At 34.9% G+C, this 72089-nt stretch overlaps 3 protein-coding genes across 6 annotated transcripts; 1 reads left to right on the top strand and 2 right to left on the bottom strand.

The window, feature by feature from the left end:
• Positions 1 to 17099: 17099 nt before the first annotated feature.
• Positions 17100 to 19215, bottom strand: LOC141696263 (uncharacterized). The gene is made up of 4 exons (XM_074500428.1): positions 18372 to 19215; positions 18110 to 18194; positions 17750 to 17984; positions 17100 to 17507 (listed from the first exon to the last, which is right to left on the bottom strand). The coding sequence occupies exons 1-4, from the start codon at positions 19213 to 19215 to the stop codon at positions 17100 to 17102; spliced, it is 1572 nt and encodes a 523-aa protein (XP_074356529.1).
• Positions 19216 to 21529: 2314 nt separating this feature from the next.
• Positions 21530 to 30190, top strand: LOC141697015 (uncharacterized). The gene is made up of 9 exons (XM_074501194.1): positions 21530 to 21924; positions 22545 to 22742; positions 23000 to 23122; positions 23257 to 23294; positions 23375 to 23528; positions 24464 to 26033; positions 26212 to 28307; positions 29052 to 29164; positions 29740 to 30190. Exons 1-9 carry the CDS (start codon positions 21820 to 21822, stop codon positions 29951 to 29953), a joined length of 4611 nt encoding a protein of 1536 aa, XP_074357295.1. The 5' UTR covers positions 21530 to 21819; the 3' UTR covers positions 29954 to 30190.
• Positions 30191 to 31928: 1738 nt separating this feature from the next.
• Positions 31929 to 39432, bottom strand: LOC141695137 (uncharacterized). Of its 4 annotated transcripts, XM_074499392.1 has the most exons (9): positions 39124 to 39432; positions 37555 to 38989; positions 36637 to 36755; positions 34535 to 34577; positions 33978 to 34453; positions 33588 to 33894; positions 33058 to 33223; positions 32763 to 32862; positions 31929 to 32337 (listed from the first exon to the last, which is right to left on the bottom strand). In XM_074499392.1, the coding sequence occupies exons 2-9, from the start codon at positions 38731 to 38733 to the stop codon at positions 32220 to 32222; spliced, it is 2508 nt and encodes an 835-aa protein (XP_074355493.1). In that variant the 5' UTR covers positions 38734 to 38989; positions 39124 to 39432; the 3' UTR covers positions 31929 to 32219. The 4 variants fall into 4 exon arrangements, with proteins under 4 accessions (XP_074355493.1, XP_074355490.1, XP_074355492.1 ...); XM_074499389.1 differs by having other exon boundaries at positions 33978 to 34577; XM_074499391.1 differs by having other exon boundaries at positions 33978 to 34577; positions 37555 to 38839.
• Positions 39433 to 72089: the final 32657 nt, after the last annotated feature.

The raw sequence follows: 72089 nt of genomic DNA, 5'->3' as shown, positions 1-72089 counted from the left end.
CAATAGCCATATGTCAGTGGTCAGTGTCTACCTCCCCAGGATTAATAAACCTGGATGCATCTGCGGATAATGGATCTGACATATGTGCAGATCATCAACTTGTTGATAATGATTCAGATATTACCTGATGAGTCACAAGGAAATGTCTTCACATACATTAGAAGGGAACTTTGATCTTTATGCTAAATTCTTTGGATCATTGTTTACCTTTCTAGAGTTCAAATCTGGAACCCTAAAAGGGAAACTAGCAACTTGTAGATTATGACTCAGATTCATCTGACGAGTCTAACAAGGATGGGGATTTGTGAACTCCCATTGCACCACTTGTGACCTCCTTAAGGATGGCTAAGGTGATTTTCCTTGCAGGTACAGCTGGATTTTGGAGCTATGAGAGGAGTGATACACTTTTGAGAATGAGTGGAAACACGAGTGGAGAGAAGAGTTAAACACTTGTGAGGTACACGAAACAGAATCACACACTCACAGTGAGGAAAAAAGAGAAACACCATATCCCATTCCCTATCCCTAAACATGGTTCTTGATACTTTGGGTCTCGAATATGTTTATGATTGGAACCTAACTCTTAGGGACCTAACATTTACAAATTGGATTAGAATACTTCGGGACCCTTGGGAGCTAACAATTGGTAAAAATTGGTGATCTCACATTTGGGAGGTATAAGGAGTTGGGAATATTGGTGAATATGATGATCAACAGTGAAGTCATACTTGCAGCATTTAAAGGGAAATGGTTGATCAGACTCTGACTTGTTATTTCTTTACCAACCAAGTAAAATATGAGAACTCCTTCAGACAACAACATACATTCCTTCTCTAAGGGGGAGATAAAAGCTTATATAATAGTTTGGAGGATTCCTCAACTAAGGGGGAGAAATAGCAGGAAAGAGGAAAAAGGTAAAGCACATGTACACTACACCACACCATTGTTATTTGTAACTACGGATCCTATTGTACGGGAGAGGTGGTAAACACAAAGGTGATTTCCTAGTGATCAGAAGAAGTGGTTTGGTTCATCACTATTCTTCATAAGGGGAGAAGCTGTTTTCCAAAAGGGGAATACCATTAGTTCTTATCTGCGGATGCTATTGTACGGGAGAGGTGGTAGACGAAGGTGATCTCCTTTAAGCAGTTGATTCTCATAGGGGGAGAAGCAAGAGAGATATGCACTTCTCAACGGGAAATGTGGTTGTACAAAAGAAGCTGCTGATGATTACTTCAAGACTGAGAAGTTTTATCTGGCAGAGATTTGAAGAACCAAGGAAATGAAGATGAAACTACTTGAAGATCAGTTCAGTGCTAGAAGAACAAGCATATTTCATTTCAGTTACTCAAGAAATCTGGAAATGCAGTATTTGATCCAGAAAACTGGTAGCATTATTTACAAGTCCTGGTACATTACTTTTTTTAGTTGTTAGTGAGTTATCCTCTCTATTTAATTTGTTTGTTAAGTTTAACAATCAAATATGGGGAGATTGTTGGTGAGATTGCGTAGCTGTATGAACAGTTACGTGATAACTCAACACGATAACAACACTAGAACATGACAGGTTAATAATACTACGTCTACACAAGAAATCAGAAAGAATAAAGATAAGGCAAATACAAAGAATCAGAAGATTAGAAGAAAGCCTGAAGTCTGTCTACAGGTCACTGAAAGAAGTTCATTAATATGATCATGCCTCAGTGAAGAACAAAGATTAAAGACTTTCAGGGTTTCAGAAAGGTTGAAGATTCAGTATACAAGTGCTACCGAAAGATTTCAGTGTATTGGCATTGATTGAAGATAGACAGTGTTCGAAGCATAAGAATATGAAGAATTGAAGACAGGGTATAGACAGAGGTTAATAAAGACGTTGTCTAAAGTACCAGAAAGGATTCCTGTGAAAGTACAATTGTTTATTGATAGTCAGTGTCTGAAACAATAAAGTTGAGGCAATCTTAACAATTTAATCAAGGCTATAAAATGAAGACCTGAATCGGGGTTAGTCTTCTGTGAAGCAGACCAGTTGCACTAGGCGTCAACAGCTCGTGAAAGGAATCTGGGTATTATTTATAGAAGGATTGTTAAGTTGAGGAACGTACTTGGATTGAACGTTTATCTGTTAAAGTACGATAAGAGGTGCGCGGAGTATACAGCTAAACAGCTCAGGGGACTGGCGAAGCTCAAAGTTTAAATGGTAAATTAAATAAATTTATTTAGTGGACTTTAATATAATTTATTTAATAAACTTAAAATGATTTATTTTATAAACTTTAAATAAGTTAATTTTATAAATCTAAATTAGTTTATTTATATAAGTTATATTTAAGTTAATTTTATAAATTAATTTAATTACAAGTTAAACTTAAAAAGAAACAAAAAAAAAAGAAGAAAAAAAAGAGAAAAAAAAGAAAAAAAAGAAAAAGAAAAAACAAAAGAAAGGGAAAAAGAAAAGAAAACAAAACAAAACAAAAAAAGAAAAAGGAAAAAGAAAAAAAAGGAAAAAAGGAAATAAACACAAACGTGTACAGAAGTTAAGTGTGTTTGGTTTTAGTTTACAAAAGTAAAAGTAAACCATGTACATTTGGTTTACTAATAAACTAATCGCCGCAGGCAATCAACAAGCCACCTCCTGTCTCCACAAAGCTTTTTGTCGCCACAGAGAAAAGTTGTCACCACATAAGCCACTTAACCCCAGCCACACATTTTATTTGATAAAGTCTACACTTTGCAGCAGAAAAAAAGAGCCCCATTATTTTTCTGTTCATCTTCTCTCCCAAAAGAGAAGTGAAAATGACAGCATTGATTTACAGAGTACCTCAAACTTTTTGTTTATCCGTTTAACTTCTCACCGGAGTAACGTTATAATGCCCGATTTAATTCTTGCATATTCATACGGGCATTATAATCGTTACCCGGTAATTAAATCCTAGTACAAACAAAAGTTAGATCATTGTATAGGATTTGATTTGTAAATCTTTGTAGTAGCTAGGAACTTTGTTGTTCTTAGATTGTAGCCGGTTAATTTATTTACCGGAGTGTAGCAACACCCTCGAGGATTTATATACGAATATATATTTCCCCGAATATCTTGTCTTCCTTGTTTTTATCATTCCAAACATTATTTCTCTCAAAAACACGAAACCACTGATCGAGCACTAAATATTTTATCCGCTAAAGATTCGAAAGAATTTATAATTTAGTGATTATCGTATTCAACCCCCACTTCTACGATAATTCGGGACCTAACAGAAACCGTCCAAAAGTAAAATTATTTTTTAACAGTAAGAGCAAGTCCAACAACTCATATCCTAAATTAGAATTTGAGGCATTTTATATAAATGAGTGCTCCAACAATGTCCTAGTGATGTTTTAAAACACTATCAAATGCCTTATTTTTAAGGCATCACTAGGCATACCGTATTTAATTTATATCAATAAAAAATTATTTCGCTCTTTTTTTTACACATATATTCACTCTTATCTTTTCTTTCCCTTCAATTATAATTCAAATATAATATTATAATAATAATAAGGCATCATTATAAGATATATTGTTGAAGTTAATATGCAAAAATCATGTTTTAAATCATTTAAACATTATATTTTATTATCTTTATAAAATATTTAGTAGAACATTGTTGGATCTTGTAATATCCCGTAATTTTTAGAATTCGATTAATAATAGAAAACAAAGTATTAAAATTAGATAAAGATTAGGATTTAAAATTGGATCAGACTAATGGGCCTAAAATTTGGATCAGATTCTAATATGGATAACTTGTAGGTTAAGATATAGATTTTTGTATCGTTATAAATAGATCCTATTCGTCTTCCTCGTTTTTAATATAAAAATTCGTAGGGCTCTTCTCAGCATAAATCAGCTGTTTTATAAAATTCTTTGAAAATTCATCGTAAGTCAGAATTTAGTGATTCTAGACTTTTCGGAGAGGTCTTTTCGTTATCTCCAACTTTCGTGTTTTGTGTTTCTCAAGATAACGTCGTTTAGAGGGTCAAAAAAGCTATATTCAGATCTGATCAGACTTTGGGGTAAGTACTTTTTGACTTACTTTTATTTTCGGAAAAATTTTGATACTGTGCTTTTCAAATTTCTTATAAGATATAAGAATTCTGTTTCGAACTATATAAGAATAAGATACGAGAATCTTTTGAAACCCAATCTCTACGTTTTCAAACCTGTTCGTAATTTACGCTATAGTTCCGGAACTAGCCTTAGATACCCTTATTAGGCGCACAAGTGTGCAACTTTAGATACCTATTATGGGCGCGTAATTATTGAACTTTAGATGCCGACCACTGGCAAAGTGTGGTATATGAGAATAAGAATTAGATGCCGGCTACTGGCAAAGTGTGGTCGTAGATCAAAACTGTGGTATTTATAAGAATTATCGTTTCGTTCTGTTCTGATCTGTTATAAAATCTGCTCTGTTCTATTTTAAATTCTGAATTTTAAAATATAAAATTTTGGGTTGGATTTACTTTAGAAAATATTTTACAAAATTATTATTGTTTTAAGAAAAACCGTTTTATTAAAACACCCATTGTTTTTCCGTTAAAGAGTTAGTCAATTTGTACTTGCTGGGTTTCACAGCTCATTCTTTTAATATTTCAGGTTTTGTCTAAGATTCGAATTGGTTAGCATTGGAATTCGAGGACTTAGTATTGTAGTACATTGATTTTGGACTCCGCTTTTAGCTACGCATTTGTAATAGTGACCTTTGTAATAGAATTTCGTATTAGTAAATTATATTTTATTTTAGTTTTGGTTTAGAATTAATGGTCCGGAAGTGCGGGCTGTTGTAGTTGGTATCAAGAGCAGGCTGTCCTTCAGAGTGTATTAGGTATGGGACTAGTACATTCCCTAGGATTCGTTCTGTGGACCATAGTTTAAGTTAGACCTATAGAGATTATGGGGCGTAGACGCTACAGGTTTATTGGGAATTTGGGGACCAAATTCTTTTTAAGGAGGATAGTATGTAATATCCCGTAATTTTTAAAATTCGATTAATAATAGAATAATAGAAAAAAAGTATTAAAATTAGATAAAGATTAGGATTTAAAATTGGATCAGACTAATTGGCCTAAAATTTGGATCAGATTCTAATATGGATAACTTGTAAGTTAAGATATAGAGTTTTGTATCGTTATAAATAGATCATATTCGTCTTCCTCATTTTTAATATAAAAATTCGCAGGGCTCTTCTCAGCATAAATCAGCTGTTTTATAAAATTCGTTGAAAATTCATCGTAAGTCAGAATTCAGTGATTCTGGACTTTTCGGAGAGGTCTTTTCGTTATCTCCAACTTTCGTGTTTTGTGTTTCTCAAGATAATTTCGTTTAGAGGGTCAAAAATGCTATATTCAGATCTGGTCAGGCTTTGGGATAAGTACTTTTTGAATTACTTTTATTTTCGGAAAAGTTTTGATACTCTGTTTTTCAAATTTCGTATAAAATATAAGAATTCTGTTTCAAACTATATAAGAATAAGATACGAGAATCTTTTGAAACCCAGTCTCTACGTTTTCGAACCTGTTCGTAATTTACGCTATAGTTCCGGAACTAGTCGTAGATATTCTTATTAGGCGCACAAGTGTGCAACTTTAGATACCTATTAAGGGCGCGTAAATTGTATTTTATTTTAGTTTTGGTTTATAATTAATGGTTCGCAAGTGCGGGCTGTCGCAGATCTACTATAAACCCAATTTTAGGAATTGAGATCTCATGGGAATTAGTTGGAAGAAGCTGAAATGCACTAGGGTTGATAATTCCATTGCGTTGTCTAACAATAAACTTTGGGGAAAAAGAATTTGAATTTTATTGGCCTTTCTAAGTTATACTACCAAATATGATTTTTACACTTTGAATATACTAAATATACTCAAAACTCTATGACAGCTCTATTGCAGTTTTATTAACTTTTTTAATCTGCATTTTTGATACCCTTAACAAAAATTAGATATACAAAATTTAAACCCATATTCAAATTTTATTTCTACCACATACAATTAAACCAAATTTAAGCTTATAAACTTATAAATATAAGCAATGAAAATCACATATTGACATATAATATAAAGCTTGCAATATTCGAAGGCTTATCATTCCTCCATCTATTTTTGATTTTTTTTCTAATATTTTATTCAATATTATGAACCAATTTTCACTTGACAAAGTGTAAGACAATATTTTACGAACTAAAAAATATCTAATTTTGAAACTCATAAAAACAATTCCTAGTGTCTATCCCATATATACATAATAAACACTGATAATTATAAATTAAGCTCATTTTGATTGGTGTAACTTTTATATACTAGATTTTCATCATTATTAGAAAGTAGGAAATAATCAAAATTAACTAAATTTATTATATCTAATGATAGGTATGTGCTCATGGATATATTATAAAAAAATGTAAAAAAATACTGTATAAGCAATAAATTCCCCCTTTTGTTGTGTATGCTGGGTGAACATCTCAAACTTACAAAATAAATTTGATTAATTTTGAAGGTATATTTTTTTTTGACAAATTTTAAAGTTACATTCAATTTAAAAAGGGACGAGGAAATGTACTTGGTTTAATTTAGTTTAAAATTTGTTTTTATTTGACAAAAACTAAAAGGCATAATTAGTCTCACATGTGATTTCTGACATTCATTGACTTTAGTCAAATAAAATGGGCTCGTACCGAGGAGAGAGATTTTTACAAAAGAAAACACGGCATAAGTAACTACTAAGGCCCAGGGCCCACACAGTTACATTATTTCAAAAGTAACTGGGCTTAAAAACACAAGGCCCACACAGTTACATTATTTCAAAATTCATTGTCATTTATATTGCATGTTTTTTCATTAAAGTTGGAATATGTCTTCCTCTTCTTACATGATTCAGGGGTTAATTATCAAACAGTTTATTTATTTAATCCAAACATATCAAGTAAGTAACTGATTACAAAACTGACTCGAACGAGTCACTAATTTAAAAAATTGTATCAAAAATATCACTCTATCGTTAGTCAAAATTTTAAAAGTATTATATATAGAGTTTCACACATTTTTTATGGATGATATTACATCTAAATGAAAGGTTCCAAATTCTACTATTTTAGATAATATTGTTAAATTTTTAAAATTTTATCAACTATTTATTTTTAATTTTTTGATTGTTTTATTTGATTTAAATAAAAATAAATATTAGACAAATTTTTAAAAATCTAAAAATATTATCTAAAATATTATAACTCGGAATATTTCATTTGGATATAATAATATTCATAAAAATGTGGAAACTCGATATATAATACTTTTAAGAATTTCGACTAATAATGGAGTGATATTTTTGGTACAAATTTTCAAATAAGTGAATTTGAGTCAGTTTTGTAATCAGTAACTCATTTGATACATTTGGACGTAGTAAGTGACCTATTTGATAATTAACCCAATATCACGGGTCTCTATTTGCAAATCTCATTCTTTTTTATATTCCTTCCATTTTAATTTAATTATCTTATTAAAGAATAATTTAAAATAGAAATCTGAAAATTTTGTGGAATTATTCTTTCTATATACTTTAGCATTTTGTAAAAAAATGAAACTGAAAACTAGTTTAAGACGAGAAGTATATATATTTTATAATTTAAACTTTAAGACATAAAATATACATTAAATAGGAAATAATTTAAATGTGTAATTATCAAGATGAAGAAAATATTGAAACTTTGGGTGGAAGAAAATTTAGTTAGGAAAAGAAATGTCGACTACCTATCGTTGTTGCATCACATCTGGTTGCTTTATATCAGTTACATAGGCCTTAAACAAATTTTATAATAATAAATTTATGTGTGAAGCATTCTGCTACGCACTGCACGTTTATTTCCTTGACATTTCAGAAATAGTTATCCCAGGTTTATAAAATTGTATCCTCAATATCGTTGATTTTGATGATTTGGTATTATTCAGTGTTTTTATCGGTTGATATCCGCATTGTGGCGTTGTTCATAGGTGGATATATATATACACTAACCTTAACCAGTGCGATACACGGATTGCTTTTAGCATTCGATAGTTTTTAATAATATATTTTATAATATAATTTTTAATAGTTGAAAAATAAATTGAAGAATATAATAAGTTATAACAATATATGTTTTATAATAACTTAAGACTTGACTGAAAATAAATAATATAATATAATATGTTGTTCACAGGACCCGAGCCCTAAACCTGTATAAATTGTTAAAATAAAAAATAAAAAAGTTTAAATATAATAAACTGTTGAATGAGAGCAGTTTAAATATTAATATAATAGAGCAAAATTCTATGGAGACCGCTATTTCATCGGAGACCTCGGAGACCACCTATGTTCTGCAATCAAAACACTTTAAAAATTATTATTTTGTGAAGTATGTTCTACTAATATCTCTAATTCATTAAAATTGTTGAAGATCCTTTAAGTTTAATAAGTATAATGTGTATGTTCTGCAAGCCGAATAAATGTTCTGCAAACTAAACATGTTTCGTAGAAGAAAACATTTTGTAATGTTCTACATGCAGTACGTATATGATATTGAAGATTTTGAATAAAATAATGATCTTTACGGAACAAGATTTGTAAAATAATACGTTTTACAATATTTTTATGCAAGGTTTTACTTGCAGAACATAAGTGGTCTCCAAGTCTACAACAAAAAGGCGGTGTTCATAGAATTTAACTTATATATATATATATATATATATATATATATATATACTATTATAAGCAGAACACCTTCTATTTGGTAGTCAGTTTTTCGGTACAGTTGTTTGGTACGGCAAATAACAACCGTCAGATCTAAAGTCAGAAAGATGAGAATCGTTGGAAGCAATAATAAAATATTATTATATTAATATTTAAACTGCTCTCATGGATTCAGGGTTCGAACCCCGTCAACAGCTTATTATACTTAAACTTTCATATTCTTTATTTTAACAATTTCTATAATAAAATATTATTATATTTGAGAAAAATTCTATGGAGACCACATATTTATCGGAGACCTCGGAGACTACCTATATTCTGCAATCAAAACACTATCAAATATACTATTTTTTGAAGTATGTTTTACAAATATAACTAATTCATTAAAATTATTGAAGATCATTTAAGTTTAATAAGTATAATGTGTATGTTCTGCAATTTGAACGAATTTTCTGCAAACTAAACATATTTTGTAGAATAAAAATTTTGTAATGTTCTACATGCACTACATGTATGATGTTGAAGATTTTGAATAAAATAATGATCTTTGTAGAACATAATTCACAAAATAATACGTTTTGCAATGTTTTTATGCAAGAATTTTGTAGCAGAACATAAGTGGTCTCCGTGGTCTACAATAAAAACGTGGTCTTCATAGAACTTGTTGAAATTACCTAATTGCACTTACTTAATTTATAATATATATTTAATCAATTATTTTGACTTAATTACAAAAATTGACTCACGCTCTTCTCTGTTGCACATAACTGATAATACGGCCAAAACACTTCAAACATCAGACAACTAACTAAGCTTTTTATGTGACGGTCAATATAGATCAACGAGTATAAGCCGCCCTAAACGGAAGCTCAAACACTAGACAAGTAACTAAGCTTTTTATGTGACAGTCAATATAAATCTAACGAGTATAAGTGGCCCTAATCGGAAGCATCACCTGGACCTAAAAGAGAACCTGAGAATTAACTTCATTACTAAACTAATTACCTTTTTTCAAATATGATAAGTTACTTTATAATTATATTTAACTTAAAATACTTTCATTAATGAAATGATATTTACAAAATAATTATATAAATATAAATAAAATTAAAATCTACTATTCATTCGGCTTAAACAAAATTAAATCACTGATCCGGGCTAAAATACGAAATAAAATAGAAAAAACTAGATATGGTTAGTTGAATTTATTGCATCGGGTTTTAATAAAATAATAAATACTACTAACGCGGTTAAAAAACTTATACTATTAAATCAGACAAAAATAAAATTGAAATTGAAAGATAATTTGTTAGTCAATCTAATGACATCAGGTTAAAACAAAATAATAAGCACTACTCATCCGAACTAAAAGATTATAATATTTAATCTGGGTCAAAATAAAATTAAAAATAAAATAAATAGCAATATTTATATTTGGTTGATATAATGTACTTATATATAGTTACAGTTTTTCTTCCAAGTCTATAATATCCATATATTTTTATTAAAATGTAACATGAATAATTTGTTAGTTGTATAATAGCGTCGTACTAAAACAAAATAATAAATCGGAGCAAAAAAACATTTATGCAGTTAATCTAAGAAAAAACGAAATTGATAAAATAATAATCAGACCCACTAAAATAAAATCATATATAATTTTATCTGGGCTAAAATAAAATATTAAGATATGATTCAAAATTATTTTTTTAAAAAAATAATATAATATTAAAAACAATGTGTGCATCTTACTTTAATCCTAATTGGTCAGTTAGTCGATCGGTAAATTCTAATTCTTATTGATATTCAAGTCAACTTACTTTTCTATTATAATTTATATTTCATATCGAACTCTATATCATTATTAATGATACTAAAGTCAACTCCATTTATCAATTTCACATTCTAATATTTAGTTTTATATGATTCTAATTGATATTTCGGACTAAAACCAATTTAAACAAACTAAACATAATTATTTGGATTTTGTTGATATAATGTGCCCCAGATTAAAACAAAATAATAAATACTATTGATTTGGCTAAAAAATTATACTATTGAACTAAGATAAATAAAATAATACATATTAGTCATCCAAAATAAAAAATATATTATAAAATTGATCGAAACTAGAACAAAATTATAAATAAATTATAATTCGATCAACTAAATCAAAATCATATATACTAATTATGAGGACTAAAAAAAATTATCTTATTTTCGGATATAAAATAATTAAAATTAAACTAAAAATAATTAGTTGGACTTGGTCTAAGAAATGGTCTCGGGGTAAAATAAAATAATGTAAAAAATTGATATGGGATAAATCATATTAGTATCATATAAAGCATAATTCGTATTCTATTGATACAAACAAAAATTTAACTTTAAATTAAAACATAATTTTTTTAAACACACATAAAATTATCAATAAAACTATATGTTCAATCAATACTATTGTCTTTTTCAAATAGTTGTTATTGTTAATCGATTAAAGCTCCGTTTGGGAGTGTTGTTAAAAATTATTGTGCTGTGAGAAAAAGGGCTGGTGGAAAAAGTGTTGTCAGGAAAATTAAATGACTGTTTAGTAATTAATCTATACATATTTTGAGATATAATGTATATAAATAATATTTTTAAGAAGGTTTGATGGTTAAACTGATAGTTATTTTCTACTAAAGTTGAAAACAGTTTTTTGCAAAAGCATGTCCGCCATACTTTTGCTAACATCAGCTTTTACACCAAAAGCATTTTTCCAGACATCAGCTTTTAGAATTACCAAACACCTGTCTGATAGCTTTTCAGCAAAAAGTTGTTGTAACTGTATACAACAACAATACCAAACGGGGCGTAAGTAATAAACTCTCTGTTGGAAAATATGGGTATTGAGCCCCACATTGTCAAGTCATTTTGAGTCGTTCTTGAGTGGGTGACGCTTGGAGTTTGTTCTCCTCCGTGAGAGCTTTCCGAGGCACTTTGAAACACTCAAACTGGTTAAGGGATGAATGAGATGTGATCATCCAAAGTTGGTCCCTTGAAAATGGAAATGTAGAAAGGAAAATTATTTCCCACATTGTAATGGAAAAGGGATTTCCATTGCTTTATATAGCACAACACTTTAGTAGTGTTTAAAAGTGTTAGTAAGGTGTTGCTCCATCTCCTACGTGCGCGCGCAGGTGAGGTGCAGATTGTGGGATTTCGAGGGGTAATCCGAGGCTTGCGAAGCCTTCGGGCTTGCCCGCGTGTGCGACGTGCAGACACAAATGTAGCAGAAATTGGCCTGAATAATAACGAAATAGTTTTGCTAATTTAATTTCCACTGGGCTTGGGCTCTTAAATAAATATTCATTATTCGGTATTTATTTTTATAAATACGAATATGAATTGATTTGACAGTTATAATTCGATTCAATTACGGGTAATAATTGACTCTCGAATTAAATTTAATTAACGCGCTTAATTAAATAAGAGAAGTGGTACACACGTTTCTCTAAGCCTGTATATTTTCGCTATAGGGTTTAGGGTTAACTCACTCATAATACACAGTCGTCCTCCTAAACACAAACCCTACCTCTCTCTCTCTGTCGGCGATAGTTTCGTACCCGTTCAAGCTCGCTGAAAGTGCTCGTTATCCGTAATGCCGCCGCCTCGTTTTATCCTGGGAGGCTATCGACTCGCACATACGGTGAGAGGCGAAATAGCTTTAAGGAGATAATTTCAACTGGACTCGAGGATCTCCCTTTGTTTATATCATTTCTTTCTCTGTTTGATTTCGTTTACTCACGCACACACTTATTTGATTTATATGTATTAATCACAGATTGTATTCACAATCTTAAAGCTATTTTCTTTTATACACCTGTGACTGATACATCTGTATCTGCTTGGTTTGTTGAGTAACAGATCGATGGAGAACCAAACTGTGAACAATCCAATGAACATGACGGCTGATCCCAACACACAGATCACTAGATCTGATGGGGTTCACCAGCAGGCGATTAACCCTAACGCACAGATCGTGGGATCTGATGGGGGTGAAACACCTGTTGGACATGTGCCTTCGGTACATGTGCCTGTGGGACACACTGTCATTGGGCAGTTTAGTGTTCTCCTTGGACATATATCGGCATGATTTACTCCTCCGATTAGACCTGCGGTGCCTACCGGTGTGCATACACCTGTAGTACAGACGCACGTACCATCTATCCCACATGCGGTGCCTGTTGCACCTGTTATGCCAACTGTGCCTGCTGTACACGCTGAAAAACCTGAGAAGTTCAACGGAACGAACTTCAAACGTTGGCAACAAAAGATGCACTTCTATCTGACCACGTTGCATCCGGATCGCTTCCTGAAGGAAGAGGTACCATTGCTCACTGGAGAGAGCAACACGCAGACTTTTCGACGTTTAAGTGTAAAAAAATACATACCAAAGCTCACTATTGATTCAAAACATAAGTGTGAGACTTGTGTTGAGGCAACATTAACGAGATCATCATTAAACGTGTGGAAAGGAACACCAAAGTGCTAGACCTAATACATAGCGATATATGTGATTTAAAATTCACTCCAACAAGGGGAGGAAACAAGTATTTTATAACATTCATTGATGATTGTACAAAATACTACTATGTATATTTGTTGAAAAACAAATACGAAGCTATAGATAAATTTAAAATCTATAAAGAAAAAGTTGAGACACAACAAACTGAGAAAATCAAAATGATACGAAGTGATCATGGAGGTGAATATGTTGAACCGTTTGGTTCACAACATGGTATAATCCATGAGGTCACTGCACCAAACTCCCCTCAGTCAAATGGTGTGGCTGAGAGGAAGAATCGTACTCTGAAAGAAATGATGAATGCGATGTTGTTAAGCTCTGGGCTTCCACAATCGATGTGTGGAGAAGCCATCTTAAGCGCAAATAATATTTTAAATATTACGATGCGCAAGAATAAGGATGTAAGTCCATATGAAATGTGGAAGAAAAAGAAACCAAGTTACTAACACCTGAAAGTGTGGGGGTGCCTTGCAAAGGTACTGATCCCTACACCTAAGAAAGTGAAGATAGGTCCTAAGACTGTGGATTGTATCTTCATCGGATATCCTCCACACAATACTGCATATTGGTTTCTTGTTCATGAATCCAAGATTTCTGATATTCAAAAGAATACCATTATGGAATCAAGGAATGCCTCATTCTTTGAGACGATGTTTCCCTGTAATCCAGGAAACCAACAACCTATGACGTCTAAACTATCTCATGAGTCTGTAGATGATGATAATGAGAGTGACGAAAGTGAAGACGAAAATGTGGGGGTAGTGAGAAGGAGCAAAAGACAATGAACGGAGAAATCCTATGGGTCTGATTTTATGACCTATTTGCTCGAAGAAGGTGACCCAAAAACCTATAAGGAGGCGGTTACCTCACCTGATGGACCTATGTGGAAAGAGGCCATCAAGAATAAAGTTGACTCAATTATGCAGAATCATATTTGGGAATTAGTGGACTTGCCAACTGATTACAAACCATTAGGTAGCAAGTGGGTTTTCAAGAAGAAGTTGAAAACTGATGGCACTATTGATAAGTATAAGGCCAGACTTGTAATTAAAGGATACAAGCAACAAAAAGGCCTTGATTACTTTGATACATATTCTCCTGTAACGAGACTAACATCCATAAGGATGATGTTTGCTATTGCTGCAATGCGTAATCTAACTGTACATCAAACGGATGTGAAAACAGCTTTCCTAAATGGAGACATAGATGAGGAAATCTATATGGAACAACCCGAAGGGATTGTTGTCCCAGGACAAGAAAGAAAAGTTTGTATATTGGTGAAATCATTGTATGGTTCGAAGCAAGCGCCTTTGAAATGGCATGAAAAATTTGATGAGGCCGTGCTGACCAATGGCTTCAAAATCAATGAATGTGATAGATGTGCCTATTACAAGGATAACGAGAATGGCTATGTCATGATGACATTATATGTAGATGATCTACTTATTGCCGGAAGCAATGATAAAGTGATCAAATCTACAAAGGACATGTTGAAATCAAGATTCGACATGAAAGATATGGGACTAGCAAATATAATTATGGGAATTCAAATTTCTAGAACATCAGAGGGTCTCGCATTAAGTCAACCACATTATGTTGACAAGATCCTTGAGAAGTTTCTTAATGATGACTTTGAGAAAGCTAGGACACCTGTGGATATGACTTTGCACCTATCCAAGAACAAAGGTGCAGTTGTTTCCCAATTGGAATACTCAAGGATAATTGGTAGTATGATGTACCTCATGAGCTATACAAGACCAGACATTGCATACTCAATTAGCAAGTTGAGTAGGTTTAGGAGTAATTCGGGAGCTGATCACTGGAAAGCGACCATAAGGGTACTAAGGTACTTGAGGGGAACTCGTGACTATGGACTGCACTATGGCAGATACCCAGCAATATTAGAAGGATATATTGACGTAAATTGGATATCTAGCAAGAAAGCACTTAAGTCTACGAGTGGCTACGTGTTTACATTAGCTGGAGCGACAATATCATGGAAATACTTAAAACAAATAGCTTCCATCGTGGAATAAGTTATCATTGTTTGTTTCCACTGAGCTTGGGCTCTTTAATAAATATTCATTATTCGGTATTTATTTTTATAAATACGAATATGAATTGATTTGACATTTATAATTCGATTCAATTATGGATAATAATTGACTCTCGAATTAAATTTAATTAACGCATTTAATTAAATAAGATAAGTAGTACACACGTTTCTCTAAGCCTATATATTTTCGCTATAGGGTTTAGGGTTAACTCACATCATAATACACAGCCGTCCTCCTAAACACAAACCCTGCCTCTCTCTCTCTGTCGGCGATAGTTTCGTACCCGTTCAAGCTCGCTGAAGGTGCTCGTTATCCGTAACGCCGCCGCTGCCTCGTTTTATTCTGGGAGGCTATCGACTCGCACATACGGTTAGGGGTGGCAAAAATGGGCACGACCCGAAACCCGACACGAAATCGACACGGAAAAATATGAATTAGGGTTGGGATTTTTTAGTTTCGGGTCGGGTTCGGGTTGATATAAACCTAACCCAAAAAAATCGGGTCAATTTCGGGTCAACCCGAAATACCCGAAAGTAACCCGAATGTATATACATATTTAATTATTATACATCATTCGGTCAGCCTGTTATATATTCCGGTTATTTGTATTGGGCCAACAAGCCCCAACAAGCCCAATAACACTTGAATGTCATCCAGTATGTATCAAAACCAAACCCCGTCTCAATTTCACATTCAATCTTCACGACTTATCTTCTTCTATCTTCTTCTTCTTTTTTCACTTTCTAATATCATATCTTCTCTCTCTCAGTTAAGTCTTTTTGAGTTAATCTATCGATATACAAACATGCCAAAGTTATGATTTTTTTATTAAACTAATAATGAATTAAGATCTGGTTTGTATATACAGTGTGAATATATGTATATGCGTGTGTATAAGTTTTGACTGCAGTCCCCTTTTATCTGCGTAATTGTGGGGTTGAATTACCGGATTTCTCTTCCTAATTTTTATTTGTTGTTTTGAGATTGAGTTTGATTTGCTCTTTCCCGTTCTGGATTGGGTTAAGTTGAATATCATTCGTGTCAGATTGGGTCGGGTTCGGGTAAACTACACAGTCAGCAGGTCGGGTTCGGGTTGAAGTATTTCAACTCGTTTCGGGTTGTGTCGGGTTCGGGTAGACCTAAAAATTGAATCGGGTACGATCAACCCGACACGAACCCGACCCATTACCCGAGATTGCCACCCCTACATACAGTGAGAGGCGAAATAGCTTTAAGGAGACAGTTTCAACTGGACTCGAGGATCTCCCTTTGTTTATATCCTTTCTTTCTCTGTTTGATTTTTTTTACTCATGCACACACTTATTTGATTTATATGTATTAATCGCAGATTGTATTCACACTCTCTAACATAATATTTTTGTTAACATTTCAACATAATGAAAATATTGTGTTTTTAGACTAAAAATCTATAAAATCGCTATAATGATATATTTTTTCCCGCTACCTAGGCTATTACTTTAAATATGTTTAAATGTTCTAAAAAACTATGAATATACAAGTGTATTATATAATTATCATGAATTCATATAATTAAAAAAGTAAAAATAAACACCTTTAAATAAACAAATTTAAGAATTTTATTCAAAATATATTTCTTTAAAAATATTATATAATATTAAAAAAAATTGTGCATCAGTGCGTCGTACATGTTTTAAGTTAGTATATATATATATTTGAAATAAACGCACTTGCAATTTTATTACTTATCAGAATCAAGCATACATATGATAAAATCTGGAGCAGTGTATAACCACTCCGTAGGACCTGACATAGAACATGAAACTCTTGCTAAGCAATGAGCTACCATATTCGCAAATCTATGAGTAAACAAGACTAATACTTCATCAAAGTATTTAAGTAAATCAGTACAATCTTCAACGATTGCATGAAAATAAGTATTTCCCCGGCTTCCATTAACCGCATCGACCAAGAGTTTTGCATCACACTCGAACACACACTTACTTCTCTTCCAATCCTTTGTCCAGGTTAGGGCCTCCTTTAGACTTATGGCCTCTGCTTCTCGAGGATGATAACTACCTTGAACTACATTGCTTCCGGCACGAAGTAAATTGCCCCATTCATCTCTAATAACACATCCTACACCCACCTGCCCAGTTTCTAAAACACATGCTACATCCTTGTTTATTTTGATCCATCCAGCTGGTGGTTTACACCACCTTCGCTCCACTGTGAAATGTTGTGTTGTTCTTATTTCCTTCCTTCCCTAGCTTTCTGCCATTCTATTAACATGTTACTCCCTTTTGACCTTAACCCGAGCGCCGACGTGTTAAGACGGTTCCAGACCCAGTTATTTCTACGTTGCCAAAGATTCCAGCACAGTAAACTAACCATCATGATTTGTTCGTTGCCTCCTGCTTGGAATATCCGTTGCAACACTGTCCAGGCCGTATCATTTGGCCGAGTTGTAACGAGACTGCTTAGCCTAGAGTCTTCCCATACCTCTCGTGTAAAGCAACACTGAAATAAGACATGAATATCCTCTTTTACATTCCTCAGGCACCAAGAGCATACTGTAGGCAAATTAACTCTCTTCATGGCCAGTGCATGGGCTGTAGACAGACAACTACGACATGTACGCCATAATAAATTTAACACTTTTCCAGGCAGCTGTAAACTCCATAATTTCTTTCAAAACACTCCATCCGTGCATTCTGCTTCTCCTACCAGTCGTCTATAACAACTTCTTACAGTAAATTCGCATTTGTCATCCGGTTACCAGAACCAAGAGTCTTCCCTTCGCCTGCTTGAGATTGGAATCTGTCGGACAAGATTTCTGCATTTGTCATTTAAAATGTCATTAAGAATATCTTCATCCCATCCCCCCGAGTCTCATCAAATAAACTCTGCACTGTTCTATTTCTCAGCTCCTCTGGTATTTCAATTGTTAATAAGCCATTTTTTAAGCTAGGTAGCCAGGGGACTTTCCAGATTTTAGTACTCAATCCATTACCTATCCGACGACGACATCCTTTGCGAACCACATCTTGCGATTCAAGAATGCTTCTCCATACATAACTGGGATTGGCTCCAATACTTGCGTTTAAAAAATCTGTCTTTGGGAAGTAACGAGCATGCATTAACTGTGTTACTAGGGGATTTATGTTATTTACCAGCCTCCATGCTTGTTTTTCCAGCATTGCAACATTAAACTCATGCAACTTCTTGAAACCCATACCTCCATCCTCTTTCACCGTGCACAACCTTTCCCACGACATCCACTTGATACCCTTATTTGCACTGCCATTTCCCCACCAGAAAGCATTCATCGCCTTTTCAATTCCATCACATATCTCCATTGGAATTAGAAACATATTCATCCAGAAATTTGGGATAACCTGGGCCACAATTTTAAGTAATACTACCTTCCCTGCCTTTGAAATAGGCTGATTTTGCCATCCGTTAAGCTTTTGTTGCACTCGCTCGACCAGAAAAGAGAAAGTTTCGTTCTTTTTACGACCAACTAGCATGGGCATTCCCAAATAATTGCTCGGGTTTTGCTGATCAGAAACACCCAAATGAGTACATACCTCTAGTCGACTTTCTTCATTAGTGTTGGGAGATAATGTTACGCCTGACTTTGCATAGTTGATTCTCTGCCCTGAGATGTTTTCATATCTGTTCAGAATTCTTTTCATGACACTAGCTTCAGCTCCAGATGCTTTAAAGAAAAAATAACAATAGTCCGCGAAAAGGAGATGAGATATAGTAGGCGCCCCTCTTGCAATAGTACATCTGTGTAAAAGGCTTGCATCCTCATTACGTCTAATAATGGAACTTAAGCCCTCCGCACACATAATGTATAACTATGGTGATATGGTATCACCTTGACGTAATCCTCGTTGTGGCACATTTTCTCCAAATATAACCCCATTTTGCAAGAAACTATATGACACGGTTTGCACTAGTTTCATAACCTTATTAAATCCAACTCGTAACAAAACCAAATTTTTTCATCATATTTCGAACAAAACTCCACTTCAATCTATCATAAGCCTTTGAAATGTCAATCTTTAAACCCATAATACCAGATTTGCCTTGTGTATGCCACTTCATATAATGATTAACTTCAAACGCAATAAGCGCATTATCAGTTAACATTCTACCTTCTATAAAAAGCAATTTAGTGTTCATTATATTTAATTGAGTTATAATCAATTAACATATTACATATTACATGTGCCATCTTATATTCAATAAAGGTTCGAAATATTTATAACGCAAACCTCTATATTTTTTGTGTCATGAATACAGTTAATTATAAAGTTCTACACTAAATTGTGTTTGATATATCAAGTTGATCATCAATTTTAGAATGATATCAAAAAAGTCGTTAAAGATAGTTATGCATATACATTTCTTTAATTTTCTTCAATTTTTGATTACCAGAAAATGCTATTGAACTTAAATTATTTAATATGACATCTATGTGATTAGATAATATAACAGTTCTATTTAGTCATATTAATAACATAATGACGCTACTAAGTTTTAGAGTGTTATTTCGAGTGTAATCTGTAGATGACATTAATCAATTTTTTATACTGTTTTTTAGTTCAATTACCAACTTGATACATCAAAGTTACAACTCGATAATTAACCCATCATGAATATCATCTCATTTACAGCGGAATCTCCGTTCCAATACGAACGGCAGCGAGTCGGCACAGTTCGAGTTTGATAAAAATCAATATCGTACCGAATTATTTTTAAAAAAACTAAATCAGAACCGAATCGAATGGAATCCAAAAAATATTTAATTATTTATGAGTCATTCTTGATTATTATAGTCTGGTTATTAATTATATATCTCATTTTATTTTTATATTTTCAATACAAATTACTAGATTTATTTTATTAAAAATCTAACCAACTACTTATCCATTTGAACTATTTTATACTTTATCCATTTGAACTATTTTATATTTGTTTACTCAATTAAAATGAGTTATTATCGGATCATTTCTCAATTATATAATGTATAATGTAAATACATAATGACATTATATTAAATATAATATATCGAATTTCAGTTTGATTCGGTTCGAATTGGGTTTCAGGGTATTCGATTCGAGTAATTTGGTTCGGTTGGCCTAAAAATTAAACCCGAATCAAATTCAATAAATTTTCAAAAATAAAAATCAAACCCATAACCGAACTATAAAAATTGGGTTTATTAAAAATCGTTCAAACCGATTCGGTCACGTATTCGTCAATTCGGGAAATTTTGCTGCCCATACTTTCCATTCACCTGGCGTATTTCAATAGCTTTTAGAAGTCGTTTGTAAAATGTCGATATTTTAGTCTATATTTGAGCAAACTGCGAATATTTAGGATTCTCGTGCAACTTATACTGGGGGATAGAAACTAGAATACTGCAATTCATTTTTATATGAAATCTGACAATGCGCATTTTTTTTTAGTAGTTAGTTAGTTATACATTTGTGTGCGACAAGAAGCATGTGCAGGGATTGAAAATACAGGCATTAACATAACAAAGGGACAAAAACGAATGCAGTTAACAGATGCAGTCGCATTATTAGAATCATAATTTATTCATAGGTTTGTATTTGTAAGTAAAATTTAGATATTTTAAAATTTAATTGAATTTTCTATATTGATATTGTGTCATTATTTAATAAGGATTATATTGTTTTAGTTCTAGTGAATGGACAAAACTTTTTAATATTAATTTTTTCTTTTCTAAGATTCTTTATGATGTATTACGGTGTAGTTGTGCATCAATTATCGCACTTGTACATGAGAAACTTAAGTATATAAATAATCTGAAATATTGAGATTCATATTTCATAGATGCAGTTTGATGCAACATGTTGTCCTTTGAATTCTAATATATGCAAGAGCGATTTTTTTAAAAAAATCTTATATTTGAAGATATAAACACCAAAAACGATTTATTTTCCGGAAAGAAAAGTTGTTAGTAGACGAAAAATAGATTGATACGTAAAAGCAAGAAAACATGAAAAAAAGATGGAGGGCTGAAGTAATGGACAACTCATATTTGGCAAGTAAATAAAGAAACAAAACTAACTACAAAAGGAGTTGATATGATGATATTAATAGTTGTATTTTACTACTACTACTACTACTCTACTGCCACTGCACCTAACATAACAGCCAACTCATCCCCCCTCCCTTCTCTCCTCTCTTATATATCCTCTTCTAACTCCCACATATATCACCTTCTCTCTCTCTCTCTCTCTCTCTCCCTGAATATCTCTCTGAATCTCTCCCTCTCAACTCTCCCATTTTCTACACACTACACTCCACGTCCTCTCTCTCTCTCTCTCTCTCTCTCCCTCTCTCTCTCCCTCTATGTAAGTAATAACGGACAGAGATAGATTGATCGTACGTGTGTATCTATCTATCAAACCACAAAAATGCTGAAATTGCATAGACACAAATCTAATTCAAGCTCTGATCATCACAAATCCAATACTGATGACAAATTTGACTTCAAATTCTCCAACATTCAAGCTTTTCAGGTCATTTTTCACTTCTTTTCTTCCTATTTTTTCATATGTTAATTCTGTAATTTTTATTTTTTATTTACCTATTTTACTGCATTATATTGTGATTATATGTTTAGTTATGTAATCACTTTAATTGAAGCTTAATTAGTTTAATTTTAGATATTAATTTAATTAACTTAATAAACATCGAAAATATTTAATGTGTCTAATGTTTAACTGTTAGAAGTGTTGAATTAAACACTAATTCATATTTACAGTTATGACTCGCGCGGTATTGTCTTTTCGTAACTTATGGCACAGAGATTATGAATTTGTGATGCAGTTATGAAATCGATGTTACATTGTAGTTATAGCTGGCATTGCTAGATATGTAACCTTGTGCGATGTTATACTCACATTATAATGTTAGTCAGCTGTGTTAGTAAATCATAACAGTCTGAAAGCTAGTGTAGCTTCTATATGATCAGCCTCGACTACGAAGGATTACGTATAGCTTGGTTATGATGTTTTTTTTTTAATTTCAGTTTTGGTTCAGGTCCTTGGAACTAGAACTGTTGATTAGCATTTATAATATGATAGTTCTAGGAATTACAAATGTTTTTGTAGTTTGTTAACATATATATAATAAGCAGGTACCGAAAGGTTGGGATAAGCTGTACGTGTCTCTTATCTCTGCGAAGAAAGGGAAAACTATTAGCAAAACAGGGAAAGCATTGGTGCGGAATGGAAGCTGTCGATGGACGGAGACTTTATTGGATTCAATATGGGTTGCACGAGACAGTGATTCCAAAGATCTTGAGCAATGCCTCTTCAAACTTGTAGTTTCCATGGTATGATGTCTGTGTTGACAAGTTAGATTTTATCGTAATGTCTATTAAAGTTTGCATATAAAATCCATTTTTAGCATGCCTAAACTAGTTTCATATAAATATATGAAGGTGGAAGTTGATGTGTCATTATTCATATATGATCTAATTTTTTACCCTGCTATCAAACATTTCACATTTTTTATCTACGTATCTATATGTATCTCTTGCCTCAGGAGTAATTGATTATTATGTAACTATTACTAGTGCTTGTATGGCAGGGATCAGCTAGATCCAGTATCCTCGGGGAAGCTTCAATCAATCTGACGGGTCATATGAGTTCAAAGGTTTCTGTCCCTGTTTCACTGCCTTTGAAAAAATGTGCTCATGGGACGACTATACAAGTGAGTCATCTACATTGTTAATAATCGGTGCTGTAAAATATTTTGGTGCAATAAGTAGTTCAGTCTTCAGTGTTAAACAATGTACATTAATGGATTTGATTAATGAGAATTCAAGCTTGTTTTTCTTTTTGTAGGTTGAAGTTCAGTGCCTGGCACCAAGAACAAAACTCGGGTATGTCAGTCAACATACTTTAGCTTCTTTTTAGCCCCAGAACAAAACTGAGGTTTGTGACAGTCCTTATATTTTTTCAGGACTGAAAATTGTAACGAGGTGCATTCAGTAACAGAAGATGTAACTGCAGATGATGACATAGATAGCATGTCAAATGGATCCAGCTATACATTTACCAAGAGTTTCGGGTCTTCTTCTGGTAACCTAAGTCATCGGGAAGAACATGGAAGCAGGGTATGCAAATAATATTCTAATTATATGGCTTTTGAAATTATTTTAGCATCTGCTGAATTTTTATTTGCTTCTAGCTGTGCTCTCCATAGTCAAAGTGCTAGTTTTGTTTTGTGATTCTTACTTGTAAGTATTGAATTTTATTAGATCAGTTATGCCTTTAGTTATGAGGAACTTACATGTCTTGTTTCCTATAATTTATCTATGATGTTTGTTCTTAACTGAACTTCAAGTGCAACTGTTACCTTCATTTGTTGTTGAGACTTGAAATCTGGCCTGTAATTCTGAATTTTAGGAAATATGAGACTCTTTCTGTCCTATACATTGATATACTGCATCATCAGCAACCACTTGTAAGATTGAACAAGTGCAAAACTCCAGCTTTTTATTTGGAGGGGGTTATATTTTAGCTTCTTTTGTTAATATTCTATGTACATAGCTTTAATTTTGTGTTAGCTACTGCATTGACAAGAAACAGGAAATTAATTCATTGCTTTACCTGTGAGATACAAAATTTTATCTAGAGAACTAACTTGAAAGTCCAAAATAATTTGGAGCCTATTTGATATAAGTCTAAATCAACTTTTGTCAACTAAGATATTATACCTTAAGTATGACTGATAAGTTGAATTTTGTAGAAGTTGTACGGACATACTTAACGTAAGTTCATGTAACCATCAATATCAGTAGTACAGAAAGCTAGGCTCTAAAGAAATCTTGGTCATAAAATAATTTTTTCATGTAAACAAATTTTACCCTTCAGTCTCCACATATCTTCTTTCAGTGATGTCTTTAATATTTGATGGGTGATTTTTTGACATTCAATGAACATTAGATAGCTTGGTTTTGTTGCCACATACCTATCATTTAGAGTACTTGCAGTGGTATATAGTGCTAATTTTTTTTAAGTAACACATATATTCCTCTTGTACTTCTAGGAAACAAGTTTCTCAGTTGGTTCTGAGGACTCTTTAAGCAGAGAAAGCTTCTCCCCGCAAAGTAATATAAGTGGTGTTTTGGACAAAGTGATTGGGCGACAAGATTCCACCGGCTCCCAAAGTAGTGCATCTTATGGATCTTATCATGTCTATGATTCTTCTACCTCAAATCAATCTCCCTATCATTCAGGAAAGATTCCTCAAAACCAAAGAGAAGACTCAAGACACATGTCACATAGTATAGCAACATCACCTTTACAAAATTCTGATTCCTCTAATAACTTTCTTGAACCTGAAGAAGTCAAAACTGAAGAACTTAGGGCCGAAGCTGGAATGTGGGAACGAAATGCTCAGAAATTGATGCTTGATATAGAACTTTTGAGGAAGGAATTCAAAGACCAAACTAAACGCCACACAGATCTGGGTCTGGAGCTTTCTTCTTCACAAACAGAATGTGCTCATTTGAAAAAAGAAATCGAACACCTGAAAGAGGAAGCTGCGAAAAAACAAAAAGATCACGAGAACATAAAACTTCACGCCCTAGACAAGGATAGCATCCAGATGGAACTGGAAGATGAGATAAGATTTCTTAGAGAATCAAACGGTAATCTTGCTCTGCAGCTGAAGAAAACTCAAGACTCAAATCTTGAGCTAGTTTCAGTTCTTCAGGAAATGGAGGAAACTATTGAAAAACAAAAAGTGGAAATCGAGAATCTCTCGATGAATAATTCAAAATATGGTAACACAGAATTTGCATATAATTCTGAGCAGAAGGACATTGAAGAGGTTAGAAGTTCAACTGAGCAAGTTTCAATGGGGAAAATGTTGAAGTGTTCTTGTGATGCAGATCCACGGAGTTGTATCGAACACATAATAACAGATATCCACACTGTGGTGCAACATGAGAAGAGATTAAATTTAGAGCTCCAGCTACAAGAATTGCAGAAAACAGAAACAGAAAATCCTTGTGTTGGACAAACCCCAGGAACAAGGAGACATGCGATTGAAAGGGAGCAAGATTTCAAGGCTCGAGATTCTAAAGAAAACTTAAGCAGCAAACCAACTGTAAAAGTGGATATGAATCTGGAAGCAGAGTTGGCACGAGCTCACATCGGTCAAGAGTTGAGGTTACCAGATCTTGACAAAATAGACAATCTTGATTTAATTAATGAAATCGAGTCCTTGAAGGAAAAGGTTCAAGAGCTGGAGAGAGATTGTAACGAGCTAACAGATGAAAATCTGGAGCTTTTATGCAAGTTGAAAGAGTCAAAAAAGGATCTTTCAGGCGGTGGCAGTTTCTTAAATTTTTCATCAAATGACAATCAAGAAGATACTTCTCGTTGTACATCTAGCTCTGAAGAGAGAAATCTTGAATCACAAGTACAATTTCAATTTGATGTTCTTGAAAGTAAATGTCGTAAGCTGGAGCTCCAGTTGCAAGGTTCTGAGGATAAAGTTTGTTATCTTGATAATGAACTCCAGAAGAAATGTGCCCAAGTAGAGCAGCAGGAATGTAAGATTGCTGCACTGCAGCAAAAGTTATCAGGTCAAAGACAAGAAGAAACTGAGAGTCAGTACCCTTCTCCTCATTCTTGCACAATATGGCCTCCTAAACATTACTGTCACTTGCATGTGTTTGTGTTCTGTGCTTGTTTATATGGTTCCTTTTTTGCTTATGATCAGAAAATCAAGTATGCACACAGCTCACACTTATGCTAATTCTATTGTTATGTTCTTGAATATGGCAGATGATCCAGTTCAACATATGCAGGCTGAGGCAGTTTTGGACAATATAGTTCCAAGAAAGATTTTATTGGACAATAAATCGGTTCCATCGGAAGAAAATCTGCAATGCCATGAGGACGAGGTTGCAGTGAGAGTAAATTTACAAAACTTGGAGGAGATTGATGATTTGAAGTTACAGACACTTCGGCCTTCTTGTCAAGGACTCGAAAATCTTCGTGAAGAACTGGAACTGAGGGTTGCTGATCTTGGGGAAAACCTTTTGACAAAAGACTCTGAGATAGAAGAACTTAAGGCGGACTCTTTATTGAAGGAAATAGAGATTGAGGCTTTACGGCATCAACAAGGTGACTTGAAAGCTCATATTTCTGATCTACAAAAGTTAAAAATTGAATTGGAGGGAAATATTGCAGCGATGAAACGAGAAGGTAGTAGCATGACCTCTGAATCTTCAAATATCGTAGAGAATGATATGGTGATAGTCAAAAACAGTACTGATTCCCATACTTTCGCATATAAGATTGTTGAAAAGAAAGTGATGGAACTCGAAAACTGCAGACATGAATTAGAACTCAACTTGTCTGAGTTGGAAAATGAAAATGTTCAATTATCAGAACGTGTGTCTGGCTTAGAAGCTCAACTAAGGTACATGACTGAGGCAAGAGAGTGTAGTCGCTTAGAAGCTCAACATTCGGAAACTCAAATAATGAATCTTCAAGATGAAATCAATAGATTAGTTAATGCAGCAGAGGCACAAAAAGTTGATATGAAACACAAGTTGCAGGACATGCAAACACGCTGGTTAGAAGCAGAAGAAGAAAGTGCATATCTGAAAAAAGCAAACCCAAAATTACAGGCTACCGCGGAAACCCTTATTGGAGAATGCAATTTCCTTCAGAAAACAAATGGAGAGCTTAGGCAACAAAGATTAGAATTAAATAAGCTCTGTGGTGTATTGGAAGCAGAACTAAAAGAATCACAAAACAGGTTCTCTGGGCTTGTAATGAGGATTGAAGCTTTAGAAGCAAAGTTTTCTTCAATGCTTTCTGAAGTTTCTTCGAAAGCGGAAATTTTAGCTTCAGAACTTGATGCTATTCGTGTCCTGGACAATAAATATATAGAGAAATATGATCTTGGGGAGAGCTTGTTGAATCAAATGTACTTGGATAAGGCGGCTGAAGTTGAAAAGATTCAGCAAGAAGTAGCACATCTTAGTAGCCAAATATCTGCTACTCATGATGAGAGAGAAAAAAGAGGCTCTGAAGCAGTCTTAGAAATGCACATTTTACGTGCAACTAATGACAAGCTGGAAGCAACTCTTCAAGAAGTCCGTGGTAAATTGGAATTGTCTGAAACGAAGCTTAGTGTAATTCAGATGGAAAATGATTCAAAGCTTATAAATCTGACTGGGGAACTGGCCGTCTCTAAAGATAACTATGAAATTCTTGTAGGCAAGCATGAAAAGCTATTGGGGCTATATGAAGATGTCAAGGATAATGAAGAAAAACTTAAAGGCACGGTTGATAAGCTTGAGTCCCAACTAAAGTTAACTGATTGTGAAAAGCTACAACTTGAAGAAGAAACCTCCAGCCTTAGGACTCGATTGCAGCAAGTCTCATTTTTGCAAGAGGAAGTTCTAACTCTCAAGACCTCAGTTAATGAAATGAAATTTGACAACGAGAGACTGGCAGCTTCACTGCAGTTGATATCAGGGGACTATGAAGAAGTGAAAGCTGAGAGGGACCAACTAATTAAGAAAATCTCTAGTATGCAAAATTCAATTTCTGAACTAGAGGATACCAAACGAAGTAAGGTTGCTTTAGAAGAAAAAATCCTGCGGCTAGAGGGAGATCTTAGTGCCAGAGAAGCACTATGTGCACAAGATGCTGAACTGAAAAATGAGGTTGGACGAATTAAAAGAACAAGTAGTCAATTACAGTGGAAAATAAGAAGTCTTGAAGAGGAGAAAGAAGAATGTCTTGATAAAGTTCGAGCACTTGAAGAGGAACTGAAGCAGAAGAGAGAATTTACGACCACTGGTGATCAATTGCCCAGATCGTTTGGTACATACACAGACCATGAAGCACCGAAATTTTCAAAGGTATGTATCATTCATTTCTTGTTTTCTTGTTTTTTCTTAATTTATTTTATGACAAGGAATAAGTTGTTGATTTGCAGATAAGAATTGAGAGAAATTTAGTTCAGTGTCAATCGAACTCAATGGATAGACAGTACGTGGTAGTTGAAGATTTAACATTTAGCATTTTCTAGTTAACAAAATTTCACAACCAAAAATGTGTTACAACTTCATTATGTAGATTATTTTAGACCGAAAGTTTTAGTTTCCACTTCTCATTTAAAAATTATTTAGAATTAGTTTGCCTTGTTCCAACATTTTAATAGATAGATATAAGTTTTGCTCTATATTACCATCATTATACACAAATACACAATTTTAGTTTTAAGTGATTTAATGAGGTGTGATTGAAGGATTTGTGTTTTACGTTTACCCTGTCCATATTTGTTTTTAGACCCCTCATCTATTGCATCAGTGCTCTATAAAAATACTTCTCCAAAAAAAGAAGAAGAAACAAAACTTAAGCCTCCCTCAATCCCCCCTCCCCCCCCACTTAAACCTCCCTCAATCCCCCCCCCCCAAGCCAAAGTCTTATTGCAACAGCCTCTTTACTTCTAGATGTAGGGGTAAGGTTTGTGTACATAATACCTTCACTAGACTCTTTTCCGAACGAGACATACCAGGCGTGCTTGGTTTGATTAACTGTACCGGAATATTTATTCCCTATCTTTGTGGTATTTTACATTTAACTTGATAAATCACTTGCAGGACGGAAAATCTTTTACTTTGGATGATGACTTGACTTCAAGGATCCAATTTCTTGAAATTGAACTTGCAGAAGCCTTGGAAGCGAATGATATGTATAAAGATCAGCTTAAGCGGTTAGTAAAAAATAACTCTATGCCATGATAAAGTTATGATCTAAGTTGCCGAACTTAGCGCAGTGAATGTTGTCATGATATACCAAGTCTGATGCTCTGAATCATTGAAAATAAAATTTAAGAACACGCTACATTTTATTGAGCCTTATTTTAACAAATTGAGACATGATTTAAAAATAAAATAAAATAGACTGAGACCATGCTGAGTTCACATTTATTTGCTGTGATTAATGAAATCTTGTTTTAAGTTTATTTGCATGTGCAACCCACTAATCATATCAACCACCGCACATTAGTGAGCAAAGTCGGTTGACTCTCAACTATCATATTGCTATTAGATTATTGCATAGATGTCTTTTTTCTGATGAGACCTAATACTCTTTCCTTCAAGTCAAATCTCCAATTTCCCCCACAATGTGCCATTTAGAAAAGAAAGTTACCTTACATGAAATGCTCAATTCGTTTGTATCAATTTTCATTTATGTTTTTATCAATATCTGGCAGCTAACTACAGAGACTAAATTCCATCCATAGTAACCTAAATTGACTCTCCCACCCTGATTTTTGTGGTGCAGTATGTTGTCAGACAGCTCCGGCATTAATGCCGACAGCAAAACAGTTGACAAAGAGAGTGATCAAAGAATGTTGTTACTGGAAACAGAGTTAAAAGAATTACGTGAGCTCTACCTCCACAAGAGTCTCAAATGCGCAGAAGTTGAAGCTCAGAGGGAACAACTAGTAATGAAGCTAAAGACATTAAATGGTCATAAAAGAAACTGGTTTTCATAAAACATAGAAGTTTAGTAATTGGCGGACACTCATTAACACAAAATCAATTCTACACTCATACTAACAAATGTATATTATTATTAGACAGTAGATGAGCTTTTGTGTACAAAATAAAGTCGGAGGTAATGACATTCTTGTGCCGAAGATTTTACACCTGATTTACTCGTGTGCTAGATTTTAGATGAGGAAATTACCATACCAACTAAAGAAAATCGGGTTCTATCCAAAATCTTTCTACTTTATAATCTTAGTTGTAAATTATCTTTTTATGGGATGAAAAAGCTACATATGTTGATAAAAGTGCAAATATTTTAGTTTTTGTTCAAGTTGCGTTGATTTTTTGCTCAAGCGCTGTCCATTAAAACTTAGAGCAAGTCTAACAGGTGTCCTATACGATGTCCTGAATCAAAATATAGGGCATTTGACAAAAAATGTAGTTCCAATAGTGTCTCAGTGATGTCCTATATCACTAGGACAACCTACTTGAACCTTATTTTTAAGACACATCTTCACTTGTTCTAAGTTATATTTTATAATAAATTTTCATAAACACTCTCTTTCTCTCTCTACCATTTATTATATTTTAATGATGAAAGGAATTTTTAATAATAAAATATTGAATATATAGTAAGAATAAGGCACATTGTTGGAGATGAATTTACTTAAACATGTCCTAAGTTAGTAGGATATAATATTTTATATTATATATAAGGCTTGAACTAGGACATTGTTGGACTTACTCTAAATAAGTGGAGATTGAATCTAAAACAAACACTATCCTGAACACCCACCTACAAAAACAATGCTTCTTTTCTTATTATATGGATTTTTTTTCTTAGAGGAGAGACACCAAACAAACATATACCAATATACGTATATCATTCATAAAGCAAGAGCGGCAATGTTTAAATTTTCACAATATGACCTCTAACTAAAGTTGATGGTGAGAGTGACCTGTCTTAAAAGTAAAAAGAAAATGGCAATTATATACGCAAATGTTATCTCTCCAATTACAGTAAAACATTTATAAATTAATATTATCGGGATAGGAAAATTTTATTAATTTAGAGATATTAATTAATCGATAAATTAATAAATTTTAATTTATAGAGTTTTTTATATAAAAAAATATATTTGAATTATATTAATTAAATAGAATAATGTCATATAGAGATGAGTTCAAAAGAAATTTTGAATACCATTTGAAAATAATGTTTAAGATATTACTCAAGATGGTATAATTATTTTGGAACTAGTTACACCTAAGAGAGAATTAACGCATCAAAGGCACTCAACAACTTTTAACTGAGCAACTTTTAATGCCGTTGAACACACATGAACTTTTGTATGTAAAAAGGAAAATTATTGTTGAGGTTGAAAAGTATTTAAACTTTATGAAAACACAATTAACAATAAGAATCATATCTTTACAAAGTTGTAATAGAATTTTTTTTATTAATTACTATGAAGAATTGTTCATTTACCAAGTTATTGGGACTATATCTTTATAGGAATTTTCAAAAACTTATTACTACATTTTATTAATTTTTCAAAATTAATTATTTTTTACTCGGACCAAGTGGAGACTGAGAAAAATTATTATATTAAAAAGGTTATTAATTTAATTTATAGAGTATTAATTAGGTTTTACTCTATGTACACAATGTTTCCTCAGCAAGATACAAATGTTACCTCAGCACTAAAATAATATAGAAGCTGTTTAAAGACTTGACTTATAATATAAAAACTCTTTTACTTGGGGATAATAGTCTTGTTCAATTTTATGGCTGCAACCTGATCCCCCTCGTCAAAATTTGTATCTAGTTTTTGTACCACAAATCTTAGAGATAAACACCAAAAGCATACATAAGGTGCAAGTGTTCATAAGGTGCAAGTGTGATCAAAACCAACAAGGGGAGGAAAAAAGAAGACAAAAATAAGCACGATTCAGTGACCACATGGGAGGAAAGGAGGATAAGAAAATAAAAAATTATATATACAAAATCAATGTACCAAGTCCCAGTAATTGTATTACAGGAAAGAATTTTCTCGTAGAATTTTATTTACGCGTGGATAAATATACCAATTGCTATTTCAATTACACAATGCAATGCATTACACATAATTGAAGAAAATAGGGACAAAACAAGAAAATCTACATAGATGAAACCTAGGGAGCTTGCAACTATAATTAATATTGAAATTTCTTCCTGTGCCAATCTTCATCAGTAAATTTTTGAGTTGTGTTTATTATTAATTAAACTATTCACAGTATGGAGTAAGCTCGGATGACCTCAACGATAGGCGCCCGACACAATGGGCACTTGCCTCCACCACGCACCAACTCATTGGCACACTTTGAACAAGTGCACATGTGGCCACATCTGAAGAAAGAGAGTATCAGCAACCAATCAATTACAAAAGGATTGTAAGTTACAAAGATTTGTATGCTTGCAAGTTGTATGTAACCTATTTCATCTATAATATTAATATCTCATTAAAGTATGAAAATGCACATATATGAGCAGATTGGGTGACATCTTCTCAAGCAACACTTGTGATGTTCATGTTCGGACTCACATCTATGTCGGTCAATACAAGATATAGAATGCTTCTTCAGCAGCCCTAAATATTTGTGTAACATATTCTCTTGTGAACAAGCACATTACATACAAGGCCTGACACACTGTTCAGGCCTGAACCCTTAAGTGCTGCTAAAGAGACACTGATCTAGACAAGATTTATGATGGATCATACTTCAGATACACTCACAATTACATATAGCCATGTAACTAGGTAAGCAGCGTACCTGTACAGTAGCGAATCAATTTGGCTATCACAACAAACACAACAGGTTCCTTTTCGCACATGACCCCATTTAGAACCATCAACAGAAGTCTCAACCACTCCTGTAAAGAACATATAAATGTTAATTTTATCAGGCATCATATCTATTTAAATTAATTTCTACCTTTAAAATTTGAATTTTTTTTGTATAGAGATTGAAAGAAAAGAGAGATTAAATATCTGAATAAGTATAACAATCAGGAGCTTTAATTCCTATCCTATGAATGTAACGATGATAAACGTATTATTATTACGACCTTGTCCACCAGATGATCGATTCAGAGCAGCAGAGACTTCTTGTCTGACTGAACGTTGCAACTCCAGTTGCATATCCATGCAAGCTTCTACCATCCTCTGCACGTGGCTCATTCCTTGCTGAAGCCTTGCCATGTCGGTTCTTAGATCATTGATCATCTCCCATTCCTTTGTCAAATGTTTCAAATTAAATTTTCAGAGTTTTGTTAGAAATGCTTAGAAAGAACATGCAACAAATGAATTTAAGACTGGATTAAAATAAAAAGGCCAAGGAAAAGGATTCACAGTTTAAACTTCTAGTTGAGGTTACTGGGGAGATCAATGGAATATTATAATAATCAGCTCAATCTACTCTTAGGAAAATGTATACGGCCAAGTATAAAGGTGCTCGCTGCTCAGAGTATTTAATTTAAGATATTGCAATTACGGAACAGGCTCCAGAAGCACTTGCATGTAAAGCCTCTAGTTTCAAACTATGCAGAAGATCTATAAAAAAAGAATATTGTCATATTGATAGAGAGTGTTAGCTTACAAGTTCAGAGCGATGCATGCTATGCCTGGACCAATTAGAATGATGCAAATCCTGGTGCCATATAGGCTGTGGTGGGGGCACCGGAGGCGATGGAAGTACTAGTGTTGGCCTGCCAGTTCCACCATGCTGGTCCTCATTCTGCCCATCCCTCTGCTGATCCTGATCCCGCCCTGGTGAAGCAGGAGTAGGCAAGTTTCTATGAAGATCCCAGTCAATTGGAGCACGACCCTGCCTTTCAACATATGACTGAATTAACTGGTCCAAACTCTCACGAAAACCACTTCGAAGAAGATTAGAAACACTTCGCCTACAGACAGCAGAATATTTGATTTGGTGAAGTGTTCAAGAAAAATAGCAAAGATTTCAACAGAAGACATTTAAGCATCATACCTGCTTAAGAGTTCCCTAAGTTCCATACTATACACATTATCATCATCAGGTGGATGAAATCTATTAGGTCTTCTGAATTGAGCGGATCTCCGTATTCTTGGGTGATTAGATGTCTGTCCTCTGGACCAATTTGCAGCAGGACTTTCGTGCCAAATTTCACGTGTTCTCTGGGGATGACCTGCCTCTCCATCAGTTCTTCTTTCTTGGGGCCAACTATTAACTGAATTTTCCTGCCAATTCTGATCCATATCAACAGAAGTCCCCACCCCCCATTCATTGAGCTCATTAAAAGTTGCTTGTTGCCAGTTTTCTCTCTCATCTTCAATAATCTGCTCCTGCCAATCACCTCCTTGATTTGCATCTTGTTCATTTATACTTGGGGCACCTGTGTTTGCTTCCAAACTTTCAGCTTGCTGGGGAATGTCACTTTCCTGACTCCCAAGTTGTAGTTGCTCATGGTTTTCATGCTGAACCTCCTGTAGAGGGTTTGCATAAGTCTGACCGCTTCCATAATCAGTGTTGTTATTGTTAGATAAGGGTTCAGAATGGCTGCTTACTTGACCACGGACAATATTTTCTAATGTGGAGCGAAATCCGTTTCTGCTTGAGAGATGAGAAACTTAGGTTATATGGATTTTTTCAAGAAATTAATAGAAAACATACATAAGTAGATGAATGTTTACATTTTTATAATTAACTAGATGGAAAAAATATGGTTGTGGAAAAAATGTCAACAGCTATGGAAAGAACATCGCTTCTTGACGTACAAATCTGCTAGAAGTTACAAAAAAAGTTACTTAGTCTACTTGTACTGTGAATAAACTAACCCTAGATACACAGCTCATTTTTCTCTCCCTCCTGCCAGACTAAAGATTGCCTTGCAAAGTTCTTTAATCTTAACAGCAAGAACAAAACTTTCCATCTTCGGCACATATACATATATTAAATATAAAAAACTTCAGTCCGTAATGTATTATCGATCTCCATATATTTACAGAAATTATTGTCAGAGCCTGGTTAAATGTACCAAGGAGCTCCTCAACTTCAAATCTAGCACATCTTGAAGCCTACATCTTCACTTTTCAAATGACTAGATGCCTAGGCCTACAACATAAATTAAGCTAGTAAACATGAAATATATTTCCTAAAAATTAATCTGATTTCTTGCACTAAAAAATTTTGTGCTGTTCCAAATTTCTGCCAAAGCTTGTTATAAGACATGATATCATCCTCTGCATGACTAAATAAGGCATGTACTAAACTCGACAACTTAACATAACTATACAAGGTCAAACAAAGGCGAGCCCAAAAATAAAGTGTCTACAAGCAATATTTGATATGTCATCACTGTGTTCTTCCGAATATGATGGAATTATTTAATCATTGCCACTTTATTAAAAAGAGGACCAAGAGGACACAAATGAGCAGTTTGAGAGATCATCAGAGCACATTCAATCAGCAAACGATGTGAACTAGGATAACCAAGTCACACCACATAAAAGAGGCATGATAGGTTCGTAAAAGATAGGAAAGACAAGGGAGTCATGAGAGAAAAAATTATTTGAAAAGCTATTTCAACCGTCTATTTCAGTTCATCAGCATAAATAGTGTACTTTTATTTTATTTTTTAAGAAATAAATTTAGTGTATATGCTGCTGAAATCATAGATTAGCTTTTCCAACTTCCGTGGAACATCAAAACACAAAGATAAGAAACTGTCTTCAGATTTCAATTCCATACAGTTGCGTCTATATAACCAATTACTGCCTACTAGTTTTTCAGGAGCTCAAATATAGTGAGAGGTCTGAAGTTCAAACCCGTAACCCCAGATTCTCGAAATTCAATTTGAACATAAGGTTAAAAATGCTATATAATGCCCCAAAAAGCCAACAATCCTGCAGTCAGGTATCAGCTTTGGTAATTTTAGTCACGCTTCGCCACACATGGAGCTTCTTTAACTCTAATAAATTAAGTTGACGAAGAAGGAAGAGGAAGAGGAGGAGAAGACTCTTAGGGCCCAAGATCGAGCTAAACGATATTAAAACATTGTTAAACTTTAGTTGGTTGATGTCCAGTGATCTATTCTATTATGTATCATGCCTAAAACTAGCAACAAATTTGTTTCATATTGTGTGCAAATGTGTCTTGCTCACTTTGTGAATTCGCGTCTTTCACAACACTACCTGCACTAGTGCAGAACCTCGGATTTCCAGAATTACTGCGTAAAAACCCTTTGGTTCTTTCATGTGTCATCAACAAGTGAGGTGGTAACCATCGGGCCAGTCCTTCAGTTAAGAGAATACTCTACAGTTTTTCTAGAAACTTCATTCTACTAATTATGTTTTCAAAACCCATTAATCCAGCTTTAATGGCTGAATATTCAGGGATCATCTTTTTAGAATATCACTCCGGGATATAATCACAATTCAGACACAAACATGCGCATCTCTTCCATGCCTCAGATAGCTACCTTTATTTGTGTTCTATAAGTTACTTAAATTAGCAAGGCTTGAATGAGGGCGCTAGGTAGCTTACACACCTCTTAAAGCCAAACAGACAAAAGTAAAATGAAGCAAGTCAGCAACCATCAGACTTATTGGTTTGATCACACTCTTAACTAGAAGAAACTTAAGAACTAGCAACAGATGAATAGCATTACCTCAAACCAGACACAGTGTGGCGTTGCCGTAACTGAACTAATTCACTTGTAGCCACTGAAGGTCGTATTTCATCCTCTACAGGTCTTTCATTCCGCAAGAATCTGCCTCTGAGTAATGACTGTAAAAACATGCATATGTTCCCGATCATGAGGTACATTTTGCTTGAAATATAAATAAACGTTTAAATTCATTTTTACTCCACACGTAAAATAGGAAAACTAATTCACAAATGTCTTATTTTTTAATAAAAATAATCAAGATTTCTAAAAGTTTCTTCTACTTCATATAATTTAGATAGGATAATAAAAACTGAATTCACTGGTTAACTTGTAAAAAAAACAGTACATTAGATTACATTGAACGGTACCAGCAAAATTGTATTTTTGAACATTTAAGTATCTCAAAAGACTAAAAGATAGTGTGTATATTACAAAAAAAAAAAATAAAGTTATGTTCAAACTTTATAATTTACAGCTAATTATCAATTTGCTGGACATACATCACATGGATACATTTTAGATTATTTTTACTGCAACATGCTAGATAGCTACAAGCTGCCACACATCTACCAAGATCATTGCAATACCAAAATTTAAGGTTCATTTCATCACTTCTTTAGTCAATAACTTTCAAAGTAATAAATGCATGAGTAACATGAAGCACAAACAAAATTTAGAACACCCCTAATCTTTCTCCTAAAGACAATATATAAGCTATACCTATACAGGGGAGGGGGGGTTCTACCTACCTTAACTGGTATTTATATTGCTAAATGTTAAAGCCCACTCGATTAAGGCCATTGCAAAACTAGTAACGTTAGATCCAGCACCAGTAGATAAAAATTTTTTGGTTTTCTAACACACAGTAGGACAAAATAAAACATTTGAAACTGGATCAAGAAAATTTGAGTAGCAGACCTGTATACGACTGCGATGAGCAAAATCAGAAACAGCCCGGTGCTCCATTAAACCCTGAAGTTCCCTCTGCCTTTCTCTTTCAATCCTCACTAGCAAGTCAATTACAGCTTGCCTACCACGCAGCCTTAACATGTCCCTTCGAATATGCTCAGGCTGGTTGTCATCGTGGTCCGTAACTGAACCTTCACGAGAACCCCCAACTTGAGCAGCTGGTACTGCAACTTGTTCCTCCCTCCTACTAGTACGCGCTCCTCTCTGCTGACTTGTCATTTGCACCCACTCCCTCACAACCCTCACCCTTTCCCGTTCAGTTTCACCAAGCCATTCTGCTCTCGGACTATCACTCCTCTGTGCAACATTTGGTGAAGGATCACTGATGCCACTCTCCATCCATCCCCGTACAATATGCCTGACCCTTTCCCTCTCAACTTCACCAAAATCAGGGGATGTCTCACGACTAGAAGTGTCGTCATCCCTGCGTACAACTTGAGGTTCCATCTGCCCACGAGACCAGGTCCCATAGTCACGTTCACTCCCACTAACATCTTCCAAACTGGCCTGATTCTCACTTTCCCGGCTTTCTGACATATTTGTAGCAGAGACATTCGTGTTCGACTCCACACTTCTCCGTTGTCTCAACCTCTGCCTTTCTCTAACTCTAACACGGGCCCGATTCAGCGCATGTGCATCTTCCAACTCCCTCCACATCTGCAAAATGGAAGACGCCTGTGTATTCGGTCTCTCCACATTACCTTGCCTCCTCGAAGTTGGACTCTGAGACTCTCGTAAAAACGAAGAATCAAGCATTGAAACAGTATGCAGACCAGCCAAAGCCATCAACTCGGACTCCCGATTCCTCCTCTCAATCGTCGTAATCATCTCCTGAGCTTGTCTAGCCGCCCACCTGCTCAAAATCTGTGAATGCCTCCTCCTCGCAGCAGAAGATTCTGCCAAATCATCCCCCTCAAGGTCCGACCTCCTCCTCCTCCTCACAAGCTGATCCCCTTCATTATCCTCATCCTCCGTATTCCTGGGGGAGCTACACGACGTAAAAGACATGCACTCATCCAAATGTCCTCTCATCAAATCCTCAAAACCACACTCAAAATCATCACAAACATTACTCGTACTCTCAGGCTTCTGTTGCATTTGCTCTCCTACATCCGTCACATCTGTCATCTTCAACAATCAACCCCCACACCGCCACCAACACACAAGTCCTGTCACCAATCACCCCCGACCTCACACAAACGCAAAAGCAAAAATTCCCAATTTCTCCCTAAACCTAAACACAAAATGCTCCATTATTACCCTAAAAAACTGATCAAAATCCACAACCAGATAATCAAACCCTAATTTCCTAATTCCAATACAACACTTGTCTTAATTCGAAACAATCAGCGCCTCAAAAATGTGGCAAGTACTATTTCAAAACCTAATCAAATCATAAAAGAAACACCAATTCAATAAATTCAAAACATCAAATTGAAGAAAATTATACAATCAAATCGAAAAACCAAGATAATAAATGATCAAAAAATGTAGAACAGAGAGAGAGAGAGAGAGTACCTGTAAAAAGGAGTACCTGATATATCGAGAAGAGTGCGGTAGAAAAGAGTGCCTAAATTGACGATACAAAACATGTATGTATAATAGATATCTGGATAATCTATTTATAGATAATACAGAGAGAGGGAGAGAGGGGGAGAGAGAGGGTGTATATGAGTGTGTGTTTGTGTGTGTCTATATATATAACAGGATGCTGGAGAAGATGGGAGAGATTGTGTGTGGAGAGAGGGAGAGAGAGAGGAGTTTGTGTTTTAGTTAAAGATTTGTTGGTGTAATATTAGTAGGAAGTATCTATTTTTGAGGATAGCAGGAAATGAAATGTTGTTACCTTCCTTGATATTTTTATTATGTCTTCTTTCGATAGGTGTTGTGTATATTGATATTGACTACTCATCCACTCAAACCTTTCTTCTTACTTTTCTATTTTTAAATTTGAGTTAATTGCACTTTCTAATACTCAACTTTAATAAAAAAATAAATGTATATTAGAAATTTGGGAAAAATTGACTGCCCCCTTAATTTATATTTTAGTATTTATTAGGCACTTCTTTTCATAATTTTATTAAATTGAATAGGGGCAAACTAAAAAATTTAGCACATTTGGAAGATAAAATTTATTTTGATAAATTATAATACTGAATTTCGGGTTTTGCCCATGTCCGATTTAACAAAATTCAGGGGTGCATAATGAATTCCCAAGTTGAAATATATGGGTATAAACTGAGTTTTTCAAAATTATGGTACAAAATTATTTTTGAAAAAAAGTAAAAGGGTGCAAAGTGCTGCTAACCCTTTAAATTAAGGTAAAAGTTTCAAGGTCACAATTGGATCTGTGGGTTGTAAAAATAAATCGTTCAAGGGATCCATAATAAAATATTGTGGAAACCTTATGCAATGATTCATTGTGTGTACTTTCACAATGATTTATTACGAAAGTTATTTCTTTCTTTAATTATTTTAAAATAAAAATAGCATCATTGCATTATATTTAAATTAGGTTGTCAATATTAAATAGTTCAACTATAATAAATATTTTTTTAAAATTTAGTAAAATTACGTATCACCGAATAATAAAATTATAATTGGAATATAATAATACTTATTTCATATTTATTAATATTAGATTATATCGAGAAACGTACATCATGAGTTTATGGATCAAAAACCTTACCGGGTACACGTTTCTCCAAATAATGTAATAATAGTAATAATTAAACGAGTAATATTTAATAAAAACTATGATTTTATTATTTAATAAAATATATTTTTACTAAATTTATAAATTACTTTTTGAAAAATATAAATGTGAATATAAGAAGTCCACTTTGGAAATAATTTATTTATTATGTTTGAAAAGACTTATACGTGTTTCAAATTTATATGTACAAAATTCTCAATTTCAAAGAAACTATAGAATTTATACTCAAAGTACTTCATTCGTGGTTATGAAGTGTTAAAATATTTTGATACATAATTGTAATTATTCTTTTTTATATGGACTTTATATCATAAATATAACATTCTAAAATTTAAATTATATTTGTTAAATATTTTTTTTATATTTAGTGTGCTTTTTATAATAAAAGGTAAAATAAATAATATTTCTGTTTAAAAAATTTCAGATAATGATATTAAAAATTTATATAATATCAACAAGTTGTATGAAATTTATAATGGATTTTAAATTTATTTTTTTTGCTACAGAAAAAATTATTAAAAAAAAAATCATTATTTCTTGTCTTGCGCAATAATTCATCGCGGAAGGTCCTACCGCAATGATCATTGCGGAAGAAACGGTTGGCCCTGAAGTAAACCCTAACCAACCATGCTTGGAAGGGGACCCTTAAATTAAACGTTAATTAAAGAGATGGAATGATTAAAAAAAATAAATAGAATATATTCGGTTTATCCTGGGTACATGTCCATATTCTTAAAATATGAAGTCTATTTTCGTGAAAACATCCGACTTAACGCACAATCAATAAATTAGTGCATAATAAACTATAGAGAATAAAATCAACTATTAGTTTAAACAAGTATATTTTGATTACAATATTAGTAAAATAATATCTGAACATGTGACATTCTTCACACGGGAGTTACCTGATGCATTTTCGTGTCAACACACTCTCAATATTCTAAAATTTCCTATTTTATATCTTGACATTTGATCTCGTAAACTAATCCTCCAGTACCTCACTACGCAGAACTCATGTCTTCTTTTTATTCTTATGAACATGTTCTCGTTCACATTCATCAACCAAAATTCACAACAATTTACTTGTCAAATCGGTCTACCCCTACAAGCCTAAGCCTATCAAAATATTTTGTAAAAACATGATTTTTTTCAGTTTTTTGCAAAAATACGATTTTTCAATCGATTTAACCTCAAATGCAAGCACATGCAATCTCGAATGCAACAAAAATAATCAGTTATTTGTGTGAAAATGTAAAAAAAACTACATATCTGGTTCTTTCCATTGCACGTCGCATTTTTAGAAATATTTTTAAAAAATAGTAAAATCACGAACAAACTTTAAAAAAAATACCCCTTCGTCCCATTCATGTTTTACGGTTTTTTCTCATAATTGTCACATATTTTTAGGATACTATAAATTATAGTTCCATATTTATTTTTAAAATATTCTTTTTATATAAAAATTTGAACATTATATTTTTATTTAAAAGAAAAAAATTAAAAAAAATGACACCAAAATTTTATAGGAGTTTTAAAGTGCGTGTCGAGTTCCCGCCCCCCATTATAAAGAATTGGATAGGAGGGAGGGAATAGGATTTTTCGAATATACATTTTTTGCAATATTATGTTAAGTCTTTAAAGATTTAATTATATTGTTTTGTATTATTAATAAAACTGAAATTGATTTTGAAATGTACTTGGAGTTCATTTAGGGGACGTTCAATTTAAGATGTTGTGAATTTGAAATAAGAAATCGGGAAACCAGTGTGAAACTCGGACATCAGTGATGATACTATGTGTTTAGTTAAATGATATATAATATAAAATATAATTAATAGCTTTTTTATAAGATTAATTATATTAATATAATAATTAAGCATCCAGTTCATCATTACATCATCACAACAAAAGGACCAACAATTAGAAGATTACTACCATAGCTAAGGGACCATGCCTGAGCTACTAAATATTAGAGATACTACTAAATACCACTACTAGAACACTAGAGACCGATTGAAGACCAAGACTAGATATGAGACACTAATTAAAAGACAGTTGAGACAACTTATGATATAATTTCAGACCCTTTCATTTCAGATTATCAATCCTCATTTGCAAGCATGTCCATCAGCACATGTTCAATGTCCATGAGTTCGGTTCCCATTTCCGAACTCTCTCCAATTTCAAGACCTTTCGACTTTGAATTTAACTTGACTATCATCCCTTTCATTTCATTTAATGTTCAACATACTGAACTATCGAGCACGTCTTTCACTTGGATTACTTTACAAACATATTCATCCAAGTCGATGATTTCGTTAACAAATCCTTTAACTATCTCAATCAAGCATCCGCTATCTAGAAATTTGATAGCCTTCTGGGATAAAATCCCATCTTCCTTGAAAGGGTTCTGGGATAAGGATGGCCTACCCTATGTACATCCAGATTCTCAAGAATGGCCCTTTTATCCCTATGGAAATGGTTGATGAATCTACTGATAGAGACATGGTCATACCAGCTCATTTTTCCCCTAAAGACCCCTCAAAATACACAGAACCTGAAAAGGAAAAGGTTTCCCTGGACAGTAGCCTGCAACTAATACTGATAGAGTCACTTGAAAATGTTATGTACAACAATATTGTCAACTTTGACACAACCAAACAGATTTGGGAGAAGATTGAAATTTTGTGTGTGGGTACAGAGGAAGTAAGATCTAATCAAAGGAAAATATTGGTGTCTCAGTATGAGGGTTTCATGGTTAGACCTAAGGAAGGGATTATTGAAGTTTTGAGAGATTTAATAAGTTGATAAATGACTTGCAACTTCATGATAAATATTATGAAGCTGAGAAGGTTAACCTAAAGTTTATGCTTGCCCTTCCTGACCACCTTGAACAAAAAATATCAGCTATTAGAGAAGAAAGAGACTTGATCAGAATGACACTGAAAGTCTTGTATGGGATCTTGAAAACATATGAGGTTGAGATGTTACAAAGGAAGTCATTGAAGGAAAACCAAGGACATGTGGTTGATGGATCCAGTGCCTTAATGGTCAATGACAGTGAAGCAAGTGAAGATGAACAAGATTATTAAATTCCAGTCATTCAGGCTGTTAAGAAAAAGAACAAGGGACCTCAGAAACAAGTTATTTTGGAGCTAGAGGAAGATGAATACTACACCCTTAATGAGCTAGATGAGATGGATCAATTAATGACTTACCTGGATAGAAAATTCTCCAACATCAGGGTTAAAAAGCCAAGGTTTTTCAAGAACAAGGGACAATCCTCAAATAGCAACAAGTGGAAACAAAAAACTCAGTTTAACTCAGCTAGCAAAGGTGGTTACAAAACCGGATCTGTTGACAGATAAAAAATAAGGTGCTTTAACTGTGATGAGTTGGGCCACTTTGCAACTGAGTGCAAGAAGCCAAAGAAAGTGAAGAAGAATTAGAAGCAATGTATGAAGCTCTCTTGAAGAAATAACAGGGAAAGACTTCATAGCTGAAGGCAAGAGTTGGGATGACACAAATGAAGATGATGATAATGAAAAATTTAGAAATTATACACTCATGGCTCTTGAGCAAGGAGAATCATCCTCATCAAAATCAGATGTACCAACTCTAACTATCATTGATTTAAATACAAGCCAATATAAAGAAACTGTTGAAAAGATGAGTATAAAGATGTTTCATATCCACACAAGCATGGTGGCAGCTGCTGAGGAAGTTAGTAGGTTGTCAAAAACAAATGAGAAGTTTGAGGTTGAAAAGAAATAATTGGAGTTGCAGCTTGTTGAGCTTGAAACAGTCAAGCAAAAAAATGAATATCTGAAAAATAAGCTCAAATGTGCAAGTGAAATTGAAGCCGTGTTGAGGGAAAAATTGGAAAAGAATGAGGTAAAATTGAAGTCTTTCAGAAAAGCATCTCAGTTAGTTGGACAATAACATGAGAAGAACAAATCATGTGCTAATATAGCCATTGGTTTGGACTATGATGTCTTGAACAGTAACAAGAAAAATGAAGGTGACAAAGGGAAAGTAATTGCAAATTAAGATGTCCCAGTTATGTTGAGAAAAGTAGATGCACCTCTGTTCAAGGCTTGTGAAGTTAATTTCAGTGATGTTGAGTTGGTGTTAGGAATATGTTGTGAACTTGGTGATAAGTTAAACAAAACACCTTAGTAGATTTAACTTAGTGAATTTTGTAGCACTCGATGGATGATCAACCCGACGGATAAACTTAGTAGTCCCGACGGATGACAATTTGACATCCATCGAGTGAGTAGCTTATGTATCAAATAAGAATTGTAGCACATTTCTGCAAGCAGCATTGTGTAGATTCTGTAGGAGTATATGAGTCATGTTGACTACTAGTGGATATACAGAATAGGGTGACTAATTGTAAATATAAGATGTCTTGTAATTATGTGTAAATGAAATGGAGTCAAGTGACATAAAAGACTCCCGACGGATGGTTCACAAAGACTCCTGACGGATGATCAACAAAGCTCTCGACGGATGATAAGCATAGTCTCGACAGATGATCAAATTTAAATAGCTGTTGACACACTACTAGAAATAGTGCCTACGAAATCACCCCTTTAACATCGGTTAGAAATGTCACCGTCGATGTTAAAAGCAGTTTTAACATCGGTTGCTTTCAAACCGATGTTAAAGGTGTTGTAAGACATCAGTATCTGTTATTCCTAGTGGACTAACAATGAGATTTACAGAAGGGGGGTTGAATGTAAATCTCAAAACTTTTTCAAGTTTTGAGCAGTTTATGAAGGTTGTGTGTTCAAGAAGAACAAGTGTGTGAATTGATTTAAGCTAATGCAGACAGATATATATTCAAGCACAAATGTAAAGAACACAACAGACCTTAAAAACTTTTCTGGTGGATTTTGTTGTTCCACCAGAGATGGTATATTAGAAAATCTGTGATTAAACAATGTTGATCACAGCTGCATCCTAGTACAAACTAGATGAATTTTCTCTCAATGTTTTTCTAAACAGCTCTGGAAAATCTCACATCTGATTACTAGCTTCTACTTGGTTTATATATTACCAAGTGTACAAGTGAAGAACAATATAAAATACAGTAATAAAATAAGATCTTCACTTGCTTCTTTTCCTGTTCACTCCAGTACTTTGTTGACTATTGCATCTTTGTACCAGAGAAGAACGGCTGCTTTTTCTGTTGTTCCTGAAATTCGGCTACCACATCTCAGTTGTCTCTATCAACCCATGTGCCTCTGTCTGTAGGTACAACTACCTCTTATCAACGGCTAATCATCAGAACATCCGTTGAAACTTTCATCCGTTGATGCACTCATCCGTTGAAGGATGTTATCCGTTGATGACTTTATCCGTTGAAGCTTTAGAGACATCCGTTGAAGCTTAGCTTCTTATCCGTTGAAGGTCTTTAAGTCATCCGTTGATACCACTTCACTTATACAAAATTACAAGGCATGAAGTATTTACAATTGGCCTTCCTATCTGCATATCATCTAGTAGTCAACATGACTCATAGTTTCTCTCAACTTCCAAGAATTACATTTTAAATACAGAGACTGGAATATGCTACAACACTAAACTTATTTCTAAGTAAAGCTACACCATCAACGGATAGCCAAAGTGGTCTTATCCGTTGAGGCTACAGACACTAAATTTCTACTTAAGTATTTTGTTAAACATATCATCAAACTAATGCACATACATTCCTAACAATCTCCCCCTATTTATGTCTAAAAGAATTGTAGGCATAAATTCAGGGTTAACTTGATGATAACAAAACACTTAACAGATATATGAATTGAAACTAAGTAGAAATTTAAAAATGCTGCAAAAGTGTATGTACTAGGAGGTAATTGAAGATTTACAGTGTTTCCAAGGACACTCCTTTAGTCTGAGCAGATCATCTTTTTCTTCTTTGTTCCCTGGTTTTCTTTCCTAGCCTTTTGTCATTTTCCTCAATTTGGAGTTGGAGTTGTCTGAAGAATTCAGCTTCATCTTCAACACTGACATCCAACTTAGATTGCATTTCTTTGAGAGTTTCATTGCTGGCAATCTTGAGTTGGTCTTCAAGTCTGAAAAATCTTCTGACTCCTTTATCATCTCTAAATTCCATCAACCAATGAGGTGATTTGTGAATTGTAATTCCCCTTTCTTGAATGAGTAAAGTCCTGGGTAAAGCATTGGGCTCCCTCCAAGTTTTCCTTATATTGGCTATCTTGTTGAGAATTTCAGTCTTGGCAGTTCTGGTAAAGCCAGAATCCTTTTGTATGGCTGAAAAGACTCTAATCAAGGTAGAGTAGCCTTCATCCAGAATCCTGTGGAGAGGCCATGTTCTTTCCCCAGCTCCTTTATATCTGAACACTAATCTCTCTGGTAGCTGTCTGTAGGCAGCTATTCCCCTTACATCCTCCAGCTCATCCAGATAGAGTTCAATGTCTGAAATTTCTTTTATGTCACAGATGTGAACATAATCATCTTTAGAAATGGGTGACTTAGGCTTAGGTTTTTGTTTTTGAGTGAATTTCTTAGAGGTTATGGGAGGTGTAGATTTTGGTTTTCTTTTCTGTTTCTTTGGTGGTGGAAGAGTGGTTAGAAAGGTAGGCAATTTGATAGTGTCCCAATCAATAGGTTCCTCTTTTGGAATGATTGGTTCACCATGGATGTTTATTGTGGGATCAGCAACAAGGGGTTCAGGTATGGAAGATAGTGGTTTAGATATAGATTTGGTTACTTCAGTGTTATCTCCACTCCTTCTATGTGCCTTGGCCTTTCTTCTGTTTCCCTTCTGCCATTCCTCTCTTTCTTCCACACTCTCACCAAATATACTCCCTAAAACCTCATCTAGGTTTGTAGTCTTGTCTTCACCCCTGACTTCAATCCCTTTTTCTTTTTCCACTAGACTTGACTTTAGCTGTTGTTCAAGCTTTGCTTGTGCTCTTTTGTCAGCCTTTAATTGCTTGGCTTCTTCCTTCTTGGCTATTGAGAATTTGGGATGTCCTTGCATCACACATATGCTCTTTCCCTCTCTAATGATAATAGCTCTATTTCTCCTTACATCCTCATCCATGGACTTTTTGAGATAGGCAATACTCCTGCCTAAAATCTTGTTCTCATCATCTTTTGGAGGAGGAAAGTCCACTTCTTTTAAAGGATTCTTTGTTGAGTCCTTATTGGATCTTTCATTGGGCTTGAGGATTATAGCTTGTAGCTCTTTGGAAGAAGCTTCTCCATCCTTATGACTCCCTACTGGCATGAGCTCCATGTTGATTGGTTCAATTTTTGTGCTGTGTTTCACAGATGTTGATTTGTCTTGTGTAGAACCAAACAACAGTTGCAACCTTTCATCAATTCTCCTCCTTTGCTCTTTCACTTGGATTTCAGCTGCTGCAAGCTGAATCAAATCAATTCCATCAGGCTTGCCCTTGATTTGAATAATTGGAGAAGTAGTGATGGCAGGAACTAGCACTTTAGATATGTTGACTTTTGTAGATGGCTCTCCTTCCCCTTCCCTTATACTCTCCCCCTTTTTGTTATCATCAAGGAGAGGGGTCAAGCCTTGTGCTTTTGCCAGCTGCATTAGGAGACTGGTTTGAGATTGTTGATTGTGAAGAATGGTGGCCACAGAATTTTCAATAACTTGAACTCTGTCTTCTAACTTGGCCAACCTTTTTTCAGTAACAGATTCTTTCTTCAATCTCAAAACCAAGTCCTGCAATGTACCATAGGGCATGACTGAATCCAATTTTTCTGAAGTATAGGTTTTCAAGTCAGCAATATCCTTCCTGAGATCATCCATACTCAGATTCTGCTTCACTTGCTGCAGCTTCATGAGATGCAGTGAGTCCAGGTGAGCTTGAAGGATAGCCTTGATACTTGCATGTGAAGTATTCTGAATGGCCTGTTGAATAGTGTTGATTTGTTTGACTAAAGAGACATTGAATTCCACTGATCTGTACTCCTTAGTCAAGGCCCATTCAGGTAAATTTGGAATTGAACTAGGGCCTTCATCTCCCCCTAAGTTCATGCTTCCATCAAAAGAAATAGAGTCATCATCATCAGAATTTGCTCCAAATTCCTCAGATGGCTCACCAGCTGTAGAAGGCATTTTGTTAATGGCAGCTTTATCCCTTTGAAGAGATTCTGTTGTGTGCACTAGATTTAGTGACCTTTCTGCTTTCTCATTGCCCTGAGCAGCCAACAGTTGATAGGCTGTCACAGGATGAGTAAAAGTGTCAGCATCCAAGGAAATGTTATCAATTACAGCTTTGTAATGTTGCTGAAATTGTCTTTCCTTTTCAGCATCATCCACAATCATTGACTCATTAGCAATGGCTGGTTCCACCCTTGTATCTACTGTACCTGCTTTTCTCTCTTTTTCTCTATGTTCTTGCATCAGGGGCTCCCCCTGGCTCACACATCTCACTCCCTCACCTTCACCTACTAAGGTGGTACTCCACTCACTTACTTTTGCCATGCTGGAAGAAATAGCATGCATTTTTGAGCTCTCAATCTCTCCTTTTGCCTGGGAGCAACCCAGCCTCTCACTCAAATTGTCACTCCCTTCCCTCAATCCTAAGAGTGATTGCACAGTATTCATGTCTTCTACACTTGGGATTAAGTCAGTTATTTGTGTAGAGACTGTCAACGGATGTGGAATATCCGTTGAAGATGAAACTGATGTTATCAACGGATAACTGCTGTTAAGCTTATCCGTTGAAGAACAACCACTTGTCAACGGATGAGTGATATCCGTTGAAGAAGGAAAAGAAGTTGAAATTGAAAGTGATATAACTGTTGAATCTGTGTAGATTGATTTGAGATGTGGTGACACAGATCCTTCAATTATATCTGAAAGAATTTGCGGGTGATCCAACAAATCATCCAAGAGATGATGATCACCTATATTTGAGTGGGGCTTCTCCCTGAGTTGTAAAGAGGGAGAATCAGGAATTGATGGGAATAACATATCCACATCCAGAGATGGTGATGAAGTGTTTGGTGATTGATGTGTGATTATTGTGAGAGAATGGGGTTGTGACTCCACATTTATTGGAGTCACATCAAACTGAGTTTGAGAAGGCATAGATACAGATGGATGTATCTGTGCAGTGTGTGCACCCTGTGTAGAAGATTGGGTTCTGGCCTTCTTTCTTCTAATAAAGGCTTTTGTTGGTGAGTGTTTGGCTTTAGTGTCCCTCCCTCGTTTGTTCTGTGTTCCTGGTTGGGAACTATTTTCAATAGTAACATCCTTTTGGGAGGATGCTACTAGGGATGTGCTAGATACCTTTTCAACCACCACAGCTTTTTGAGAAACTGTGGCTTGGCTAGCTTGGGAAGCACTCAACTTTCCTTCCTTATCCTGGGGGTTTCTTTGATGTTCACCCCTCCCCTCACCACTCACACCCTGTTCACTCACCTCAGGGTTAATAGTTGGTGTTACAACTGTTGTCTTTTGAGAAACAACAGAGGTGGATTTCTTTGTCTTGGATTTTGAAAGTTTAGTTTTGGTGACCTTGGTAGAAATCTGTTGGGGCATCACAGATTTCATGGCCACACTAGAAGATAAAGAAATAGGGGGGTTGGAAGAAGTAGGAGTTGTAGAAGCAATTACCTCACCTACCTGAGGTGCATTCATGATTGGTAAATATACCAATGGCACACTGCTGTTAAGATCCATTCTCTTCAAGTCTGCAAGAACTCTTTTCTCTTGTGCCCAGCACTTGAGTTTATTATTCTCATTGATTATGACTAAAACTTCAGCAACATGGTTAGCCAATAACATAAAGAATCTAGCATAATAGATGTTATTAGGTCTATTAGCTTTGTTACCTAATCTAGTACCTAATTCTAGCATCATATAGTTGCTAAAGTTAAAATACCTATCAGAAACAAGCATATAGAACATATTAACCAGAGATGAAGTTATGGCATCAAAATTACTAATTTTCCCAGAGAAAACCTTTATAAAGGCATCCCCAAGGAAACTCCATTCTTTCCTAAGGCCTTTTCTTCTAATACTCCCTAAATTAGCAGAGTTAAGAGAATAACCTATGGAATCTAACATGCTGGATACATCACTATCAGTGTGTGGTGTCATGGCATTGTTCTCAGGCAATTTAAAACATGCTTGTAGATCATCACAGTTAATACAGTGAGTTTTACCTTTGAGAGTGAAGGAGATAGTCATATCCATGGAGTTGAACTCAGCAGTTGTCCAAATCTCCTCAACTACTTCACAGAAAATTGTTGGGGCTTCCAGCATTGCATAGCTAAGTTGGCAGTTTTTGATGAAGTCCATCATTTTGTGATAGTCTGAGTGGGCTTCATTCTTCTCTACCAAAGCTATGAAATTGTTCTTTTCATAGATGAACCCAGATTGAGACATAATCTTCACGACTGGTGCCATTTTTGTGAGTAGAAATTGCAGAGAATAACTTGAAGTTTTTGTAGAGAGAAAATGGTAAATGCTTGAAATTTTAAGAAAGCGTAAAGTAAAAATGAACAATCAGAAGGACTTATATGCTCTCTCAAATTAAAAAAAATAAAAGAAAGATTTATCAATAAATATGCGTTGGTGAATTTCAGTCGTTTAAGAATAAACTGTAAGTATTCTAAAAACTACCTTTAAGACCAATACATACAGATGTATGTATGAGTATCAACGGTTAAGAGAATAGAATCAACGGCTGTTAAAACACCTGAATCGACTGATGTGACATTTCAACGGATAAGGCAAATTGTCATCCGTTGAAAGGTACTTCAGTTTTATCCGTTGACGGATAAAAAATTCCAGAAATGTATTTGTCTTTCAACGGATAATGATTATCCGTTGATAGAGCAATTTTGACTTTCAACGGATAGGGAACATCCGTTGATGGAATAAACTATGTTAAAAGTCAAATTTGTTCTTAGCAACTAATATATTTCAGGCTTCAATTCAAATTGCAATAAAGACATGAATTTTAAGAATAATTAAGCATACCTAGCTCACTTACCAATCTTGTGAATGTTGATTCATCAAGTGGCTTGGTAAATATGTCAGCAATTTGTTGTTCACTTGGAACAAAATGTAGTTCCACTGTACCATTCATGACATGCTCCCTAATGAAGTGGTACTTGATATCAATGTGCTTGGTCCTTGAGTGCTGCACAGGATTCTCTGTTATGGCTATGGCACTTGTGTTGTCACAAAAGATAGGAATTCTATCAACATGAAGTCCATAGTCAAGGAGTTGGTTCCTCATCCATAACACTTGAGAACAGCAACTTCCAGCAGCAATGTATTCAGCCTCAGCTGTAGAAGTAGAGACTGAATTTTGCTTTTTGCTAAACCATGATACAAGCTTGTTTCCCAGGAATTGGCAGGAGCCTGTTGTACTTTTCCTATCTATTCTGCAACCTGCATAGTCTGCATCTGAATAACCAATTAGATCAAAGCCAGATTCTCTAGGATACCAAATACCTAAATTTGGTGTACCCTTGAGATATCTGAAAATCCTTTTGATAGCAATTAAGTGAGACTCCCTAGGATCAGCTTGGAATCTAGCACATAGACATGTAGCAAACATTATATCTGGTCTGCTAGCAGTTAAATATAAAAGTGAACCAACCATGCCTCTATAACTTGTAATATCCACAGACCTTTCAGTCTTATTTAATTCAAGTTTGGTGGCAGTGGCCATGGGAGTTTTTGCAGATGAACATTCCATTAAGTCAAACTTCTTTAAAAGATCATAAATATATTTAGTTTGACTAATGAAAATTCCATCACTAACTTGTTTAACTTGTAAACCAAGAAAATAGGTTAGTTCTCCCATTAGGCTCATTTCATAATTACTTTGCATTAGCTTAGCAAACTTTTTGCAAAGTTTGTCATCTTTAGAACCAAATATTATGTCATCTACATAAATTTGAACAAGTATACTAGAGCCATTAACATCCCTAAAGAAGAGAGTTTTATCAACAGTACCTCTAGTGAAGTGATTCTCCAAAAGAAATTTTGATAAGGTCTCATACCAGGCTCTAGGTGCTTGCTTCAGTCCATAGAGTGCTTTCAACAGATAATACACATAGTCTGGAAAATTTGGATCTTCAAATCCTGGAGGTTGACTTACATAGACTTCCTCCTCTAATTTCCCATTTAGAAATGCACTCTTGACATCCATTTGATAGACTTTGAAATTGGCATGGGCTGCATGGGCTAAAAATATTCTGATGGCTTCAAGTCTTGCAACAGGAGCATATGTTTCATCAAAATCTATTCCCTCTTGCTGAGAATAGCCTTTAGCAACCAGTCTGGCTTTATTCCTTATGATAATGCCATTTTCATCCATCTTGTTTCTGAATACCCACTTTGTGTCAATAGGACTCTTGTTCTTTGGTTTGGGTACCAGCTTCCATACTTGGTTTCTCTCAAATTGGTTCAGCTCTTCCTGCATAGCTAATATCCAATCTGGATCCAATAGAGCTTCTTCCACTTTCTTAGGTTCCTCCTGAGACAGAAAACCACTATACAGACATTCATCTTGAGTGGCTTTTCTTGTTTGCACTTTAGATGATGCATCACCAATGATCAGTTCAAAGGGATGATTCTTGGTCCATTTCCTTTGTGGTGGAAGATGTGCTCTAGATGAGGTGGCCTCAGTATTGTCATGATGTGAGACAGAGTGTTGACTAGTTGAAACTCCCCCTGAGTTGTTGGTCCTTTGCAGGGAACTTGGAGTTCTATCAACTGATGATGTAAATCGATTATCCGTTGATGAACCATGATCAACGGATGCTTCATTTTGTACTTCAACGGATGATGCACTATGTCTTTCAACGGATACTGCATTGCCTCTATCAACGGATGCAGTATTTTGTGCATTATCCAAGGGCAAGTTTTGAATCCCTTTTGAAGTGTCATCTCCATCAGTCTCCTCTTCACTATCATCACAATATATCTCAATGTTGTCAAATTTGAGTCTCTCATTATGTCCCTCATCTGTTAGTCCATCAATCTTTTTATCATCAAACACAACATGCACAGATTCCATAACAATGTTGGTTCTTAGATTGTAGACCCTATAAGATTTTCCAGCTGAGTAACCAACAAATATCCCTTCATCAGCCTTTGCATCAAACTTCCCTTTATGGTCAGATTGATTCCTCAGTATAAAGCATTTACATCCAAAGACATGAAGAAAGTTTAGAGTTGGTTTTCTTCTCTTGAACAACTGATAAGGAGTCATGCCTTTAGCTTGATTGATCAAAGAAATATTCTGAGTGAAGCAGGCACAATTAACAGCTTCAGCCCAGAAATATGTTGGTAACTTTGATTCTTCAAGCATTGTTCTTGCAGCTTCAATTAAAGATCTGTTCTTTCTTTCAACAACCCCATTTTGCTGAGGTGTTCTTGGAGCTGAGAACTCATGCATTATTCCATTTTCTTCACAGAACAGCCTTAATGTCAAATTCTTGAACTCAGTTCCATTGTCACTCCTGATATTTCTAACCTTCAAGTCAGGATGATTGTTGACTTGCCTGATGTGATTGATAATGATTTCACTTGCTTCATCCTTTGATCCAAGAAAATAGACCCATGAGAACTTTGAGAAATCATCTACAATCACTAAGTAATATCTTTTTCTTGCAATAGACAATACATTGACTGGTCCAAACAAATCCATATGTAGCAGCTGTAATGGTTCATCAATTGTTATTTCAAGCTTCTTTTTGAATGATGCCTTCCTTTGTTTGCCTTTCTGACAAGCATCACACAAACCATCCCTTGAGAATTCAACTAGAGGGATTCCTCTAACTAAGTCCTTTTTGACTAGATCATTCATTGTCTTGAAATTCAAGTGGGATAGCTTCTTGTGCCATAGCCAACTTTCAACTGAGCTTGCTTTGCTGAAGAGACAAGTAATGGATTCTGCATCTGTAGAGTTGAAGTCAGCTATGTACACATTTCCTTTTCTAACTCCAGTTAGAACCACTTTGTTGTCTTTCTTACTAGTGACAACACAGGCTTCAGAATTGAAGGAAACTGTATTCCCTCTATCACATAGTTGACTGATGCTCAGTAAATTGTGCTTGAGACCATCAACTAATGCAACTTCATTAATGATGACATTCCTTGTTGAAATCAAGCCATATCCCATAGTAAACCCTTTGCTGTCATCTCCAAAGGTTATGCTAGGGCCAGCTCTCTCCTTGAACTCGGTGAGCAGGGAGAAATCTCCTGTCATGTGTCTTGAACAACCACTGTCTAAGTACCATAGATTTCTTTCATTTCCCTGCACACCATAAAATCAATCAATTTGATTTTGGTACCCAAGTTTCCTTGGGTCCATTCTTGTTAGCCTTTCTCCTAGACTTCATTCCTCCTGCATCTTTAGACTTAGGTGAGTTTGAGTCAACCTTGGTCTGATTGCTTGATGAACTAACTTCATTTTCTTCAGAATCAGCCATGAGAGCAAGGTTGACATACTCCATATCTTCATCCTCTTCATCTCCATTAGCTGCCCAGTCCTTTTCTTGAGTAATGAAAGCCCTCTCCTTTTGCTTGAGCAGATCAAAATATTTCTTTTTGTAATCTACTTGTTCAAATTTCTTCTTTTCAGAAGTTGGCTTTCTGCACTCACCTGCAAAGTGTCCACTTATACCACAATTGAAACATTTGAACTTGGATTTGTCCACAGTGTTTTTGTGAGGTTTAGTGGCTCTAGTGTTTTTCTTGAATTTCATCTTTGCAAATCTTCTGGACAGAAATGCAAGATGCTCATCAATACCATCTGAGTCATCTTGGCTGGAGTTGTCTTCATTTTCAGCAACTTGCTCTTTCCCCTTGCTTGATTCCTGACTTCTTATACCATCTTTGGAGTTTGATGTAGATCTCACAGTTTCTTGTCTGCATTTCCTCTCATCTTCAGCTACCAATGCAACTGAACTTCCTTTCTTTCTCCCCTTCTCCAATACCTCATCCTGTTCCAGCTCTAGTTCATAAGTCTTCAAGATTCCATACAATCTTTCAAGAGTGAAGTCCTTATAATCTTGAGAGTTTCTTAAGGAGACAGTCATGGGTTTCCATTCCTTTGGCAAGGATCTTAAAAATTTAAGATTTGAATCCTTCACCTGGTACACTCTTCCATACAGCTTCAGTCCATTCAACAGCTTTTGGAACCTATTGAATGTTTCATTTAAAGATTCATTTTCTTCAAAATGAAAGTATTCATACTGTTGAATGAGAAGCTGCATTTTGTTTTCTTTCACTTGTTCTGTACCTTCACACAGTAGTTGAACTGTGTCCCAAACCTCTTTGGCAGTTGTGTAATTTATCACATTATCAAACATATCCATGTTAAGACCATTAAACAAAATGTTCATAGCCTTCTTATCCTTGTGGACTTCTTCTGTGTCTTCCATTGTCCATTCTGCTCTAGGTTTTGGAATGGATTGACCAACAGCAACTGTGGCTGTAGCAACTGTCGCTACTTTGTGGGGAATGTGAGGACCATTCTCAATGCAGTTTACATAACCTTCATCTTGGGAGAGTAGATGAAGGTGCATTTTCACCTTCCAATGGTGATAATTGTCTTTGTCAAGAACTGGGATCTTTACTCCAATATCCTTCTTACTCATCTTTGTTAGATTCCAAGATCTTTAAACTCTTTGTATGTCAAGAGCCTGCTCTGATACCAATTGTTATTCCTAGTGGACTAACAATGAGATTTACAGAAGGGGGGTTGAATGTAAATCTCAAAACTTTTTCAAGTTTTGAGCAGTTTATGAAGGTTGTGTGTTCAAGAAGAACAAGTGTGTGAATTGCTTTAAGCTAATGCAGACAGATATATATTCAAGCACAAATGTAAAGAACACAACAGACCTTAAAAACTTTTCTGGTGGATTTTGTTGTTCCACCAGAGATGGTATATTAGAAAATCTGTGATTAAACAATATTGATCACAGCTGCATCCTAGTACAAACTAGATGAATTTTCTCTCAATGTTTTTCTAAACAGCTCTGGAAAATCTCACATCTGATTACTAGCTTCTACTTGGTTTATATATTACCAAGTGTACAAGTGAAGAACAATATAAAATACAGTAATAAAATAAGATCTTCACTTGCTTCTTTTCCTGTTCACTCCAGTACTTTGTTGACTATTGCATCTTTGTACCAGAGAAGAACGGCTGCTTTTTCTGTTGTTCCTGAAATTCGGCTACCACATCTCAGTTGTCTCTATCAACCCATGTGCCTCTGTCTGTAGGTACAACTACCTCTTATCAACGGCTAATCATCAGAACATCCGTTGAAACTTTCATCCGTTGATGCACTCATCCGTTGAAGGATGTTATCCGTTGATGACTTTATCCGTTGAAGCTTTAGAGACATCCGTTGAAGCTTAGCTTCTTATCCGTTGAAGGTCTTTAAGTCATCCGTTGATACCACTTCACTTATACAAAATTACAAGGCATGAAGTATTTACAATTGGCCTTCCTATCTGCATATCATCTAGTAGTCAACATGACTCATAGTTTCTCTCAACTTCCAAGAATTACATTTTAAATACAGAGACTGAAATATGCTACAACACTAAACTTATTTCTAAGTAAAGCTACACCATCAACGGATAGCCAAAGTGGTCTTATCCGTTGAGGCTACAGACACTAAATTTCTACTTAAGTATTTTGTTAAACATATCATCAAACTAATGCACATACATTCCTAACAGTATCTAAACTAAATGATGTCTATAATCGTTTTAAAAAAAAATGCCCGCTTCTTTCTTTCCCCCGTTAATACACCAAAAAAATCCCAAAAAAATCCCCCCTTAACCCAATATTTTTATTTTTAGTTTCCCCCATTAAACAAAACAGTTTCCCCTTCTCTCTCTCTCAGCTCTCTCATTCTCTCCCCTCTCTCTCTCTCTCTCCCTCTCTCTCTCTCCCTCTCCCTCTCATTCTCTCTTCTCTCTCATTGTCTTGTCTCTCTTCTCTCTTCTCTTTTCTCTCTCATCTCTCACTGTCTCTTTAACCTAAAACTTACTTTTCACTCTCTTTAACCTAAAACCCCTAAATTTATATGAATTAAACTCGATTAATTCATAAATCGAGGTCGATTGGTGTTGAAGAGCCCTGAATGAAGTGTGGACTACTCGATTAGTATGTGAAAAGTAAGTTTTTTTCGAATTTAATTTCAAATTTTATGTTTTAATTTTAATCGAGTTTGTTTGTACAGGTCGGACTCTGGAGCTGGGTTTGGTTAAACTTGAAGGAGATTTGCTCGATTAGGTAATATTTCACATGCATGTGTATTTTCTGTTACTTTAATAGATGCGTGTGTGTAATGCCTGTTCTTTTTTTACGTGTTTAATGCATGTTCTTGTTTCATGTGTTAATTTTATATTTTGTTAATTTAATGCATGTTCTTGTTTAATTTTAATAGATGCATGTGTATGGATCCTGTTTAGTTTATGTTGTGTATGTTCTTATTCTTGTTTATGTTCTTGTTTAGTTTAAGTGTGAAATTGTATATGTGTAAACATATGTAGTTGTAATAATTAATTATATGTTTGATTATGCGTGTTACAAGCATTCGTATTACAAGCATTCGTACGTTTAATTTATATGCATAATTAATTTATATGTTTAATTATGTTTAATCCCAAATAAGTAAACAACTAAGCGTTACTTCTTAATGTTTGAAATGACAAACAGGTAGGTTGCTAGGTTGCTGTTTGTCTTAAAAATAAATGGACACGTCATGGATTTTCAAAGACAGGGATTCTTTAAAAAATGAGATAGGTGTTGAAAGTTTCTTAATATTTGCAGAAGAGAACTCAAAGGATCCTAAGAACATCCCTTGTCCTTGTGGGCGTTGCGTTAATTTTAAAAAATATAACATAAAAGTAATACGGGGTCATTTATATGAAAAAGGTTTTAGTTTGGGGTATACTGATTGGATTTGGCATGGAGAAACTAGTTCTAAGAGTGTTAGGTCATCTGCCGGTAGTACATTTCTACCTAAGGAGCAAAATGCTCAATCCGAAACTGGTGACGTTTGTGAAACTGCTTGTAATTCGGACGATCATGATTCGCATGACTTCAATAGGTTTGTAGCTGATGCAGAACAACCTTTGTATAAGGGCAGTGAATGTACGAAGTTAGAGTCAATGTTAAAGCTACACAATTGGAAATCTAGGTTTGGTATTAGCGATAACGCCTTCACTGATCTTTTCACTTATGTTAGTTCTTTTCTTCCTCAAGATCATGTGTTATCGGTTAGTGCATATGAGGCAAAAAAAACCTTATCTGACTTGGGCCTCGAGTACATTAAATTCCATGCATGTACAAACAATTATATACTCTACAGGGGTATAAATCTTAATGCATCTGAGTGTCCTAAATGTTGTTTATCTCACTGAAAGGTTGCGAAAGATGGTAAAATTAGGGTAAATAGTCCATCCAAGGTTATATGGTATTTTCCTATCATTCCTAGGTTTAAAAGAATGTTTAAATCTCCTGATACCGCTGAACAGTTGATTTGGCATTCAAAATAACGGTCAAATGATGGTCAGATGTGGCATCCGCCCGACTCTCCTTCATGGAGGAATATTGATTATCGGCGGCCTTCGTTTGCTAGTGATCCTAGAAACCTTTGATTAGCTTTAGGAGCAGATGGTATAATACCGTTTAATAATGGCCTAAGCAATAGGTATAGCTGTTGGCCGGTAGTATTGGTAGCTTATAATCTTCCTCCATGGTTATGCATGAAGAGGAAGTTTATAATGTTATCAATATTAATTCCTGGTCCGCACGAGCCAAAAATGATATAGAAGTATACTTAGAGTCGTTGATCGATGATTTGAAGAAGCTTTAGGTAGAAGGTGAACCAAATGTCTATGACGCTTATAGTAAATCCTATTTTACTTTAAAAGCGGTTTTGATGTGGACCATAATTGACTTTCCTGGATATGCAAATATGTCCGGTTGTGTTAATAAGGGTTACAAGAACTGTCCCATATGTGGTGACGACACCGTTGTCAAATATTTAAGTCATAGTAAAAAAATGTGTTATCAAGGCCATCATCATTATTTGGCTGACCATCACCCCTATAGGAGACAAAAGTTGGCTTTTAACGGCGAACAAGAGCTTCGGCGACCACGTCCACCCCTTTCTGGTGAAGAAGTGTTAGCACAATAGGAACAGATTAAATTTTCTTATGGCAAGGAAGTAAAGAAGTCCAAAAAGGTTGATTGTCCATGGAAGAAAAAGTCTATTTTTTTTGAGTTAGAATATTGGAAGTTTCACCACGTTCGACAACTGTCTCGATGTTATGCACATCGAGAAGAATGTGTGTGATAATATGATGGGGACACTGTTAAATATGCGACACAAGTCAAAAGATAGCGAGGCATCTCGTCGTGATATGCTTGACATGGGTGTTAGGGCTGATTTAGCTCCACAAGTAGGAGAAAAGAAAACCTACTTGCCTCCTTCTGCTTTTACTTTATCAAAGGCTGAAAAAAGAATAATGTTATCGTCATTCTTGAATATGAAACTTCCGTATGGACATGCATCGAACATTAAAAACTGCGTGTCCATGGCTGATTTAAAGATTTATGGGCTGAAGTCCCATGACTGCCACATCCTCCTCCAACAGTTGTTCCCGATTGCAATTCGATCCGTTCTTCCGAAACATGTTAGGGTCACAATAATACGATTATGTTTTTTTTTCAACTCCTTGTGCAGCAAAGTAGTCGATGTTTCGAAACTAGATAAACTGCAGTCAGATGTGATATTGACCTTGTGTGAGCTTGAAAAATTTTTCATGCCTCATTTTTTGATGTTATGATACATCTCATAGTCCACTTGGTTTGGGAATTGCGTTTATGTGGACCAGTGTGCTATAGGTGGATGTATGCGTTTGAACGGTTTAAAAAAGTGATGAAGAGTTATGTTAGAAACCGTTATCATCTGGAAGGTTATATTGTCGAAAGTTATCTTGGTGATGAATCGGTAGAATTCTGCACCGAGTTTCTTAAAGAGAGTTACAAAATAGCTTGTGTTCCCAAAGACCAAGTCAGGCTTTCTGGTCCCTTATCTGTTGTGAAGATGAAGGAAGTCAAAGAGAAAGAGCGAGATGAGGCACATTTAACTATCCTGTTAAACAATTCTGAAGAATTTCCTTATATAATGTAAGTTCAGTTTTCGTTCTTGTAAAACCATATCTTTTCGGTAAGTATTCTTGTGAGTGAATATAATAGATGTTTTTTTTATCAGAAAGCATAAGGAGTATCTTGAAGAAATTCATTGAGGAAAGAAAAAGAGTGTTCATTGGCTCATGGGAGAACATAATCGGCTGTTTGCTGATTGGTTCGAAAGAAAAGTTGGTTTCTCTTATTCTGACTTTTATTGTGAGTTTTATTTAATATAATTAATAAGTGGCTTATATGTAGTTAATGACAATGTGTGCAGGTTATGAGTGAACTTAAGGAAAACCGCGCCGCTGTTTCAGAAACGATAAGATGGTTGGCTGCCAAACCATCTAATTCTGTTTTGACTTACGAAGGATATTTAGTTGACGGAGTTCGGTACTTCACAAAAGATCGTGATAAATCAAGGGTTGTTCAGAATAGTGGTGTTTGTTTAGTTGCTAAGACGGTTCAAGTTTGTAGTGCTAGGGATTTAAATCCGATTGAGAGTGATATGACATTCTATGGCATTATTCTAGAAATATGGGAGTTGGACTACCACGATTTCAAAGCCCCTTTATTCTTGTGTAAATGTGCATCGAATGACAGAGGTATCAAAGTGGATGATCTTGGCTTCACGTTTGTGGACTTTAGTCGACAGGGCCAGAAGAAGGATAAATATGTTTCCGTTGATCAAGTGAAGCAAGTGTTTTATGTCGAAGATCCGGTTATTGTATTAAAATCCATGACTCGAGACTATCACGATATCTACAATGAAGATGACCTAGGAGACACGACAATGGAGCATCAACCATTTTGCTCTAATATCCCGGCATGTGATGTTGCTGATGATATGGAGCATATGGTTAGAGAAAATGTTGAGGGAATTTGGGTTAAAAACTGAGCAATATATTTATATATTGTAAAACTATGTACTATGTTGTGTGTATTCTTTTTCTAGAGTTAATACGTTTCGCTTAATGTACTATGTTACCATTTTATATGAATGCACTTCTACTTTACACGTTTCGCTTAATGCACATATTTATATCAGTTGATTATTTAATTATTCATGTTTTATCTGTATATTAAATTATCTGCATATTTAATTATTTGTATATTTAAATAGCTGCATATTTAATTATCTGCATATCTAATTATCTGCATATCTAATTATCCGCATATTTAATTATTTTAGCATATCTAATTATCTGCATATTTAATTATCTGCATATCTAATTATCTGCATATTTAATTATCTGCATATCTAATTATCTGCATATTTAATTATCTGCATATTTAATTATCTGCCTATCTAATTATTCATGTTCTATATCTGCATATTTAATTATTCATGTTCTATCTGGATGTATATCTGCATATTTAATTATTTATATGTATATCTGCATATATAATATTTTGTTATACTTTATAGATTGAAGGATTGAAATGGCAGCTAAGAAGCAGAAAAAGTCCAAGAAAAGTAGTGAATCTAAAACAGCCGAGGACGCCATTGAGTTGCCTCTACTGATCAAAGCAGCAGAACAATCTAATCAGTTTGAACCAAAAGAAGCAACAACTGAAGCAGCTGACTCTGTACCAGCAGCTAAGAAGCAGAAAAAGCCAAAGAGAAGTAGGGAATCTAGAACAACTGCTAGTGGTCAGTCTGAAGGACCAAAAGGAACACCAAATGAAACAGAAACTCAACTGAAACTTCAAAATAGAGGTATGGATCTGCGCGAGGTATTTCAAGAATGTACAAAATTGTGATCAAGAAAGCTCAGGGAAAGAAAATTAAAGTCAGATGCAATATGTATGGAGAGCCTGAAGGATATACTAGACACAACTTTCAGTCCTACATTGGGATGCTAGCTAGAACTATGATTCCAATTGATATTGCAAGCTGGCCTAAGGTGGATCGGGAATTAAAAGCCAACTTATGGTCTGATGTTGAGGTAAAAATTGTACATGTTCTTAGGCTTTTAATTATACGTGTTCTTAGGCTTTTAATTGTTGTTAAATCTGTTTTTAATTGTTTTCAGAGTACATTCAAAATTCCTCCCGAATGTGAGGCTTTGGTGCTAAAATCGGCAGGAGTGAAGTGGAGGCAATTCAAAACTATGTTGACTTCCGACTATGTCATGCCGTTTGTTGGACAGAAGAAAAAGCTTAGGAAACCTCCAAAGAAATATTCCTATGTGAGCAAGGATACTTGGAAAAAATTTGTTGCAGATAGGACTTCGAAGAAGTGGGAGGTATAAAAAATTTATAAATATTATTTTTATTTAATTATGAGGTGCAAGTAAAAACTGGTATTTTGCTACAGCCATTGCGTAAGGATCAGAGCGAGCGGGTGAAAAAGCGGAAATATCCACACCGCATGTGGAGGAAAGGGTATATCGGTTTACAAGAAGAGGAATTAAGTGATTATCAATGTTGTCTGCTTTTTTGTTTGTTTTTAATGGATTTTAATTATTTCTAAACAGATAAAAGTAGGGAGGTTACAGCCTGGGGAGAAGAAAGATAGGGCGATTTTTTGGCAAAAGGGTCGTAAGAAGAAAGATGGGACATATGACGAAGAAGTGGAAGAAATAAATGCCAAAATTGTAAGTAAAATATTTTAGTAGATTTTATAAGCTTCGAAGCAAGTAATTTTTCTTTTTGTTTTCTTATTTTCTGTTGACATGATGCCTTGCTGGAGAAGAAGGAAAATGGAGAATTTCAACCATTGGGTGTTGGATGTGTTGAGCACGGCCCTGGAAACTCCTGAACATTCAGGATGGGTTCGAGGCGTTGGAGGGTTCGTTACCCCAACATTTTTTTTCAATTTGCCTAAGGAGAAACGAACAAGAATTACAAAGGCTGAGTTGATGGACCGTGATCGACATAGGGATGCTGAGATGGATAAATTAAAGAAAGAATTCACGGCAGAGATTGAAGCTCTAAAGGCTCAATTTTTTCCAAATTTATCTGAGAAAGCAGCATCATGTCATGGAATCCTTGATGAAGGTGTAAAACCAACTGTTGCGAAGGAATTGTTGGTGACTGAAGATGGCGAATGTATTGCTTTTGACAAAGATCCATCTGACCCAAAGGTAAGAAGCATGTACTAGTATTGATATGTGATAGTGCACACAACACATGCTTGCATAAATTATTTATTTTCTGTCTTCCCTTATAAAAGTAGGGTGCAAAAAAATGTGAGCTGGCTGTGGACAATATTGAGAACAAGGTTGCATTTGGCATGGTTTTGGAAGACTCAAATATGAACAAATCAATACATGGAGTGCCTATGCCAGCTGGATGTGTTCGTGTTTTGGTGGACGACAGCATCCAAGAAGAAGCCTTGGTTCCCGTACCCGTACGTGGTGAAATAGAGATGGTCCGCCAAGCCGTTGGCTCATATTTAGCATGGCCTCGAGACATGGTAATCTTCCCGACTGTAATTAAAAAGGTATGTTGATGCCAATAATTTCTCACATTATGTTCAGAAAAAGGGTTTCTATATTTAATAAATAATTTATTAATTAATTTCAGAAAAAGGTTAAGGAAATACCTTTGTCAAAAGCAAAAAGTGAGTTTCTATGCCTGCAAGAAGAATTTGACAGGCAAAGACACATAAAAATGTGCCGAGTTGCTTCAGTTTGTTATACAAACATGCGAAAACTTTCATGAAAGCTACTGGGGCCTCTTTGCCGATTTCGTGCAATGCAGAGGTCTTTGGAGTAGAGAAAACAATATTTATTTTGCATAAAAATATAATTGCCTTGTTAGAGTATGACATGATCGGACAATCTACAATAGTGGCATACATGGCGTAAGCATAGTTTTATTTTTATTCTTTTTATTCTGCATAAATACATACGCTAATGAGCTCATTTTTTTTAGCTACTTGCATACTGTGGTCACTGAGAATGATGATTTAGATCTATTTGCCTTCTGCGATCCTGGTGTTATATTTTCCCTCAACAAAGGTTTTGAATCTTACATTGTCAATCGGTTGAAAGAGGGGAATTTTGATCGTGTATTCTTCCTGCCACATAACGAGAAGTAAATTTTACTTTGTTACAATTAATTTTTAGGTAATTTTTTATCGCACATTCTAACTTTATTATATTTGTTTTAAAAAATAGACAACATTGGATTTTAGTCATAATATGGGAGGGTGACATCTATATCTGCAATCCTTTGTCTCATCCGCATCATTTTCCTAAGTTGGAAAAAGCACTGTCAAGGTAATCTCTACGTGAACATGTTTCGGTTTTGATATATATGCTTGTAGATTATTTTTAGGTATTTTTTTGAAATTGTGTCATTCTATCACGTAGCGCAATAAAAACTTTTAATGCCGAAACTAGAAGGGGAAATAAGCCTGCAAAAATAAAGAATCTTGTTGTAAGTTTTGCATTTAGTCTGTGTTTCTCCAGATTGGCGAAGTCCCCCTTTCTTTGCTTCTGACTTTGATTTTGCTGTTTTGTAAAGGGATCGCCCAAACAGCCTGGTGGTCATGAATGCGACTACGTCGTCCTGCGCTATATGAAAGAAATAATTTCTGACAGAGAAATGATATTTAGAACCAAGGTATATCTAATTCACGTGTTAACTGTTAAAATAAACAGTTCTACATAATTCATGTGCTAATTCCTTGTCACGTTTATTAAAAATTAGTGGGTGACCAAGACCCGTTTGTCTTATACGACGGACGAGCTTGACGAGGTGCGAATGGAGGCTGCAGAATATATCCAGGAGTTGATATGAAGTTTCTAATGACTTGATTTTTGCAAACTAGTAAGGGAACCCTATGCTTTTGCAAACTTTAGTGGTCTCTTATATTGGTAAATTTTAGACGTAAATAGTGTATGAATTTTAGTTGGAATATGGAGATGGATATGGATGGGTGGATTGTTTTTTGGTTGTAGATATGGATGTTGGTTGTTTGTTGGACGTCGGAATGGTTAAATGTTGGTTGTCGGAGAATGTGGTTGGATTTTGGTTGTAAACATGTTGATTTAGTATATAATTTGGTTGTGTTTGTTAGGTGTTCATTTGATATTGTTTTTGCTTTTTATGGGTTTATGCACAAATGCACATGCTTATTTTTTATAAATAAAAATTCAAACATCGGTTCTTGTTATAAAACTGATGTGAATCAACTAAAAATACATCACCTACTCAAACTAAAAACGATGTCTAAACCAACAAATTAAATCGAATTATTAGAAAGAAAACGATGTCTACAATGTTAAAACACATCGGTTTGTGCAAGTACATAAAATTAAATGAAATAAGACCGATGTTAAAGTAGAATTTTTACATCGCTTCTTAAACTAAAACTGATGTTATAATACATGTCTAACATCGGTTTAGGAAATAAACCGATGTAAAATAAGGACTAAGACATCGATTTGTTTAAGAATCTGATGTCAATCAGTTAAAAGTGCTTCCCTGTTATATGTTTAAAATGGTATTTAACCTCCTAAATACCATTTTTGACAATCTAGTTTAAACATTTTATTCAAAAAAGGGCTAATTATACATCAGTTTGCTCAAAAAACCGATGTCTGTGTACATCTTTAACATCGGCTAAAAACCGATGTTGAAGACCCCCTTTCTCTACACATGCGAAGATATCGGTTTTAAAAGAAAAAAGACATTGGTTTATAACCGAAGTCTAAGGGAATTTTTCTAGTAGTGACAGTGACAACACAGTCACATGCGTTGGGTGTTTGCAAAAGGAATGTGGCAGCCTGTTAAGCAGGAATTTAAGAACAAAGAAGCATTACTATTTCCATGCTATTGTGAAGATATTCAAAGATGCTAGAATAGAGTAGTAAAGCAGCATGGAGTTAGACTATATATGTTTTGTTTTATTATCTTGTCTTATTATCATGTAAACTTGGTGATATATAAACCAAGTGTAGCAAGTAGAACAACTAACCAAACAAGCCTATATTCAGAGAAACATATCAAGCTGTATTCTGTAAGCATTTCTCTGGAGTTTAGTTGTTCAAACTTGTAAGCAGCTGTGAGCTATTCAAAGCTTCACAGGGTTCTCATTTGATATATATATATATATATGGTGGATACTTTCAAATCCACCAGAAAGTTTTAAAAACTTGTGTTTTTATTACTTAGTGTTTTGATTCTTATCTTTTTTTATTCCACACCATTGCTAATCAAACACTGTTATATTTATCAAATTGGAACATTCTTTAAATTTGAAAAAGTAGCCAGAATTACATTCAACCCCCTTCTGTAATTCTTGTTGTATTGTTAGGGAATAACAATTGGTATTAAAGCAAGCTCTTGAAGAACAAAGAGTATAAAGATCACAAAAAACAACAAGATGAACAAAAAGGATGTTGGAGTAAAGATTCCTTTTCTGGACAAAGATGATTATCACCACTGGAAGGTGAAGATGCTCCTACATCTTCTTTCTCAAGATGAGGCCTATGTGGACTACATAGAGAGAGGTCCTCATGTACCAATGAGAGCTGCAACTGGCAATGAACCATCTTTTCCCAAACCTAGGCATGAATGGTCAGATCCTGATATTGAATAAGTCAGGAAGGATAAGAAGGCCACGGATATATTATTCAATGGAGTTGATGGTGATATGTTTGATAACATCATTAACTGTAAAACAACCAAAGAGGTTTGGGATACAATTTAGATTATTTGTGATGGTACTGAACAAGTAAGGGAGAACAAGATGCAACTACTGATTCAGCAATATGGGCATTTCCACTGTGAAGAAAGTGAGTCTCTCACTGATATTTTTAGTAGATTTCAAAAGCTACTAAATGCTCTAAAGTTGCATGGAAGAGTCTATTAAACAAAAGACTCTAACCTCAAGTTCCTTAGATCTCTTCCAAAAGAGTGGAAGCCAATGACAGTCTCATTGAGAAATTCACAGGAGTACCAGGAGTTCACCTTGGAGAGACTGTATGGCATCCTGAAAACCTATGAGCTTGAAATAGAGCAAGATGAGAGGATGGAGAAAGGAAGGAAGAAAGGAGGGTCCATAGCTCTGGTTGCTGAGTTAGATAAGGAGAAAAAGATGAAGGCAGAAGCTGTTGAGTCTACATCAATGGTCTGTGAAAGCAAGGGTAAAAGACTGGTAGCTGAAAATGAAGATCACTTGAGCCAAGATGACATGGATGATATTGATGAACATCTAGCATTCTTATCCAGAAAATTTGCCAAGCTCAAATTCAAGAAGAATTTTAGAGCAGCTAAGCCAAACATAAACTTGGTTGATAAGTCAAAATTCAAGTGTATCAAATATGGCTTGGCTGGTCATTTTTCCAGTGAATGTAGAAAGTCTGATTCCAGTAAAAAGAAGTTTGAGCCTGTTGTTTATAAACAGAAATACTTTGAGTTGCTCAAACAAAAGGAAAGGGCTTTCATCGCACAGGAGAATGACTGGGCTGTAGATGGATTGGATGAAGAAAAAGAAACAAACTATGTCAATCTAGACCTAAGGGCCAAATCTGATGAAACAGAAACAAGTTCTTCAAGCAATCAGGTAATTACCACTAACCTAGCACATTTATCTAAAGCTGAGTGTAATGATGCAATAAATGACATGTCCACAGAATTATATCTCCTGCGTATTATACTTAAGTCCCTCACTAAGGAAAATACTAAAATTAAAGAAAATAATTTGTTTTTAAGTGAGAGGAATAATGTGCTAGAGTCTCAGTTTATTAAATTTGAGAAATTGAGAATTGAGTGTAAAATTGCTAAGGATGAATTAACCGAGTCCTTGAAGAAAGAAGAGATTTTAAAGAAGTAGTTTGAACGAGAACATGAAGTGATTAAGGCATAGAAATCATCCAAAGATATCCATGCTCAAATCACTAAAGTTCAAGGTATTGAGTCCTTTTGTGATGCAGCCTGGAAGAAGAGTAAAGAGAAGCTTGAGTCCAATTTGGTTGAAGGATTGCTTACAGATGTGGACTCGACGGATGATGAAAATCATCTGTCGGATAATCAAAAAGATTATCTATCAAGTGACAAAGAGCCACATACGTCGGCTGTGAGTAAACCAGTTAGCAAAGCTAACCTAGCTAAGTTGAATGAGAAATATGGATCAGTTTCTAAGAACTTTATTCCAGGAGAATCAAGTCAAGTCAGGAAGGAAAAGAAAGTTAATGTTGGTCATCTATCTATCAAGCAATTGAATGACAGATTAGAAAAGATTGAGGTTAAAACAGAAGCTAAAAGGAAAAACAATAGAAATGGGAAAGTAGGAATTAACAAACATAACAACTACACACCTGATAAATATGTACCAAGAAAAATCTGTGTTAAGTGTGGTAGTGTTAATCATCTGTCTGTTAATTGCAAACTTGCTATGCCTACTCCTATGTCTGCACCCTCTTCTTTTCCCAACATGACTGCCATGTCTACCATGCCTATGGATGCTATGTCTACTCAGAATATGAATGCACAATTTGCTAATATGCCATTTGCACCTAATCCTTATTATGCTGCATTTAGTATGTCTCAAATGTCATTTAGCATGCCTTACTGGAATAACATGATTGCAAATAGCATGCCTTTTCCTATGAATCAAAATATGCATGATAATTCTGTTTAAATGACTGGTTTCAAAGGTCCAACTCAAATGACTAAGGATGAATCAGAAATTCCCGAGAAATGAGATCAAACGTATGAAACCAAAGAAGAAAGCTAACAAGGTAGGACCCAAGGAAACTTGGGTACCAAAATCAACTTGATTTGATTTTGATGTGTGCAGGGAAATAGAAGGAATCTTTGGTATCTGGATAGTGGGTGCTCAAGACACATGACTGGAGATTCTACCCTGCTCACTGAGTTCAAGGAAAGAGCTGGCCCAAGTATTACTTTTGGAGATGACATCAAGGGTTATACTGTGGGATATGGCTTGATTTCAAAATAAAATGTCATCATTGAAGAGGTTGCCCTAGTAGATGGTCTCAAACAAAATTTGTTGAGTATCAGTCAGCTTTGTGATAAGGGCAACTCAGTAACCTTCAATTCAGAAGCCTGTGTTGTGACAAACGTAAAGAGCAACAAAGTGGTTCTCACTAGAGTGAGAAAAGGAAATGTGTACCTAGATGACTTCAACTCATCAATTGCAGAATCAGTCACTTGTCTTCTCAGTAAAGCAAGTCAAGATGAAAGTTGGCTATTGCACAAGAAGCTGTCTCATCTAAACTTCAAGACCATGAATGAGCTTGTCAAGAAAGAACTGGTTAGAGGTATTCCTCAAGTGGAGTTTACTAAGGATGGATTGTGTGATGCCTGCTAAAAAGGAAAGCAGATCAAAACATCATTCAGAAAGAAGCTTGATTGAACAATTGAAGAACCTTTGTAATTGTTGCACATAGATTTGTTTGGACCAGTCAATGTGTTGTCCATCTCAAGAAATTTTTTTTGCCTAGTAATTGTGGATGATTTCTCAAAGTTCTCTTGGACATATTTTCTTAATTCCAAAGTTGAAGCTAGTGAAATCATCATCAATCACATAAGGCAAGTCAACAACCATCCTGACTTTAAGTAAGAAGAATCAGGAGTGATAATGGAACCGAGTTCAAGAATTATGTGATGAGATCATTTTATGAAGAGAATGGGATTATACATGAGTTTTCTGCAGCAAGAACTCCATAACAAAATGGAGTAGTAGAAAGGAAGAACATATCTCTCATTGAAGTTGCAAGGACAATGCTTGAAGAATCAAAGTTACCAACATATATTTGGGCTGAAGCTGTGAATACTGCCTGCTACACTCAGAATATATCTATGGTTAATCAAGCAAAGTGCATGACACCCTACCAATTGTTCAAGAATAGAAAGCCAACTCTAACTGGCTGCAAATGTTATATCTTAAGGAATTAAACTGATCAACATGGAAAGTTTGATGCTAAAGCAGATGAAGGAATTTTTGTTGGATATGCTGTGGGAAAAGCATATAGAGTCTACAATCTGAGAACCAACATTGTGATGAAATCAGTACATATTGTGTTTGATGATAAAAAGATTGAAGGTCTGCAAGATGGAGATTTCCATGAAAGCCTCAAGTTTGATAATGTGGAGATGGTTAGTGATGACAGTGATGATGAAAGTGATCAAGAAACAGTGAATAAGGATAATGCAGAAAAGTCTACAACTAATGAAGCACATAATTCAACATCTGTCGAGTTACAAAATGCTTCATCCGTCGAGAGATAATCTGCCTTATCCGTCGGGAGACAATCAGCCTCATCCGTCGAGATACAAAGTGCATCATCCGTAGGAACAATGAGAGAAGCTGAAAGTCAGAATAGATCATCTACAAAAAATTCTCCTTTCTCAAATCAAAGATTCACAAACTCGGGGGGAGTTTCTCGTAATCAAAACTCAGTCACACATCAAGACAATAATGAGGCATCTTCATCTAGAGCTAATCTACCTCAACAAAGGAAATGGACAAAAGATCACCTCTTTGAGCTCATCATTGGTGATGCATCTTCTAGAGTTCATACAAGAAAAACAACTCAAGAAGAATGTCTATATAACAGCTTCCTTTCGAAGAAAAACCAAAGAAGGTAGAAGAAGCTTTGTTGGATCCTGATTGGATTTTAGCTATGCAGGAGGAGCTAAACCAATTTGAAAGAAACAAGGTATGGAAGCTGGTACCCAAACCTAAAGGAAAGAATCCAATTGACACCAAGTGGGTATTCAGAAATAAGATGGATAAAAATGGCATAGTGGCCAGGAACAAAGCTATATTAGTTGCTAAGGGCTACTGTCAACAAGAAGGAATAGATTTTGATGAAACTTTTGCTCTTGTTACAAGACTTGAAGCCATCAGAATCTTCTTAGCCTATGCAGCTCATGCCAATTTCAAGGTCTATCAAATGGATGTCAAAAGTGCCTTTCTGAATGGAGATTCGGAGGAGGAAGTCTATGTTAGTCAGCCTCCTGGTTTTGAAGATCCAAATTTTCCAGAATATGTCTACTATCTTTTGAAAGCACTTTATGGATTGAAGCAAGCACCTAGAGCCTGGTATGACACTTTATCAAAGTTTCTTTTGGAAAATCACTTCACAAGAGGTACTCTTGATTAAACTTTATTCTTTAGAAATATTAATGGCTCTAGTATACTTGTTCAAATTTATGTAGATGATATTATATTTGGCTTTACAGATAAAAAACTTTGCAAAAAGTTTGCCAAATTGATGCAAAGTAAGTATGAAATGAGCATGATGGGAGAATTAACTTACTTTCTTGGTTTACAAGTTAAGCAAGTTAGTGATGGAATATTCATTAGTCAAACTAAATATATTCATGATCTTCTAAAGAAGTTTGATATAATGGATTGCACATCTGCAAAAACTCCCATGGCCACTGCAACTAAACTTGAATTAAACACTACTGAAAAGTCTGTGGATATTTCAAGCTATAAGGGCATGGTTGGCTCACTTTTGTACTTAACAGCTATTAGGCCAGATATAATATTTTCTACTTGTCTTTGTGCTAGATTTCAGGCTGATCCTAGAGAATCTCACTTAGTAGCTATAAAGAGAATTTTCAGATATCTCAAGGGA

This window comes from Apium graveolens, chromosome 11 (assembly GCF_009905375.1).
Source record: "Apium graveolens cultivar Ventura chromosome 11, ASM990537v1, whole genome shotgun sequence".
NCBI classification, from domain to species: Eukaryota; Viridiplantae; Streptophyta; class Magnoliopsida; order Apiales; family Apiaceae; genus Apium; species Apium graveolens.
Note: the sequence above shows the minus strand (reverse complement) of the source record. Positions and strands in the feature narration are given on the sequence as shown.

Excerpts from the sequence above, each read along its gene's own strand:
- LOC141695137 (XM_074499389.1), bottom strand. The coding sequence starts at position 38,733 with ATGACAGATGTGACGGATGTAGGAGAGCAAATGCAACAGAAGCCTGAG. Across the intron at positions 36,756-37,554 it reads CTCATCGCAGTCGTATACAG|TCATTACTCAGAGGCAGATT; the intron begins GTCTGCTACTCA and ends ATGTTTTTACAG. Across the intron at positions 34,578-36,636 it reads CACACTGTGTCTGGTTTGAG|AAACGGATTTCGCTCCACAT; the intron begins GTAATGCTATTC and ends TCTCTCAAGCAG.
- LOC141697015 (XM_074501194.1), top strand. The coding sequence starts at position 21,820 with ATGCTGAAATTGCATAGACACAAATCTAATTCAAGCTCTGATCATCAC. Across the intron at positions 23,295-23,374 it reads GCACCAAGAACAAAACTCGG|GACTGAAAATTGTAACGAGG; the intron begins GTATGTCAGTCA and ends ATATTTTTTCAG. Across the intron at positions 28,308-29,051 it reads AAGCACCGAAATTTTCAAAG|GACGGAAAATCTTTTACTTT; the intron begins GTATGTATCATT and ends AATCACTTGCAG.
- LOC141696263 (XM_074500428.1), bottom strand. The coding sequence starts at position 19,215 with ATGTGTGCGGAGGGCTTAAGTTCCATTATTAGACGTAATGAGGATGCA. Across the intron at positions 18,195-18,371 it reads AGGATGTCGTCGTCGGATAG|AAATCTTGTCCGACAGATTC; the intron begins GTAATGGATTGA and ends TGACAAATGCAG. Across the intron at positions 17,508-17,749 it reads GCAACGAACAAATCATGATG|GTGGGTGTAGGATGTGTTAT; the intron begins GTTAGTTTACTG and ends GAAACTGGGCAG.